General features: G+C 61.1%; 3 protein-coding genes, 1 long non-coding RNA gene and 1 pseudogene across 4 annotated transcripts; 1 reads left to right on the forward strand and 4 right to left on the reverse strand.

Annotated features, from left to right (window-relative positions):
- Positions 1 to 4,085: 4,085 nt before the first annotated feature.
- LOC132483404 (uncharacterized) lies at positions 4,086 to 6,794 on the reverse strand. Its single transcript, XR_009531069.1, has 3 exons — positions 6,641 to 6,794; positions 5,053 to 5,110; positions 4,086 to 4,945 (listed from the first exon to the last, which is right to left on the reverse strand). It is a non-coding gene; the product is annotated as an uncharacterized LOC132483404 (long non-coding RNA).
- Positions 6,795 to 9,743: 2,949 nt separating this feature from the next.
- On the reverse strand, positions 9,744 to 10,236 carry LOC132476824 (acireductone dioxygenase-like; annotated as a pseudogene).
- Positions 10,237 to 22,746: 12,510 nt separating this feature from the next.
- On the forward strand, positions 22,747 to 26,471 carry GPR37L1 (G protein-coupled receptor 37 like 1). Its single transcript, XM_060088697.1, has 2 exons — positions 22,747 to 23,379; positions 25,665 to 26,471. The coding sequence occupies exons 1-2, from the start codon at positions 22,747 to 22,749 to the stop codon at positions 26,469 to 26,471; spliced, it is 1,440 nt and encodes a 479-aa protein (XP_059944680.1).
- A 3,524-nt stretch (positions 26,472 to 29,995) lies between these two features.
- On the reverse strand, positions 29,996 to 39,123 carry ARL8A (ADP ribosylation factor like GTPase 8A). Its single transcript, XM_060091507.1, has 7 exons — positions 38,700 to 39,123; positions 34,228 to 34,308; positions 33,861 to 33,934; positions 32,117 to 32,210; positions 31,852 to 31,919; positions 31,536 to 31,606; positions 29,996 to 31,071 (listed from the first exon to the last, which is right to left on the reverse strand). The coding sequence occupies exons 1-7, from the start codon at positions 38,820 to 38,822 to the stop codon at positions 31,022 to 31,024; spliced, it is 561 nt and encodes a 186-aa protein (XP_059947490.1). The 5' UTR covers positions 38,823 to 39,123; the 3' UTR covers positions 29,996 to 31,021.
- Positions 39,124 to 41,763: 2,640 nt separating this feature from the next.
- PTPN7 (protein tyrosine phosphatase non-receptor type 7) lies at positions 41,764 to 48,817 on the reverse strand. The gene is given in 10 exon segments (XM_060088698.1): positions 41,764 to 41,857; positions 42,627 to 42,740; positions 44,033 to 44,190; positions 44,807 to 44,917; positions 45,224 to 45,361; positions 46,487 to 46,563; positions 47,712 to 47,796; positions 48,084 to 48,267; positions 48,677 to 48,753; positions 48,755 to 48,817. Coding segments are annotated over 10 exon segments (1,086 nt in total). The 5' UTR covers positions 48,803 to 48,817.
- Between the last annotated feature and the right edge of the window lie 3,185 nt (positions 48,818 to 52,002).

A 52,002-nucleotide genomic window follows, 5' to 3' on the forward strand; every position in this document is an offset into this window, starting at 1 on the left:
AGATAAGAGGCAGCTGTTTGAAGTCCAGAGAGATAACGGCTTTAGAGAAAGTTGATAAGAGCAGTGAGATGCACTGGGTTAGGCTCACAAGTCTTGCCTGTTTGCCTCTTGCCGGTTTTACACGGCCAGCACTCCACCCTGGAGTCCAGCACGGCTGGAGCTCAGTGTCACTGGTCCCATCGGTCCCGGTGCTGGCATCCCGGCCTGCAGGGCTCTGCTCTTGCCCCGCAGCGCAGCTCTGGCGGCTGGCATCGCCTTTCCGACCTCGTTTCTTTGCTACCCATTGGGCCTCCTTCCCAGATGCACTCACTCACACATTCATTCACTTAACACGTATTTCATGGGTGCCCGCTTTGTGCCGGCACAGTTCTGGGCCGGAGATACAGTGGGGAAGCCGCCAGGCAAGTCTCTTCTCTCGCAGGGCTTATGCTCTGGTTGTCGGGGACAATAACCCAGTGATTACAGGGAGTGGTGGGTGCAGTGGGGGAAATGGTAGGAGGATGCAGTGGAGGGTATCAAGCGGAGATGACCAGGTGGCTGTAGATATGGTGGTCGGGTTGGCCTTTCTGCAGAGCCCTGGAGGATACGGAGTTGTGAAGGGCAAACTTCTGGAGAGGAGAGAGCGAGTGCAAAGGCCCTGGGGTAGAAGCGAGTGCGATCATCTGGGGGACAAACAAGCGGGGCGGCGGGGGCGGGGGGCAAGAGGAGTGAACAGTGGTGGCAGGCAGAGGCCTCTGAACGCAGCCGAGTGGGCCCAGGCGAGGAGTTTGTGGTTATTATATGCAGACTGGGAAGCCGTGGGGAGTCGAATCAGAGGGAATCTGACTTACGCTGTGAAAACTCACTTTGGCTGCTGTGCAGAGACAGGGCGGGAGGGGCAGGCATGGGAGGCTCTGCTCTCACCTCTGTTAACCTTGAGCGAGACTTGGTCTCTCTGGGCCTCTGTTTTCACAGGTCTAAAATGCAGCTTATTGAACCTGCCTTTCCTGAGCCCCTGCTGTGCCCAGGTGCCACTCTGGGTAGAGGTAGGTGAACGGGGCAGGCTTGGCCCTCCGCCCTCGTGGGGCTTATGTTCTAACGGGGGAGGATGAGGCCGAAAACCAGCCAACCTGCAGGGAGGGCCCCGAGGCTGCGGGAATAAGAGTGGACACTTGGAAGAGGTGACCAGCTGTGGTCAGGAAAGACCCTGGAGGAGGTGACATCAGCCGGAGACCAGGTGTCACCGGAAGGGCCTCCAGCCGTGGGGTCTGGGGAGGGGAGGGGCTCGAGGGGTGACAGCCGAACCCGCTTCCCTGGGCTTCGGGGGTGCTCGACACAGACCAGGGTTTATGAGGGCGGCTAACTAGCAGGGGGCTGGAAAGCCTTGACTTCCTAAGCTGATTGGATGTGGGGACTTGGGGAAAAGGAAGGGTCCAGAAGGTGCCCAGGGCTCTGGCTCTCCGGGAAGTGGGAGCTCTTTAGCCAAGCACTGCGTCCCAGCCCCTAATCACAGGCTGCCCTCGCCTGGGCCCTATCTCCTTCCGAGGGATTTTGAGATCCTCCCCTGCACAGGGGCTGCTCCCGCCCCTGCCTGCACACCCCCCGGCCCAGGCCCGGGCCTGTCCTCAGAGCCTGGGGGCCCTGCCTGCAGCCCCTCCGCACCCTCCCACCGAGGCTCCCCAGCACGTGAGCAGACCGGGGACTCTCAGAGGCCACGCCACCTTCTCCCCAGCACCAATCCTCCGTCTCTGGAGGTTTTGATGTAACCTCGGGGCGTTGCTCTGGACCCATGTGTTTACTCCCGTCCCAGTCTGTCACTCTTATCTAGTCCATCTCTGCTGGATTGTAAGCTTCCTCAGGGGAGAGACTGGGTCTCCCAGACGTTGGAATTCACCTGGACCTTGCGAAAGGTCCTGAGCCCAGGTGGCAGCTGCTGGCAGGGGGACAAGTCACAGAGACAGAGCAGGGACCCAGGTCTGTGGCCCACGAGCTGGAGACCTAACGTCCAGCCTCAGCTGCGCCCGTGAACTTGTGGAGTGACCTCTCCTCTCTGAGCCTCAGTCTCCCGTCCTGTGCTCGGGGCTGGGTCTGTGATTGTCATATATTCTGAAATACCAGCGACATCTGTGTATCTCCCTAGGGTGATGAACAGACTCACAGAACTTCGCATGTGAAAGGAGGAGCAGGGTCATGAGCCCCTCCATCTGTCCGTCAGGCTTCTTCCCCTCTGATCATGCGATTTTCCTGGCCCAGGGAGCCTCCAACCTGGAAGGAAGGACTGGCTTTAATCCCCACGTGACCTAGGACTGGTTTTTGTTGGGGGGGTCTTAAAAAAGTCACGTGGGCTTCGTTGATGGAGGTAGAGGTGGAATGTGTGGTCTGGATCTTGTGTGTCCTCAGCCTTGGCCTCAGCCTGGACGTGCCCCCGGGTGCTGGCTGGGCGGTTCCCATGTGGGCAATGCAGGGGAACGTGGGGAGGAACAGAGATAGGGGCGGGAGGAAGCCGGGTTGGAGGCTGCCAGGCAGAGGGCTGCAGAGTGGGGGGTGGAAGAGACTCAGCTGTGTTTCTGGGCAGGGAGTCAGCTGGTGCCAAAGCAAGTGAGGGGAAGAGGCCCCTGTGGTCCAAGGGCCGCCCCCCTCGACTGAGGATCTGGTGGCAGGGGTAGCCTTGGGCCAAGCCAGGCCCCACCTTTCTCACCAGCTAGTGCCTCTCTGCACGTTCACACCCAAGGCGCTGGCAGGGGCTGTAACCTGAGCGCCGGATGCCAGGAGGGGACCCACTCAGCCCCCCACCCAGCCCCCACCGGGCCCCCCACCGGCTCCCTGCCACTCCAAGGCTCGTGCAGGCCCAGGGAGGAAGGGGTGTCCTCGGCGGGGGCAGGTAAGGATTAAGGGCTCGTGACAGGCTGTCGGGGTGAGGACAGCGCCCAGGTCCCGGCCCACCCCCACCCCCCACCCCCGCCCGTGCTGCAGTGCCCTTTGATCCAGCCTCTGAAAGCTTGATTATGAGACACAGCCCATGTTTCCACAGAAGGGAGAACAATTGTTTGCAGCCCAGACAAAGGACTCTTTGTACAGCCCTGGGACCCGCTGGGGGAGAGGAAGGAGGCGCCCTGGGTGGGGAGGGGGGCTGGGCAGGGCAGCACTGGGCGGGGCTCCCACCCGGCCTGCCCCTGGCGGGCAAAGGGCATCCGTGTGCCCACTGCCTGACCCAGGGGCACGCCCAGGCCCATGTGGGGTAGGAGGGGGCTCAGGGGCCCAGTCTCTGTCCCTGTGGGTGCTGGCCTTGGGGTGTTGAGCCGCCCCCTCCATCAGGGGGAGGGCAGGCTCCCTGTGGCCAGGTTCCCACACCTGAGCGCGCAGGTACCAGGCTAGGGAGTGAGGGACTGTGGTGCAGAGTGCCGGGTCAGGAGCGCTTGGAGGACCCTGGAAACAGGAAAGAGAAGGGGGCTGCTGGGGGTGTAATTCTTCAACGGACTTCACCACCTGCTCTCAAGGCCCCCCTGGGGCCTGGGCGTGGACCACCTGCAGGTTGTGCAAAACAAAATCAGGCTGTTGCTGAGCTTGGCCTCCCCTGTCCAGCTCTGCCCAGCCCCGCTGTGCCTGCACCCCCATGTTTGTTGGTTAAATCCAGCCCGTTCTCTCCCTGCCGACCAGACCTGGGTCGGTCCTGGCCCTACACCGGCCTCCCCGTCAGTGGCAGCTGTAGGGCGGGGGGCCGGGCTTGGGATCCTATTGGGACTGCAGAGACCAGCATGTGGCTCATTTCGGGGGGAAGATAAGTAGACAGTGCCCAATGCCCACCCCCCAGACATCACCAACACGGCCTGCTGATGACACAGAGTTCACTGCTCACCTGGAGAGACAACCAGATGACCACCTCAGTGGGGTGGGGGGCGGCGGCCAGCGTGGAATTTTGGTTTAAGATTTAAGACAGGCCTTTCAGGGCCAGGGGCCTGGAGTAGAACTGGGTAAGGACTGGTGGAAACAGCCAGACAAGCATTTCTGAAGCAAAGGACTCAAAGACTCTGAGGGAGCACATGTTGGTGAGTCGACGGGGCTTTTGGGAAAAGCTCCGCTAGTGAACGAGCTAGTGAACGAGCTAGTGAACGAGCAGGGCTTTTACCTGGACTGGTAGCATCGCGCTGGCCAGACGGGGAGAGAGCAGAGTCCGTGTTGGCGTGACCTGATCACAGGCGTGGGGCAGGGGGTCTCTGTCTTAGGGGTAGGTTTAGGGCCTCAGCTCTCCAGGGCTCGGGATGGGAAGTGGCCCTGCCCAGCAATGGCCCGGCTACCCGAAGGAGGCAGAGGGCTGGGGGACAGGAACTCTAGGTGACCCAGGAGAGGCCAAGGCCGGGCTTGTGGGCTGGAACCAGGCCCACAGGTGCCAAACCAGTCCCTGCCCAGGGACACAGGCATGTTGACTTTGGCAGCCCCTCCCTGGGCCTCCTCCCACCCCAGAAGGGCCTGAAACTGACACTGGGCCTGTCGGTGGCTGGAGACATTCCCAGCCCGGTCCTGCAGGTGTCCGCCCCGGCAGAGCAAGCCGGCAGGCGGCTGTGGGGAGGGCCTGGCCCCGGGCCCAGCTGGTGGAGGCCCGGGCTGGGGGCAGCGGGACCGCACGAGTGACCTCTTCTCAGTCCCAGACTGAAGACCCCGACAGACAAGGCAGGGGGAGAAGAGGCGAGCTTCGCAGGCATCAGCTGTCACCCTCCGGGGCGCTCGTGGCAGAGCTGGGGCCTAGGTGCGCGCCCACGATCCAGCACCAGAGACCGTTCCACAGATGCAGAACCCGGGGCCTGGGGGGCTTCAGCGGCTTTGGTGCGCGGCTGGGATGGGATGCAAAGTCAGACTCTGGATCTTCAAAGGCCAGCTCTGCTGCGCCATTGGCCGCATCCTCCCGGTCCTCAAGACCTCGGCCCCACAGAGCCAGGAGGGGAGCTGGGATCACTCCTGTCTTGGCGACCTGGGAGGGAGAGGGAGAAGAGTGAGGAGAGGGCAGCTTGTCCACAGGGACGGGCGGGAGTCCAGACGAGGGAAAGGATGGACGTGGGGAGGGGGATGGGTGCGCACTTGTAGGACGCGAGCGATGCTCCAAATCCAAACTCTCCTTCATCTCGGTCGTCCTTTTCTGAAAGAGATGGGGACAGTGGGATGCAGACCCAAGAGAGCCAGCAAGGGACAGGGACGGGCAGAGCCACGCGCAGAGCTGGGCTGCGACTCCGGGGAGAGGTCAGTGGGAAGACAGGGCAGGGGGACACAGGAGCAGGGCGCTGAGGGCGGGGGGGATGGGGGCCGGATGGATCTGTTCTCATCCGGGTCAGCGCCCCACAGCGTCCTCAGGCCCTCCAGCTGGTGGCCATGGCAACGGCTGGCCCAGGACTTTGTGTCCGGCCTCTGCTGCCCATGGGTGGTCCTCGGGCCAAGCCTTGGCCTCTCACAAGCTGAGAGATGCGGTGAGATGGGCAGGGGGCTATAGGGGTCAGAAACGCTGATGGGAGGAGCGGGTGGGGGGCCCTGGGGGGTCCCAGGCTCTGGGCAGCAGGATATGAGGCTTGGCCGACCAGCGGGGGACTTTCTGTCTGGGGATGGGCAACCCTCGTTTCAGGCAAAGAGGAAGCCTGGGTTCTATGAGCCCCCGGGGCACCCTTCTCGTTGAGGCCGGTTGAGGGTGAGGGAGGGCGAGGGAGGGGAGGGGAGCATGGGAGGGCTGGGCCCTGAGCTTTCTCAGGGCCCAGGATTCCACCTTCGCACCACACCCTCTCTCACCTGAGCCTCAGTCTTCCCAAAGGGACTCAATTATAATAAGAAAAACAAGAGCAGCTACTGTGTACTGAAAACCCACCTGGGCCAGACGCTCGATTACGTGCCATATTTTAACTTTATTTCTAAAGTTTGCAACGACCTGGCAAGTTATGTATTCTTTTTTTTAAAAATATTTATTTATTTATTTGGCTGCATCAGGTCCTAGCTGCGGCACGTGGGCTCTTCGAGGCATGAGGGCTTCTCTCTAGTTGTGGCACACAGGCTCCCGAGCATGCGGGTTAGTTGCCCCGTGGCATGTGGGATCTTAGTTCCCGGACCAGGGATCGAACCCCACGTCCCCTGCATTGGAAGGTGGATTCTTAACCACTGGACACCCAGGGATGTCCCAAATTAGGTATTCTTGTACCCACTTTTCAACTGAGGAAATTGAGTCCCAGAGAAGTTACGTGACTTTCTCACTTGGCCTAGGATTCCTTTAAAGCCCGTGGGTCCTGGCTGGGGCTGTTCCTTCCCCCAAGGCCCGTCCATCCTTCCCGGGAGGCTTCACACTGGCCGCACTGGTCCTGCGGGTGGCCACCCCCAGCTTCAGCTGCCCCGGCCTGTGTTCTCTCCTCGTGTCCCCATCCCCTGGCTGTTCTGAGCTTCCCCTCCAGACCACCGCTTCCTTCCTTCTAGGCCTTTCCATTTCAACAGCTGAAACTCTTGACCCCTGAACACTCTACTTGCTCAACCCGCCCCTTCCTGGGGCTCCTCCAAAGGACCTGTGGCCGCCCTGAGGGCCCTGCCCACCGTCCTGACCTCCAGGCACCATGCCCCACCCCCAACTCAGTAAGTTCCCCCCCTCCCCCGCCCACGGGTCTCCCAGAGGCCCCTCCCCTCAGCTCTGCCATCTCACCCCTCTTTGTCACTGTCTCCACCACCTGCTGGTTTCTTGGCCTCATTCTTTATGGGTTTGGGGGCCTGCTCCAGGATCTCTCATCTTGCCATCATTTGGGTGATTTCATACACCACGGGAGAAACCCCATCCACCCAGTAACCTCCTTGTTCCTTGCCCTTGGCTCCAAAAGTCTCCCCTCCACTGTACGTCAGCTGCCCAGCTCCGTAACCACATCCTGTATTTTGTCATCACTAGGAACTGCCCTGCCACTTAAATCGTATTCAAATATCCCGTGACCACCCCTCCCCCACACAGTTCTGAAACCTCCAGACTCTGCATCTATCTGCAGCTTTCTGCTTCTGTCCTTCCAAATCCAGCGCAGACCCTCGGCCTGTCGCTCCAGCCCCTCCGAGCCCCTTGTCCTCAGCTAGCCTTTTGCTTAAGTCTTAAGTGTTCTTAACTGCAGACAGTAGCATCCATTCTATTTTAAGCAAAAGGGGATCTTTTGATGGATAAAGATGGCTCCCAAAACTGTTGGGAGGGCCCAAAACAGAGTCTCAGCTCAGCTTCCAGGGAAGAACTGTCCAGAGCACGTCCGCATAACAGGCCCCACGGAGAAGCTGTGTCAGCCGAGGGCTGCCGCCTGGGGGCCCCGTCTCCATCCGCCAGCCAGCGTAGATCTGCGAGGAGCTTTCTCCATGTCAGCAGAGGGACTGGCCTTCAGTCTTTACTTCAGATGCTTTAGTATTGCTCTGCTTTCAAGAACTAGCATTATTTTCATCATTAAAACCGAGTTTAAGCAGCTTTGCCCGTTGTAACCTCTCTCTGTATCCAGTGCGACTTCTTCCACTCAGCACTTCTGCCCAGCGCACCGCGATTGCCCGCTACCTGGTTTCCAGCCTCCGGCCATGTGCCCACACCCCAGTCCCTCCGACCTACCTTCCATTCTGTAGCCCCGTGTGCCCCTGACCTCAGCACTCTTCCCTCAGGCCCTCCGTCGCTCCCCACTGCCCTTGGGACCGAGCCTGGATCCTGAGTGCTGACCTCTCTGGCCTCCTCCTCCCCACACCCCCTGCCGTCTAACTCCTGTGAGCTTGTTGATCCCCTCTCCTGGCTCTGGGCTTTTGTGACTATATGCCCTCTGCTGGGAAAGCTCATCTTTCTTCTTTGCCTGATGAATTCCTATCCTACCCTATGGAGGTGTCACCTTAGATGGCACCTCTTCCAGGAAGCACTCCATGACCACACCCCCTGGATTAGCTGCCCCTCCCAGTTGCTCCACAGGGCTCCATGCCTCGATGTTTTGTCATCGCTGGTCTCCCCAACCAGACTGCAAGCTCCCCAGTGTGAGGACTGTGTCTTGTTTGCTGCTTCAGGCCAACACCTAGTAGAGCCAGAGGACATTCAGAGCCCGTGAAACAACTAAATTAATGAACGTGGCCCGAGTCTACCTAGGAAGCACCATATAAACGCACAGCAGGCACTTACCTTTGTGCCAGGTTTTTTTTTTTAAACAATTTTATTGAGGAATCATTGACATACAATACTCTGCACATATGTAAATTGTACGATTTGATAAGTTTTGACATTTGTATACACCCCCGAAACTAACAACACAGTCAAAATAGTGGACACGTCCATCCACCCCGAAAGTCTTCCACAAAGTGAGAGGCAGAATGATGGATTTTAATGTTCCAGGAAACAAAACGTTCACTGATATGGTTTCCAATTCCTCATTGCAGCAAACCTCCAAGAGACTCCGTTTGTTGAGTTTTGGTGTCGTGTCAGAAGCATCCACAGCGATATGAAAAGGCTGTTAAGATACCCCTTGCTTGTGAAGCCCCGTGTCCATGTGAGGCTGGGTTTCATTCAGACACACTTCAAACAGCCTATCACAACAGATCGAATGCTGACTCCAGCTGTAATCTATAAAGCCAGAGACTAAAGAGATTTGGAAAAAACGTTAAACAATGTCATTATTCTCACTAATTTTTTTGTTTGCTTGGGGAAATTTAGGTCTTTTAAAAAAATGTTATTTCTGTAACATAGAGTGGGTTTACTACTGTCATTTAAAAATGGATATTTTTTTAAATTCCTTAGTTCTAATTTCTAATTTGATAAATAGCGATAGCTGTCACCACAGAAACAAAAGCCCTTTGGAGTCTTCCATAATTTTTAGGGGTTATAAAGGGTCCTGAGACCAAAACGTTGGATAACAGCTGACATTCAGACCAGTACTTAGGAGAGCAGGCCCTTAGGCTGGGCTGCCTGTGTTTGAATCTGGGCTTTGTTCTTTAGAAGTTCGCAATGGAGGGGCTTCGCTGGTGGTCCAGTGGTTAGGACTGCACTTCCACGGCAGGGTCTCGATCCCTGGTTGCGGAACTGAGATCCCACAAGCTGAGCGGTGCGGCGAAAAAAAACTTCAACAACAAGAACAAAAAATAAACAAACAAACAAAAAACCCAACCAAAAAGCAACAACATATAAAAAAAAAAAAAACCCAACCAAAAAGCAACAACAAATTAAAAAAAAACAAACAAACAAGAATCGGGTCCACATGCGGCAGCGAAGCGGTTGTGTCTGGGGAAACAAAACTCACTCAGTTAGAGCTGAAGGTGTGAGCTGACACAGGGCCACTGACCACTGATACCAAATCAGAGAAAACAAGTGGATTTGTGCAGATTTGCACAGGGGCTTCCATGTAAATACAAACCAGTTTTATAGCTCCTTTCATTAAAACGTATTCTGGTTTTTTTTTGTTTTCTTTTGTTTTTTTTGCGGTACCCGGGCCTCTCACTGTTGTGGCCTCTCCCGTTGCGGAACACAGGCTCCGGACGCGCAGGCTCAGCGGCCGTGGCTCACGGGCCCAGCTGCTCCGCGGCACGTGGGATCTTCCCGGACCGGGGCACGAACCCGTGTCCCCTGCATCAGCAGGCGGACTCTCTACCACTGCGCCACCAGGGAAGCCCTAAAACATATTCTGATCAAATAATCTTGTGAAGGAAAGCTCACCTAGCCCCAAGCCTACAACATAAAAGCAAGGAGAAAATGCCATATTTCCTGAGGCTACCACATTCGGGACCTTCACGAGGGGGACCGGGGTGTGCGAGGCCCCAGGGCACTAGCTCTGCTGTCTGTGCCAACACCCCATGTACTGCCCCCGGGCCTCAAACTGGTCAGCTAGCTGGCTCTGCGCCATCCACACCGGTTCTCCCACAAACAGCTGCATAACCTTCACGTAGTTCTCATCCAGGGTGGAGCTGAAAAATCCCTGCAGGAAGAGTGACCATGTCTCCTTTTCCAGGAAAATCTGGATCTACTTGTCCCCTCATCTCTCACATCAAAGTATCCACTGCCATCCAAGATGTAGCGAACCTCAACATCCAAGTGCCAATGTACCACACAGAACATCTTAATCTTTTCTTCATAATTTGGTAGTTTATCTTTGTATATGGTTATTATGTCCACCCAAGAGTAGTTTCTACCTTTTCGGATCTTTTCTAGTTCTGGATCATCCTCATATTTGTCAGTATCCAGCTTCCGGGGGCCGGGCTCTGTGCTGTGTGGCTGCCTTGGGTGGTCGGCAACTAGTCCATGTACCAGGCCTGCACCATGGCTGAGCCGTGTACGCCGAGATCACCCTGACCTGCACCCAGCTTGCACCTGTTTTGTTCATTTGTTTGTTTGTTTGGCTGCACTGCGTGGCATGTGGGATCTTAGTTCCCCAACCAGAGATCAAGCTCTCTTCCTCTGCAGTGGAATTGTGGAGTCTTAACCACTGGACCACCAGGGAAGTCCCTTCACTTCTTTTCTATGAAGACCTTCATGCATATAAAAATTAAAATATTGACATCAAATAAAATCTGTATGCGTTTTCTCCTGTTAATCTGTCTTTTCCTAGTTTAATTTGCAGATACCAGTCACAGAACCTAAGAGGGTAGAGGAAGTATTTCTCCCCCCCTACACTCTCACCGTCGGCAGCAGTAGCAGCACGCCAAACAGCCCAGAGAAGGGGAAAATGCTGCCAAAAAGAGTCCTCGAGGTTTAAATCCTTTATTTTAAAGACCTCTCAGCAAGGCTTATCCTACCTGCTGTGGAATGAGAACTGCCCCAGTGACCGTAAAACAGAAGCACACATTAGGTCTCTGTCTTCAAGGGGTTCCAGCCATACGCAGGACGGAGGGAGCCAGTGGGACATGGACAAAGCTCCAGGACCATCCCTCACTTACCTACTTACGGCCCCTGCAGTGAAATGCTTTTATATGTGTTTTCTGACTTTATCCTCACAAGAACCCTGTGATAGGTGGCAGGGACGGGGTTACGATCCATATTTCCAGATGAAGAACCTGGGAATTAGCTTCTGGGACCGAACATCAGGGGTAAAGATGAGAAAGGGTCCTCAGGGGCCTGTCTGGTGTTCCTTCTGAAACACTGGGGTGATGTGCATCACGCAGGAGATGGATGGTCTGAACACCGAGCTGAGAACTGTCTGTCCTGACCGCAGGGCTGGGACCTGCCCAACAAAGCCTGCTCCACTGCAGCCGCCTGTGGACCCCACCAGCCCTTATCTCCCCAGCCCACCTCAGCAGGGACCTTCCTCACCCCTCTCCCTTCCCCAGCCCCTTTAGAGCAGCTCACGAGTGCGATCCCGTAATCACCCCACCACGAGGTGGAGCATCTCCTCAGTTTCCCTGGCGCTCTCCTCTGTCGCCCTGACGTCAGCTAAGGCACCGGATCCCGGAAGCCCTGCCCAGGGTGTGACATCACAGGGCTGGACCGGCTCTGCTGGGAGGACGGTCCAGCCTCTGTGCCCCAACGGCATGTCTCTCCCTCCCTAAACATTTCTCCTCCTCAGGACTGAGGTCGCGGGTCCCCTTCCCCCGCTGCTGCTGCTGCGTCTGGATTTGGGCGCTTCCCGGGCTCCCGCGACCCCCCAGCTGCCCTCCTCCCAGACCGAGGTCGTCACTGCCGCACCAGTCGACCTGCTTGGCTCCCTCAGGGCCACCGTCTTTTCAGTTCTGTTTCCTGGGGGCTTAGCCCACCCTGTGAGGCTGAATGATGGTCCTGATACAGAGCGAGGTGCTGGCGAGATCCACCTCGAGGTCCAGGGTGGATGGTTGCCATGATGACTCATCCTCAGTCCCCCTCTCCCTCTCTCCCACCTCATGAAAGCCCCTGGGACAGGAAAGGCCTCCCCATCCGAGTGAGGACTGTGGAGCAGCACAGCCCCCGCCCGGGGGTGCACGCAGCCCCGCGGGGGCGGGCGGCCCTGGGACACCCTGCAGGTTCGAGGTTCACGGTTGCTCGTGTTTGGGAGGAGGGTCTTCAGGCCTCTGCCCCTTGAGCCTGGGCACCTGGGGCTGGGGCTTCACTCCCTCACTCGCTCTGGGGGGTAACAACCCACCCCTTCCCCCAGGGACTCTGAGATTTAGGGACCCTGGGAGCTTGATTGATGGAAATTTCCTCCACGTTCCTATTGAATTTCTACCGAACTCATCTTTGTATCTTTACTGCCTTTGGGTCCCGGAGAGGAAATTTCCTCGCGGGGAGGCTCTGCCGCCCTCACAGCCGGCTGTGGACAGGTCTCTCTCTGGCGGCCCATCCCCCGTCCCCCGCGGCCTCCGCTGGAATGGATCTCTCCATCAACACCCCACAGCACAGCCGGGAAACGACCACAGGGAAGGGGGACACGAAATCCTCGGCTGGCGAGACAGGGCCTCCTGTCCAGGCCTCTCGGGCGTGGGGAGACTGTGACATTTATTCTTCAAACGCAGACACTCTGGCGGTGACGGGGGCACCACGGAGGACCAAGCCGGGCCAGCAGCACACGGCGCGGCTGTTCCGGGCTCCTGGGCTGTGCGGTCAGCCAGGCCGTCTCCCAGGCCCAGATCCCAGGGAGCCTGCTCCGTCGTGCGTTCGCGCTGCGAACGTTTCCTCTTCCCTCTGCAGGGAGCTCAGACGCAGGAGGTCCCTGGCTCAGGGAAGCCTGCGGTCAAATGTGGGAGGTGGCGGATGCTGGGATCAGAAAGGCGATAAGCCCCGCGACAAACAGCAAGAAGGAAGGAGCAGAGAGAGAGGCCGGGAGCCCGCAGGAGGCCCTCATCCTCCGGGGCCGGCTGTCCGTGCCGGGGCCGGCCGTCTGGGTGAGCCTCGGGCTCCGCGGGAAGAAGAGGTTGGGCGGAGGCACAAGCGTCTCCGGTGCGAACAGCCGCCTGTGAAGAGGCGCGGAGAGGAAGCGCATCGGTTTCGGGGTAACAGAGAGCTCCGTCCTCCTCCTGCCACCCCGAGTGCCCTCTTCCAGAGGGCGCCCGGCCGTCAGAGGCGGTGGCTGAGTAAGCAGAAGGCAGGGACCCTACACTGTTCCGAGCTTTCGCTTGTTAATGCTAGAGTCCCCTTCTGGGACATTCCATCGTCCAGAAATTGAGCCCTTGTTGCCACATGCCAGGCCCTGGGCCGGAGGTACACACAGGTCACTCTACTTGATCTTCCCAGCAGCCCTGCGGGGGACCTGTTTACACAGGAGGCTCAGTGAGGCCAGACACCTGCCCAGGGCTCGGCCGAGGTGACAGGCTGAGATCTGCTAGAATGACCCGAAACTCTGAATTCTCTGGATTCCACTGCTCCTAACCACAATACCAGCAGAGCCAGGGAAGGCCCGACTTTACGCTACTCCTGACTCGGCCCGGGAGCTGACTCAGTCGCCCGTGGGAGCAGCACCGGGAGGTGAGGGGAGCAGGAGGTGGGCAGCAGAGGTGCCTACGGAGTTTCGGGGGGCGGAGCTAGGTCGTGGGCCCACGCAAACTCAGACCCGGATCCCTCGGCCCCCCTCTCCCCCGGTGGAAAGTTTCTCCCAGCAGAGCTGGTCCAGCCCAACCCATGATGTCACACCACTGGGCGGGGCTTCCGGGGACGGGGGACACCCAGCTGACGTCAGCCCAGTGCCCAGGGCAGCCCCAGGGCTTGACCGCATCTCTGCGATGACTGAAATTGCAAGTCTCTTTCCCCAGTGGGCAGCAGGCCTGACCCGGGCAGGGCAGGGCAGGCCTGCTGGAGTTCTGTTCCCGGCTCTGAGATCTGAACCCACAGCTCAGAAGTCCTGGGACCACTACTATGCTGTGTGTCTATAGACAAGTCACTTGCCCTCTCTGGGCCATCTCTAGGGTGCAGCCGCCTAACTCGATGAAACAAAGAGGTTGTAGGAGAGATTTCTGAGGACCTTTCAGGAGTCCCAAAGGAGGGGGTGTGGGCCTGGTCCCCCGCCCTCCCTCCCGCTCCCCTCCCTGGCGGTCGCAGGGTGAGAACGTGACTCATGCGCTCCCGGCACCCGGTTTCAGCCTTGGCTGCCCCAGCCCCGGGCCTTTCCTTTGCTGTTTACTCGAAGGAGCAGGTGTACCTGGGTCACCTCGCCGTGGGCGGGAGAGATGTCGGGCTCCGAGCCTGGGGACGCGGGCGCCATCTGACCCCATCCCTGCGGGTGGTCTGAGGCCGGCACGGGGGTCTGAGCTCCCCAGCAAGGGGAGAGAAGGGAGGGGCAAGCGGAGGGTGTCGCCCCCACCAAGGCCCCCCGGCAGGTCTCACCCTGCACCCCCTCCCGCCCCCGCCCGGTGCGGAGTCCCCGGCTATCTGCTTGTAATCTCTCCCCGTCTTCCGGCCTCTGTGGCCATCGTGGTTTCAGTTGTCACACGCGCAGGGACGCGCACACACACACACCCCAGAGCTGCTTCTCACGCTGAGCTGGAAAGGGCAGACCCACCCAGCCGTGCCAAGAAGGGAGGGCAGGGTGTGTGTGTGGGGGGGGCAGGGGGCCAGCAGCCCAAGTGAACCTGCGGTGGAGGAGGGTCGGGAGAGGCGCGCTCCAGGAAGCCTGGAAGCTGCGGTCGAGGGCTGTGAGTCTGGGGCCTGGCTCGGCCACCACCTCTCCCTGTGACCTCGGTCACGTCATTTCTCTTGTGCCTCATTCACCCTGTCTGTTCAAGGCGGGGGCTCACTGGGTAAGCTGGGGGCCTTCATGACCCAGAGCCAAAAGCCCCTGCGTCTCTGAAGGGGGACAGACGCTGTCGGCTGTCGCGGAACAAGGCGAGAGCTGGCCCTTCCCGTGTGGGCGGCCCGAGACAACCCCCGCTCCAGACCACAGAGCGGGCGGCAGAGCCAGGCAGGTGGAAAATTCCCCCTGGCGTTCTGCCCAGATGCTGTGCCCGCCTGGCGGGCGGGAGCCGGGTCTAGGGTACCGGCGGACAGTCTGGCAGCCACAGGGAGCTGGCCAGGGCCTCCCCAGCTCAGCGGGCCCCCCCCACCCCAGACACAGAACTTGTGTTCTGCTCAGGCAGGCAGACGGAGTCGGGGAGGAGTGACAGCGAGGCCCTCGGGGGGTCGCTGAGACCTCGGAGCTTCTCAGAAGTGGCCGGAGTCAAGGTGGTGGTACGAGGTCCTCCCCGTCCCCGAGATGAGTGGCCCCAGGACCCTAATGGAGGCCTGGCGGCTGCAGCTGTTTGAGCAGCCAGGCAGACAGAGGGCTTTGTCAGGTGTGGAGAGGCGGATGTTCCTGTGTCTGCTCCTGCTGGCTGCCAGCCTCCACCTGGTGACCTTGGGCAGTGCACGTCCCTGTCGAGGCCTTGCTTTGTCCATTTGGGATTGGGGACAGCCGTCAGGCCCGCCCTCCTGGAAGGGCCTGGGAAGTGAAAAGCTCTGTGGGTGCATGTGACGTGGGACTGGGAGGCAGGACGTGTCCCCTGGGCTTGCAGCCCAGTGGTCCCTTGTGTCTGAAAAGCCAGGGTGCAGGACCCTTGCACCTGCCTCTCTCCTCCTCTCTGCCAGAACCTCAGAAGATTGCCAAGTTACCATGACAACACCTCCCTGCCCATCTCCCTGGAGGCCCTTCCCAGAGCCCGGAGCTGGTTTCTAGAATGTTTACCCACAAACATTTTTATGCTGTTGGTCAGTTCAGGTGGGTCTTTGGGAACTGAGGAAATCCCTTTGTGGCTTTGCCAGGTTTCAGTCAGCTGGCAAGCTGGCCCCTCGAATCGCTCCCAGGCAGGGCCGTTGGACCCGGGTGGGCTGCAGCGTCAAGGCGCGGCGAGGTCGAGGTGAACCCATGCCCCGCCAGGAAGACTACCCAGAGGGCATGTCCCACTGACCCGGAGTCAGCAGCCTGCGAGCGTCACTGCCTACACGGGGAACATTGTCCGTCTGCGCCGGCAGAGAAGGCAGTAAAGATAAGGCAGGGCACGACCCCGGCTCCATGACAGCCGCTCCAGGAGCCCAACCGCCGTGACTCACTGACAGCCAATCAGGAGGCTGGGCCAGGTGCCTTTTCCAGCCAGACACACCTGTAACATGCCAGCCATCTGTTGGACCACACCCCTGCCCCAGCCGTTCCAGAGAGAAATATAAACCTCCTTATACAGCTGCATGTGGCGAGCTCTGTGAGTCTGCCATGGAGGGCGACACACACTGCCCCGTAGTGAGCACAGAGGCCCACAGACGCATACACGCGCACCTGCACAAGTGAGATGGGCGCTCCCTCCTGCCTCTGCTAGGGTTGCCGCCATCTCCATTTCCCTCCACCCCCTGGTGGAGATGGGCAAAGGGAAAAGGCCCAGCAGGTTGCAGTGTCCAGTGCCAGCTTTCTATGGACCGTTAGGCCAACAGGGGTCCAGAATTTTCCCTCATCCTCTGAAAAAACAAAAAACAACCAACAAAAGCAAACAGGCAAAAAATCAACTCGGCGTCATCCACGGAAGTTCCTCTGGGAATTCTGGGGTTGGAAGGGACTGAGAGTTCCCCTAGCAAAGCCACGTTTCATAGGTGAGGGCTGGGGGCCAGTGAGGGTCCTCCCCGCAGAGGAGGCAGGGGCCCGTGCTGTTGGCCAGGGCGTCTTGCCCAAGTTCCAGGAGCCCGGCCAGACTTTGGCCTCGTGGGCCCACCCTGGAGGGCGTCCTGGGCAGTGGCGGTCAGACACCCGCAGAGGGAGACCTGGAGAAAGGCAACGCATCCAGGGACACGCCGAGGGCCAGGAGGACGGATCTCCTGTCGGTTCCATCGTCAGAGGACCAGGCCGAGCCCAAGGGCTGCTGCTGGTCATACAAACGTGGCTGCAAGTGGAGGGATATGTCCATACAGGGAGACGGCACAATCTAGGTCGGTTTCGGGGTAACCCTGGAGTGTTGAGGAAACCCGCACTCACATTTTCAAGCCCCCGGGTTTCAGGGTGCTATTGTTGTGAGTCCTGAGCCCTGAGCAGGGCCTTGGCTGAAGCCAGCGCAGCCCTGCGGTGCTGTGTAGGAAGTGACACAGCGTCAGGATGTCAGGGGCTGCGCTGGGACGGGGCCGGGGCCGGGTCAGCAGGCACCTGCCTCCCTGAGTCTGTGCTCATGTCGGTGGCTTCAGCAGAGGACCCCCTCCCGGCTCCTAAGATTGAGGACCCAATCCAGTCCAGTCTGCAGACCCGCAGACTTTGTGCTGGTCTGGACAGGAGAGAAAAAAAAAGTGAGTCCAGGGGGAATCAGGAGGGGGCCAGATTCGACCCCTGCAACCAGGGACGTCCAGAGCAGGGGGGTCTTGCCTGGGCCAGAAGCCATTCTCTTCATCCACAGGTTAAGTCTCACCCCAGGTCTGGGGCAGCTGGCTTGGCCCTGCTTGTTCCTGTGAGCAGAGGCTGGCTGCGATTCCGGGTGGGAAACACCCGGCCGTGGTGAGGGCTCCGAGTATGTCCTTAGCCTCCCTTGCATACAGGGAGGAAATCCACCCCGTCTTTCTCCCCTCCTCTGAAGCACTGCCCCCCTCTTCACCCCAGTCTGGGCAATGACTGTGTAGGGCGTGCAGTGACTTTTCACTCTAGGAGGGGCCCTCAGGTTCTGGGCTCCTGGCCGCGTGGCCCGAGGGCCCTCAGCGCTCTGAGTCACAGCCCGTTTCCAGGCAGGCCAGATGGCAGGCCCAGGGCCCTCCCAACACGGGGGCTCCAGGGGGACTGCATGCACATAAGGGTCCGGGGCCATTCGAGGATGGCTCTTCGTGAGACCAGGGGATGAGGTGGATGTGAAGGAAGAGGTGGACATTTATGAGGAACCCACTTTGTGTCGGGAACGCCCCTTAGCCATGCAGTTTGATGTTCAGTACACACTTTGAGGTAGGGTTTACAGCCAGGAAGGCTGAGGGTCAGAAGGTAAAGTGACTTGCCCTGGGCTACACAGCCTGAACCCCCCGTGCCTCCATCTCATGCTGTGTCCGGATCACCCACCGACCCCAGGGAGGGAGGAAGCCAGAGCAACTCCTGGGTTCAGAAGGTCCCCAGAACAGAAGTCCAGCCATCCTCCCTCAGCACCCCAGCCTGTGCCCTGATGCCAGCCGGGCAGGTGCCACCTGGGGAGGGCCGAGCCCTCCTCCTCGGTTCGGCTCTGTGTTCGTTTGTGCTGAGCCTGGCTGGCAGCTTGTGGCAGGACATCAGGGCAAGAAGGCCGAAAGGACACGGCCAGGGCACCTGGCAGTGAATAATCTGCTTGTCTCAGCCCCGCCGCCTGAGGCTGTGTGAGTGGGAGGGGGGCACCAGTACCAGCACCTGGGGGCGAGGGGCGAGGGGCCTGCGCTGTCTGGAGCTCACCTGTCTCCCAGACACTCACCGCCCAAGCAGAAGCTGCAGTGGCTTCCTGCAGGCCCCCCTGTCACAGTCACAGCCGGGTCTTGGCTCTCCCCGAAGATTTCATTCCGACCCTCCCTGCCCACCCCAGGCTCTGGAACCAGGTTCCAGACTCCAGAGAGCCCTCTAGCTGCCCCAGGATGGGAACCCTGTGGAGGTTTCTGTAGGGAAAGCTACAGAATGTGCAGGGACTCAGGTGCCCTCCTGCCCGGGATCACTTGGGGAGGAACAGGGTGGGGGGTTGCCCTGCATGGGTTTCCCAGGCTCCTCCAGCCTCACCCCGCCCTTGCCCTGCCCCTCAGTTCCTGGTCTTGCGATGCTGGGGACCAGGCTCCCTCCTCCCGCTGGGTGACCCCCTGCTCCACCGGCAGGCGGGATCTTTCTGGAATCAACCCTTCCTCCCCACCAGCCACCTTCCTGCTGGAACTTGGGCTCCACCTCCTTTCTGCCAAAGGAGCCTCCCCTCTTCCCCCGGACCCTGCTCCAGGAGAAACCCCTCCTAAGGCTCGTCTCTAGGAAACGTTCTTTGGTTCCCCAGGACCGGCTGGTTGGCCCCAGCATTCCCGTTCTGGTCACCCGCACACACCTCCACCTGTTCTACTCCCTACGGAGTTGAACTTATGTCTGCTGACCGCTTCCCCCACCTGGATCCTGGGTGTGTTCTGTCCCCTCCAGGGGACGAGTGGATTTTCCTGGAGTCACATTTCTAATAAAGGAGCAACTTCCACGTTCGAGCCGTCTAAAACTGGACGGGGCTGCCTGGGATGGAGTGACCTCTCTGTCTCAAATTTGCCCCCCCGCCCCCACCTCTTCGGCTGCCTCCTACCTCTCTGTCCTTCAGTTTCCAAATCTGTAAAGTGAAGATACTAACAGCACCTGCCTCGTGAGGCTGTGGTGCTAAGTGAGTTACCATGGCAACAGCTCATCCTCATCCAGTGCTTCCTGTGTACCAGACGCTGTTCTAGCGATGGACATAGACGAGCCCATTTAGTCTGTTACCGTCCCCTCGTTACAGCCGAGGCCCAGAGAGGTTCAGTACTCGACCAAAGTCACACAGCTCGTAAGGGGCAGAACCATCGAAGAAGTCATACCTGGACTGTGTGGTTCTGTTCGCTGGACAATGCCGGCTAGTGGAACTTGCTCGGGAAAATGTCAACCCTGAACTGTCTTCTCGGGCGGCACCTCCCCGGCAGCCCCAAGGCCCTCACCCCGCTCCACGCCAGGGGACAGCCCCAGCCCCGCTGCCACCGTCTCCGCCCCAGGACCTTCCCGGGCCAGCTCGCTGGGGAATTCCCAGGGAGGAGGATGGGGAATTCCGGGGATGGAGGAGAGCCGGTCCTAAGGGCTGGGAGATCTTGGCCTTCTGCGTGGCCTGCCTCTGAGTAGGGGACCAGCTTGGTCCAGGACAGGAGTCTCGGCTGGGGAGGCCGACCCGTGAGGGGTCCGAGTTGGGCACCCCAGGAGGGTGGGGTGGAATGGCAGGTGCATCTCCACAGCCCCCGGGGTCGGCCCGGGGAACCCACCCGGTGGAGACCGGCTCCTCCGGCAGCCGCAGGGTCTGTGGGCGGGGCTCGGAGCGCAGGCAGCCCTGAAATTCCATCTCTGAACATCTGGTTCCACCTAGTGGCCTCTGACATCCCCACTGCCCCAAAGAGCCAAGGGAGCCCAGGACTGGCAGGCGGGGTGCCCTTGCAGCGGCCAGGGTTTACGGAGCTCCTGCCCCGAGGTGCAGTCAGTACGGAATATTCAGAGCAGAAGCAGCAGAGGGCTGACGGGCTGGGGTCGGCGCTGTGTTGGTGTGTGCCTGGCCCTGGCGCTCGATTTCTCTGGTTGCAGTTTCCACATCTGCACATTTCCAATACGAGAGTTGGTGTAGAGCCTCTTCAGGATCCCTTTTGAACTTTTGTCAGGCTACGCAAAGAAGTGGCTAAGAATTTCAGCTTTGGAGTTGGACAAACCTGCAATTTGGATCCCAGCTGTGTGTCCTTGGGAAAGTTACTTTACCCCTCTGAGCTGGGGTAAGAATGTAAAGATGAAGTATGGTGATTCTGCCGAGCGTTTACCGTGGCCTGGCACTGGTGAGTGCTCACTGAATGGATGGTGATGACTCTTTGCCCGAACCACCACGAGGCAGGTGGTGGGTTTCAAGGACAGCAGCTAAGTGCCGGGAGCCGCAGGTGTGAAGGCGCTGACTTGCTGCGGGGTGGGCTGGGGGGCAGCCCTCCAGGATTCGGGAAGCACATTCCGAGGGTGGACCCCAGGATGCTCAGGCCGAGGGCGGGGCACCCTGTGCATCTCCTACAGTCCTACCTCGGCCCTTTCCTGAGGCCGGGGAGGTGGAGGTAGGAGGCCTGGCCTCCCTCTGCCGTGGAGGCTGGGGTGGCAACAACGAAGGGCGCAGTTTGGTCCTTGTCTGATCTGACTTCTCGATGGGCCTCTCATCTTCGCTGTGACACTCTGAAGCCCAGACAAGCCCGACCCTGCAGCCCCCATGTCCCTGTTCCCACACAAAGAATAAACGAAAAGAAGGCAGAAAGGTTAAGATCTTCCAAAAGCCCAAGATGCTTCCCTTATCTTGTCTGAGGGTGCATGAGGTTTCTTCTTCCTCCGCCTCCTCCGCCCCCTTTCCCTGGACCCTTGTTTTCACACAGCACGTTGGGCCTCTGGGTAGCACAGAGCTTTCTGGTCAGAAGGTCTTCTAGGAAAGTCAGTTCTGGGTTGGTCCCACTCCCGGAGCCCTGGCTGGTGTCTGCTGACTGATTGTGAGTGACCTTTGACTCTGGCCACCCAGATGGCCCGCCTTCCCTCTCTGGCCTCGAGGGAGCGGGAACCCAGCCACTTCCTCTCCTCACTTTCTCTTCGTTTTGTCATGAGTGTGGGAGCTCCTGGGGCCTCACCCTGCGCCCTCCCCGCTAAGTGTCTGCACACCCCTGGGCAGCCGCGGCCCCACCTCTACCCCCATATCTCTGCATCCTGTTGCAGCCTTTCTCTTAGGCCACAGGTGGCTCTTTCCTGCATCTCTACCCAGACCACTCACCTGCACAAGCAGAGGTTTTCCCCCAACCTCACACCAGACTCCTCACCTTTCCTGCCCAGGTGAGTGTCTCACTGTCCACCTCAGGCCTGGGGTCAACTTTGACCTGTCCCTCCCACGCACAGCCTTCGGCTTTCCTGGACTCCGCTTCTCACCATCTTCTAGACAGCTGCGTCTCGACAGGTGCCCCTGCCCCAGGCTGCATGACCCCAGCCGTCGTCAGGGGTCCTCCCCAGGGACCTGCTCAAGCCACGTCCTCTGCTCAGCAAGCCGCAGCCCCCCAGTCCCTCCCAGGTAAGGCGTACAGCCCGGGCCTGGCGTACAGGGCCCCTCCCGGTCCTTCCTCTGCTCGCCTCCCGGGCTCCTTGCCCGCACGCCGCTCCCTGCTCCCTTGCTGCCTGCCTCGCTGTCCTCGCGCTGCACCCGCTGTCCCACCCCCGTGGCTTTGCAGGTGCTGCTTCTTCTGCCTGAGCACCCTTCCTTCCCTGGTGTCTGTCTGGGGAGCTTGAAGCCGCTCTTCAAGGTCCATTTAAAAGTCGCCCCCTCTGGGAGGCCCTCCGGATGCCTCCAGCCTCCTTTGGGCTCCCTCGGCGGCTGGTCCCTTGCCTTTCATAGCATCCGTGCCTGAGCTATAATTATTTATTTACATATTTATTCCTCCCCGCCCTGCACTGAAGGCTCCTTGATGGCAGAGGTCTTTTACGTTTTTGTACGGAGTGTCTAGAACCCAGCAGGTGCTCAGGAAAGACCTGTTGCTGCAAATGTCCATACGCCTTGTGTCCGGATCAGAATGCGGTGCTTTAAGTTTTGGGCGGCTGTTCCTTTCAGGCGAACGTTGTGTGGTTTGCAGGAAGCCGGTGGACATCCGTGCCCACTGAGAACAGCGATGGTCAGAAGGTCTGGAGTCAGGCCCAGGCCCCGGGCCAGCTGGGCCAGGTTTAGCTTTGGGTAAGTGACTGGCCACCTCTCCAGCCCGAGACACAGGAATGAGGGCGCTCGCCCCGCAGGGCCGTGGTGAAGGTTCATCCAGAAGCCGGCTGATTGTGGGATCGCATCAGGTTCAGTAAATGACAACGACAGTGATTATCCGGCCTCCTGAGGAGGGGCCGGCGCCCTGCCTCCACCCCACCCTGCCCCCGCCCCCGCCCCCCCAGGACCCCAGCGTCTGAGGCCGGGGGTGCCCGGCCTCTGGGGGCCGCACAGGTCTGAGCGCTGCTGCCCGGGGGGGCCCGGGGAGGCGTGTCCTGCGGACGGCACAGAGCACCCTGTGTCCAGCAGAGGGCCCAGCCCTGCCCTGCCTGGTGGCTTAGGGGTGGGGATGGAGGGGGTGCTGGAGCCGGCTGGCAATGCCAGACGCCCGATGGGGGCGGGCCCACCGGCCAGCTGCCCGTCGAGTCAGCCCGGCACTCGGTCCGGCCTCGCCTCCGCTTGTGGGCAGCCACTGCCGCTTATCCGGCCATGCGGTGGCCGTGGCCTCTGGCCATCTCTCTCGCCGTGGCGTTAGCGGCGGGTCCCGGCAGGGTCCCCGGGGGCATCCCCCTGCGCCGGGGCGGGCGAGAGGCCGTGACCCAGGAGCAGCCGAGCCGGTCCAGGCGTGGCAACGAGGAGGAGGAGGAGGCCAAGGGGGTGCAGCAGTATGTGCCCCAGGAGTGGGCTGAGTACCCCCGGCCCATCCGCCCCACCGGGCTGCAGCCCACCGAGCCCCAGGTGGCCGCCAGCGCCCACCCGGACCGGGCCGTGGTCCCTGGGGGCAGCAGGCAGGAGCCTCGGGGCAACACGACGGGGCCGCCGGGCCGGCGGCTGCAGATCCAGAACCCCCTGTACCCGGTGACGGAGAGCTCCTACAGGGCCTACGCTGTGCTGCTCCTGGCCCTGGTGCTGTTTGCCGTGGGCATCGTGGGCAACCTGGCGGTCATGTGCATCGTGTGGCACAGCTACTACCTGAAGAGCGCCTGGAACTCCATCCTCGCCAGCTTGGCCCTCTGGGACTTTCTGGTCCTCTTCTTCTGCCTCCCTGTCATCATCTTCCACGAGATCACCAAGCAGAGGCTGCTGGGTGACGTGTCTTGCCGGGCTGTGCCTTTCGTGGAGGTGAGTGTCTGTCCCACTAGAGCCCACGGGGTGGGTGGGGGGTGCTGCCGGATGTGGGCTGCGAGGGTGCGTGAGGCCCCGTAGGCCTGGGGCTCTATCTCGCTGCTTCTCCCCCAAGACAAATGCAGGATTGGCTCCTGGGAGCTCTCAGGCACCCGAGTGAGCAGGCGGGGGTCAGGGCCTTGGGGTCAAGTCTGTATCCACTCCCGGGAGTGCAAACACGGAAGGAAGAAAAGACCCTCCCTCACTGCGGCTCTCATCGCCGCCGTCACCTTCCGCCGCCTCCTCCGTCCTCTGGAAGGAGAGACCTGGTTCTGCGGCTGGAGCTAAAGCTGAGGCTCTAGTGTCAGCTTCTGTCCCTGGCATATTGGGGTGTCCCTGGGCAGGTCACAGCTCCTCTCCCATTTCACTGTCTCCTGACCAGAGGGTAGACCAGTTGGCCCTCCAGCTGCGGCTCCAAGGTGACCACTGGCCCCACCTCTGGGAACTTCCACACTGGGATGAGCACGTGGGTGTTGATAGATGTGTAGATCACACGGATACAGCTTAATCAAAACAGTGCAAAAATATACCAATATATGTGCATTTACGTGGGACACAGCAAGGCCAACATGTCTGCCTAGGAACAGGAAATCAGCCTGCAGCCTTTTGCATGTTGCTTACGCTGTGGGAGGAGGAAGAACGAGCGCTGGGGTGACTGGGGCCTCCCTCCCCACAAAGGCTGCTTTCCTCCCGAGAGAATGGGAGATGCTGAGGGAGTGGGCAGCCGGCCTGGGTGAGGAAGGAATCAGGATCAGCGTCTGGACACTGTCCCGTGACCTAGCGATGGTTTCATATCCGGACAGACTCTCTGAGGCTCAGCGGGTGGTACAGCCCTGTCCTGTCCTTCCCAGCCCAGGGAGACCACCTAACGGTGGCCCAAAGTTGCTCAGACCTGAAAGAGGCCCTCCGGCCAGGGACAGCCCTTGCATCTAAGAGACCTGGCGCTCAGAGCCCAGGAGAGCTGTGGGAGGTCAGAAACAGGGCCTTGGAACTGGGCAGACTGGGTCAGAGCCCGGGCTCTGCTGAGTGGCCGTGGTTAGCCACTTAACCTGCCCAAACCTCTGCTTCCCTCTCTGTGAGTCGGGGCTGACCGCCATCACCATAGCTGAGTGAGTCCCTGAAGGCTCACATGTGTGACGTCTACAAAGGGCTTAGAACTGAAATAATTCAGTATGTGGTGGATTTTCCTGGGAAAGGTCTAAGACCCCTGTGAGCGCTTGTCTGCATGGAGCTGGTGGCCGAGGAGAGCCCGGCCCTGCCCCCTGCCCGACTGTGGGTCCCAACACATCTGATACGCAGGCTGCCGCCTAACCCCCTCCACGGCCTGGAGGACAGAGGTGACCCCTGAGCCCTCCCTGGAGGCTGGGGTGACGGGTGAGAGTGGAGGGACAAATGCACCGCCCAGCACCCTTTTGTAGGGAGGCCCCAGGAGACCCCAGGAGGGAACAGGAGGCAGCTAAATACAGCTTGGGGCCATTTTTGAGATGTAGGAAAGGAGAGGGTGTGTTGTTTAGCCTGAGCCCTGGCCTGGGGCCTGCCTGGAGACGGGGCGGGAGCCAGCCAGAGAGGGGAGTGCTTGGACGGAGGGGGAACTGAGCACAGCCCTGAGTGTGCCCAGACATCATCTGAGCTGGGAGCACCCCCCCAGTCCCGTCACTTCTCTCTGGCACTTTCTTCCCTGCTGCTCTGGCTTCCTCTCTGCTCACAGGGTGGTTTTACTGTGTGCTCTGTGAGCCGCCTGCGGGGAGGTGGGCACAGGCCGGCCTGGGGGACGCTGCATCCCCACTCGGGCTGGCCCTGAGCCTCTCCGGGCAGAGCGAGGAGGGTGGGAGAGTGTATGCCCTGCGCCCCCCAAGGCCACTCCCGCCGTGGACGGGGTGGGTGAGGCCATCCAAGGACCCGGCAGGCCCAGGAGCCCTACGTCTCCGTCCATGTTTGTCCTCAGAGATGATTTCCCAAAGTCTCAGGAGCACAAGGGGCTGTAGGGCCTAGGTCGCTCGTCCCTGGGCCCAGAGGCAAGGCAGCGGGCGGCAAGAGTCGGGCGGCCTGCAGGGCAACCTCAGCTCTGCCATCCAACAAGGCCCTGGTCCCGCCTGACGCTGGCCGTGAGACCTGAAATGCCCCTGAATGGCGGTGCCACCACCGTCCTTCCCACGCCTGCCATGTACTTCCAGTCTGAGTCAGCCCCTCGGTTGCCTGGAGCTGACCCCCGCCTCTCCCCCACACCCCACGCCCCCCCGCAGGTCTCCTGTCTCGGCGTCACCACCTTCAGCCTCTGCGCCCTGGGCATTGACCGCTTCCACGTGGCCACCAGCACCCTGCCCAAGGCCAGGCCCATCGAGCCGTGCCCGTCCATCCTGGCCAAGCTGGCGGTCATCTGGGTGGGCTCCATGACGCTGGCTGTGCCCGAGCTCCTGCTCTGGCAGCTGGTGCAGGAGCCTGGCCCTGCTGCGGGCCCCGTGGACGCGTGCGTCATGAAGCCCTCGGCCCACCTGCCCGAGTCCCTCTACTCGCTGGTCTTGACCTACCAGAACGCCCGAATGTGGTGGTCCTTCGGCTGCTACTTCTGCCTGCCCGTCCTCTTCACGGTCACCTGCCAGCTGGTGACGTGGCGGGTGTGGGGCCCGCCCGGCAGAAAGCCGGAGTGCCGGCTGGGCCAGCAGGAGCAGCACGAGGGTCAGCTCAGCAGCACCGTGGTGGGCCTGACCGCCGTCTACACTCTCTGCACCCTCCCCGAGAACGTGTGCAACGTCGTGGCCGCCTACCTCTCGGCCACGCTCGCCCGCCAGACCCTGGAGCTCCTGGGCCTGGTGGGCCAGTTCTCCACCTTCCTCAAGGCGGCCGTCACGCCCGTGCTCCTCCTGTGCGTGTGCCGGCCGCTGGGCCGCGCCTTCCTGGACTGTTGCTGCTGTTGCTGCTGTGAGGGCTGCGGTGGGGGGGCAGCCACCGACGGCCCCGATGCCAAGCTCCAGACGGGGCTGTCCACCTCTGTCTACTTCCACAAGCCCCGGGAGGCGCCACCGCTCCTGGCCCTGGGCACGCCCTGCTGAGGCTGGCTGGCCATGGCAGGGGGAGCTCTGTCCAGAGATGGACTCGGCTCCCCTGGCTGGGGTCTGGGTATGTCGGAGCCCCCTGGCCGAGCCCCTTCTCGGGGCCGGCCCGCCCGTCCTCTTGCTGGGGGGCGGTGATCCTCCAGGTCCTCAGAGCTGCCCAGAAACTCTCCATCCCACCGGCTGGGAGCCAGAACCCCACCTGGTCCCAGCCTTGCTCTCCCCTCTCCATCTGGAGCCTTTACTTTGCCCCTCTCGGCATCACCCATCCTGGACGGGGGCCTTGGGGGCCGGCAACCGGGCTCTTCTCTGCACAGGATGGGCCAGCCCTGGACGCCCCCTCCAGGTGCCGTCCCTTCTCTGTCCTCCTCCTTCTCTGACGTACCCTGGTTGCCCGGCCCCCCCCCAGTCCCGGTCAGGTGCTCCCCCGTAGAAGACCCTTCTTGGAAAACAATAAACTAGGTAGAACTACCCCTGTGCCCACGGGCCTTTCTTGTGCCACATCCTGGCAGTGCCCAGGTGCACCTGGGCTTTGCCCTCCTGGCTACCTTTGGCCCTTCCTGGCCTGTGGCTGGTGTCCTGTCCAGCCTGGGGCCCTGTGGCTGTGAGGGCAGAGTGGACGGAAGGGCTTGGGAGCTGGGGCACTGTGTCCTCAGGCTGGCCTGAGCCCAGCCGTCCCTGGGAAGTAAAGGCTGCAAACTTATCTCCCCTGGAGCCCCCGCCGCTCTTCCTCCCTCCCCACAAAGCTCCCATTTGAGGGCAACCAGCAGCCTGGGGGGCTTCCAGCCTCTCTGACTCTGAGAGCTGCTCTTGTTTGGCTTCTTAGAACAGACTGTTTAGCCTACAGACGGCCCAGCTGCCTGCCCCCCGCCCGCCCCTACCCCACCCCCTTCCCGGCAGCCAGAGCTCCATCGACAGCCCCACAGAGCCTTCTTTCCTCTCTCTGGTCCCCCCCACCCCGACCCCGACAGGGGGCCCTTACAGAGGCCCCTTAGCCCCGTCTGGGCTCAGCGAAGTTGGCATGAGGTCAACCAAAGGAGCACCTTGGCCTAGGCCACAGACCACTCCCCGCCCCGCAAGCCCACCCTTCCCATCTGAAGCGCAGCTCGGGGTTCCGCGGAGCTCCTGCTGCCAGCTCTGCCTGGATCTCCTGCGCAGGGTCTCAGGAGGGTCCCCAGGGCAGGGTCGGGGAGGCACTGGCATTGCCCGGTGCCCTGGGCTCCGTTCTCCTCTGCCCACCCCACCCATACCCCCTGGCCTCAGCCCCGGAGCCAAGCCTCCTTCCCCCACTCCTGCGGATCTTAATGGCCTTGTTCTCTCTCCCTGGCACCCACCCCCAGGACGGGTGATGCCAAGAGAGAGGGAGGCCGTTGCTAGGCGATGGCGCTGCCGGCCGCACACTCTTTGTGCTGGAGAGACACCCACCCGTTTCTCGGCCGACCGCTGCTACAGGGGCCAAAGCCCCCAGCTCTGTCTGCAGCAACTTAAGACGGTGGGGGGAGCAGGCTGGAGAGGAGACCAAGGGCAGCCTTGCGGTGCTGAGGTGCCCGGGGCCCTTCCCTCCGCATCCCTCCCCCTGACTTCCTCTCTCCCCCCACCCCAGCCCCAGTCCCAGATGCACCAGCAGCCTCCTATGGGACGGAGGGGGGCCAGGGTGAAGGCGGGACGCGCAGGCCGAGGACGGGAGGCTGGGGGCGGGGAGGGGGCGCTGCCGCATCCTGTTTGGGGGCTCTGCCACAAAGGGGCCTCTGCCCCTCCCTGTGGTTCCGAGGCCCTGCCGCCACCGCTGCCCTGGACCCCGCCAACGTGAGTGGCTTGCAGGATTAGTCAGCAGGCCAGCGGGCCTTGGGAAAGAGCCACTGTGTCTCCGGCTAGGCCAGCTGGGGGAACAATGTGGCATTTGTTGCTTAGGGGTCCTGGGCTTGGGGTGGGGGGGCAGCTGCCAGTGGTGGGCAGTGGACTTGAGCTGGGTCTTTAGGGGACCAACCCTGAGCCCTCATGTCAGCCAGGTGGGAGGCGGGCCAACCCACTGAGCCCCCCTGACCCCGTCAGCATGTGCACCTTACACTGAGAATTGCCTCCCTTGGGCCGGACTGGACGCAGTTACTGGACCCCATCAGTTAAACAGGAATAACCCCCCCTCACAGAGGCCTGGAGTCATTGAATGAGACAAGATACATAAAGCTCCTGGCATGATGCCTGATGCCTGGCACCTTCCTTCCCTCCCTCCCTTTGGGGGTTCAACTCTCCAGAACTGCAGAGCAGGCTTGGCCAGGCAGTGCAAAGGGCACCCCCCGCCCCATGCTGGTGTACATATACGCACAGTCTGTCCTACGAAGCACCTGCTGTGCGTGCTGCGTGCAGGCACTGGGGCAGGAGGATGCCTGCTTGCTGGCGACCAGCCCATCCTGTCTTATCTCGTCAGAGGACGCAGGAGGCGAGAAAGGCAGGTCATCCCTGAAACTCCCCATCCTGCTCGCCAGACCAGTGACTGTTGGTCCTGTCCCAGCCTCCCAGGCCGTGGCACCTCCAGCCACCTCAGCAGCCAGGAGAGCCCAGGGGACAGCCCGGCCCCAGCTTCGACCTCCTCGACCAGGGGGCACGTGTCCTGTCCTTTAGGGGCTGGAAGGAACCTAAAGTCGTCTAGCTCCCTCCGCCAAATTCCATCTGCATTCTCTCCTCAAACTCCTCGGCAGTGGGGAAGCCCTCTCCAGGCAGGCCATTCCTCCCTGCGGTTCTGATGACCAGAAAGAGGCTCTAAGAGGAAGCACCGAGGAAGGGCCGGTGAGCTCAGAGCCACCAGGGAAGGCCCTGCTCCCAGGACCGTGGAAGTGGCCTCCTCCCTGCAGAGGTGCGGCGAGAAGGGGTGGAGCCTTCTGCAGGGCCACTCCATCTCCAGGCTGAGAGGAGCCCAGGGGGCGGGGCTTACGGTAAAAGTGGGTCAAGATGGCCCCGGATTTGGAAAGCAGGGAGCAAGCCTCCGAGGCCACGGCTGCGGGCAGAGGGGACCAGCTCTAGGGGTGGAGTGGGCTGGGAGGGGCCGGGGGTGGGCAGGGAAGGGAGGGCACGGCCTCTGCCGGGAAACCAGCAGCCTGGACACCAACAGAGGAGTAGCCAAGGGTGGTAAGCCGTGGGCTCTGCAGGCCCGGCACTGCCCCCGCACGGCGCCCCCCCAGGACAATTCACCAGCTCCGCCAACTCTGGTTGCAGGTGGGGGCCTGGACTGACTCCAGGAAGCAGGCTCCGTCCCGCACACACCGGGTACAGCCGGGCAGTTCCCAACACAGACCCCCTCCATTCCCCTGGCAGCTGCTGGCTCAGAGCTGGGGACACAGGAAAGTCCGGCTAGAGGAGGCGGCGGCAGGGCAGGAGCCGGCACGCTCGCGGGGGCTGCTCTGTAAAGCGCCATTGTGCGCCCGGGCGAGCGCGTGCCTCCCTTTGGCTGGGTGCGCCCAGGGTCGGGGACCAGAGTCCCCAGCCTGCCGGGCCGTGGACAGAAAAAAAAAACCGCACCGCGCACCACCCCAACACAAAATTGTCATTTATTCTTGTTGTTGTTAGGAGGCAAAAAAATGTACAGTTACAAGAATCATTTTCCAAACAGAGGTTAAATATGAGCTGAAAAGTGTAAAAAAGGAAGAGGGACATCACTTTACAAGTCATTAAATTAAACAAACAGAAAACAAAACCCAAAGAACCAACCCCCCATGCTGAGTTCTCTCCTTGTGCAACTCTGCAAAACGAGAACAGAAAATGAGGTGGCCCGTGGAGGTCAGGGCCTGGGGAGGGGCAGGAGCTGGGAGCCAGGAACAGGAGGGAGGGGCTGCTAGGGCGCTGGCGTCCTGCCCCTTCGGCCCCCGGTCTCCGGCGCCTGGTTGTGCCTGGTGGCCATGCTGAGGCTGGGGGCAGAGAAGGGCATCTCTGGAAGCTCCCGTCAGCCTGTGACATTCAAACACTGTGGAGACAGGCCAGACTGGGAAGTGGAGACAAACGGGACGTGGGGACGGACACCCGTGCCTGGGCTGGTACCTGCCCCTGTGCCAGCCTTACCTTTCCTGATCTGAACCGGGCCCAGCTAACCCCGCTATTCTCCTTCTCTCCAGACCGCCCCCTCCCAGATCCTGACTGGCCCCTGCAGCATCAAATGGTTGATTTTAGTCTTTGCTTAAATTAAAAAATTAAAATATATATACATATATATACTGTACACACAGGACAATAACAGAAGAGTGTGGGAAAGGGAAGCAGGGAGCGGGACAGGAGAGGAGGCGGGGCTGTGGGGCGGGGCTGCAGAGGGGGAGGGAAGCAGGGCGGCGGAGAGACAAAGGGAGAGGGGAGGGGGAAGGTTAGGGGACCGGAGGGGAGCAATTTATTTTACAATAAAATCGGGAGTTCAAACCTCAGCAGAACAGGACTCTGGGACCCCCAGAGGGCCCCTCCCCACACCAAGTAAGGAGGGGTGGGCTTGGGGGGGCGGCGGGGGGAGGGGGCGGGAGCTCGGCTTCAGATCCGGAGGGCGGTCCCTGGTCCGAGGGGGCGGGGCCTCAGTCTCAGCTTCTCCGTGACTTTGAGTGCTGGATAAGCCACTGTAGGGTGATGTCTGCGGGTCAAGAGAGGAGGTTACAGGGCTTCAGGGCTGGTTCTCCTGAGGGTAGAGCACACATCTGGCCGGGGGGGTGGCGGGGGGAGGGGGCGCGCTGCAGCTAGGGTCAACCCTAAGGGCATCACAAGCCCAGCTTCCAGCTGTCAAGCTCCGAACAGCCCCTGATGGGTGCAAGGGCGTCTGGCTGCGGTGAAAGAGACGAAGCCACAGGACGAGTCCCTCAGACCAGAAGGGTCCGACCCTACGATGTCACAGGCGGGGAGTGAGCCCCAAGAAGAGGGGGGATTTGCCCAAGATCACACACCAGTTGACGGCAGAGCTGGGGTGATGCTCAGGATCAGGGCTTCCCGCTGCCTGTCCTGCCCAGGAGAGCCACGGCGCTCTGGGCTCCAAGGAGAGAGCCACCGGCTGCCTTCCCCTCCTGCCCCTCCCCGAGAGCGCAGCGACGCCCCCAGACCCACCGATGTTGTCCTTTTCTTTGCAGGAGATGGAGTAGCAGCAGATCTCTCGGTCCTGGATGGCAGACAGATTCCTGCAGGAGACCAGAGCTGTCTGCTGAGGCTGCCAATGAGCAAGGGGCTGGGGGCCGGGGGTCGGGCGCGGAGGCAGTCGGGGATAGAGGGACGGAGAGGGGGAGGGGGGCGAAGGGCAGGGCTCAGGCAAGTGCGCTCTAGCGCCACCAAGCGGTGGGTGCCGAGAGCAGCAACGAGCCCTCCGCTCTGGCGCCTGGGAGTTTGGGGAGCAGGGAGGAAGGACAGGGAAGAGTGGCCAGCTCACATTTTCTCGATCAGCTCCTTCTCATCCAAGGCTCCCGGAAGGTCTCGCTTGTTGCCTAGGACTAGGACCTGCCGAGAAGGGAGGGCAGGGCTCGGTCCAGGGCAGCCAGGGCCAGGCTGCCCCCAGAGGGGGCTGGCTTCCGCAGCCCCGTTGCCTCCGCACCCCTCCCTCCCCCCGCCGCCAGCAGTGTTTACCCCCACCTGCCCCCAGCGGTCCCCGGCCTTCCCGGCGAACCCCCAACCCTCCCACTCCACTCGGGGCTGACCGGGATGCCCTGCAGCTGGGGCTTGTCCAGTAGGTTGTGGAGTTCATTCTTGGAGGCCTCAATCTTCTCTTGGTCAGCGGCATCCACCATGTACCTGGGGGGCGGCAGGTGGGGACAAGCTGACATCACAGGCTGCGGGGTTGGGGGGGAGGAGCTGCAGCAGCTCTGGCTGGCCCCCCGGGGTCTCCAGGCCACCTGGGACGGCTCAGGCAGGTGCTCTGAGAATGTCTTCTGAAGGGATGGGAGTGAGAACCTGCAGGGGCTGCTGGGGCCTGCCCTTGTCCCATCCCCCAGACCCCTGGAGAAGCTGCTGCTCCTGTGGCAGCGCTGGGCCCCATAGGATTAGACCTAAGTCCTTCCCAGAGTGACCCGCTTACGTTCTCAGGGCAGGGCTGGCTAGACAAGGGGGTGAAAACAGCAAAGGAAACCCCAGAAGACTTTCTTGCATCAAAATGCTTTTTTTTTTTTTTTTAAGAAGATGTTGGGGGTAGGAGTTTTTTATTAATTAATTTATTTATTTTTGCTGTGTTGCGTCTTCATTTCTGTGCGAGGGCTTCCTCTAGTTGTGGCAAGCGGGGACCACTCTTCATCGCGGTGCGCGGGCCTCTCACTATCGTGGCCTCTCTTGTTGCGGAGCACAGGCTCCAGACGCGCAGGCTCAGTAGTTGTGGCTCACGGGCCCAGTTGCTCCGTGGCATATGGGCTCTTCCCAGACCAGGGCTCGAACCCGTGTCCCCTGCATTAGCAGGCAGATTCTCAACCACTGCGCCACCAGGGAAGCCCCAAAATGCTTTTTAAAAAAATCAGGTTGGGGACTTCCCTGGCGGTCCAGTGGTTATAGGACTAGGAGCTTCCACTGCAGGGGGCAAGGGTTGGATCACTGGTCTGGGAACTAAGATCCTGCATGCTGTGCAGCCAAAAAAATTTTTTAAATAAGAATAATAAAAAAAAATCTGGTTACTGGGTGTAAGATAGGCTACAAAAATGTACTTTAACACAGGAAATAGAGCCAATATTTTGATATAACTGTAAATGGAGTGTCACCTTTAAAAACTATTAGCAAATAAAAATACATAAAAATTTAAATTTAAAAATCAGATTAAAAACAACAAAAGCTGGGCTTCCCTGGTGGCGCAGTGGTTGAGAGTCCGCCTGCCGATGCAGGGGACACGGGTTCGTGCCCCGGTCCGGGAAGATCCCACATGCCGTGGAGTGGCTGGGCCCGTAAGCCATGGCGGTTGAGCCTGTGCGTCCCCGCAATGAGAGAGGCCACAACAGTGAGAGGCCCGCGTACCGCAAAAACAAACAAACAAAAGACAACGAAAGCTAAATGATCTTTTGTTTGGGCACATATATACGTAGGATACAATTATTTTTAAAAAGCAAGGGAGAGAATTCCCTAGCGGTCCAGTGGTTAGCACTCGGCGCTCACTGCCAAGGGCCTGGGTTCAATCCCTGGTTGGGGAACTAAGATCCCACAAGCTGTGGCATGGCCAACAATGAAAGGAAAAAAAAAAAAGCAAGGGAAAGAACCACTAGATCACACAAAATTCAGGATAGGGGTGAGTCTGGGTTGGGGGTAGGCAGGGAGATGAGGAGGGACACACAGACGCTTCAGCACGAAGTGGTCAGTCCTCTGGTTCTCAGACTGGCCGGTGGGCGCCCAGAGCGTCCGTCAAAGCAAAGGTAGCTGCACACAGGTGTGAGTCACCTGCCAATGACCACGGCCCTGCTGCGCACTTACACGATGGCGCTCACTCCTCGGCAGTAGCGCTCCCACATGCTGCGGAAGCGGGGCTGTCCCCCGATGTCCCAGAGCTGAGCAAGAGAGGTGAGCGGGTGTCAGCAGCAGGCGGGCCCCCCATCCATCCTGGCTCCCACATGCCCCCCGCCTGCCCCACCGGAATTCCTTCGCTCTCTACCTCCCGACTCCTAAGCCTACCTGAGCTCTTTCCCCAACTATCCGGTCGGACCCAAGCCTCTGCTTTCCTCTAGCTTCTCCTCCGGGGGCCCGACACGTACCGACACGTGCACACACGCGCACACGTGCCCACGCACACACACATCCCCTGCGGCCGTGGGCTCGCGCCCGGGCCGGCTCGGCCGCACACCTTGATGGTCACGTTCCCCTTGGTGATCTTGCGCATGTTGAAGCCCACGGTGGGGATCATGTCCTCATTGAACTGTCCCGACTGGAAGGAAGAGGCAGAATTGGAAAAGGGGCAAAAATCGCCAGGACCCAGATGCGCCGTCCGCGGCGGCCACGGACCAAAAGGCTGCGGGAATGAAGCAGAGGCCAGGCCGGAGCCTCTCAGGCGCCCCAGGGTCCCGGGCAGCTCCCGCGCGCCCCCTGCTTTCAAGCAAGACGGGCTGTGACCAAGCCCAGTGTCCACCTCACACCCGAGCTCCCCTGTGACAAAGAGGCCCCTCGAAGTCGCTCGACCAGGATGGAGAAAGTCCTTCCTGAGGTCTAACCCACCTCTCTGTTGGACCAGAGCCCCCTTTCTGTATCTAGCCTCCGGTGGAGCAGGTCACGTTAAACAATCTAGGTTTACACTTTCACGCGGTAGTAAATGTTCACATCAAACTGAGGGTCGGTAAGTCAGCCACGCCCCAAATGCAACGCGCAGCAAGCGACTTCTGGGTCTCTTTGTACTGTACCCATTTGCAGGATGGGTACTCCTCCCTGTGCACCCCGACTAGACCGAGAGCTCTCGGGAGAGGAGCCACGTCTACACTGACCTTGGTGAATGTCTACCCAGTAAGTAGGAGTTAACCGTAATTCCGTTTCCCATAACCCACTTTCAAAGTCTAACAATTCTCACGTCTCCCCTCTAAATTGTCTCTAAGGTCTCTAGATTGTTCTAAACTAGCCACAGGCCTCTATTAAGGCCAGACCAAACTCCGCCCAAGGTAATCTCCACGTTCACATGTAGGACACCTCTGCTTCTCCCCCAGACGCAGGCTGAAGGAGATGGGGCTTACTTAACCTTGAACCTGAGGGGACAGCCTTGTTCTGTTATGATGTCATTGTCTTCTACCAGGTGGGAGGAGTAAGTTGCCTAAGGCCACACAGAGTGGTCAGGGGCTCTGACCATTGGCCAAAGTGTAGGACATGATGGCTTCTCATTCAGAACCTGTGAGTCTGAATGAAGACCCCCCACCCCAATGAGACGGATTGATTCCCTTTTATCTTCAGGAATCACCTGAGCTCGTTCACCAAGTCCCTCGGATGTGAGCACTGAATGCCCAAGACTGATGCTCAAGATAAGATGGATGAGGGTTCCTAACCTGGAGGCCAAAGAGGGGCTTCGGAGACCCCCTGAAGGTGCACACAATCTGTATGCGCACATTTTTGTTGGTATGTACACGCCTCTGGGGAAAGGGTCTCTGATTTTTTTTTTTTTTTTTTTTTTTGCGGTACGCGGGCCTCTCACTGCTGTGGCCTCTCCCATTGTGGAACACAGGCTCCGGACGTGCAGGCTCAGCGGCCATGGCTCACGGGCCCAGCCGCTCCACGGCATGTGGGATCTTCCTGGACCGGGGCACGAACCCGCGTCCCCTGCATCGGCAGGCGGACTCTCAACCACTGCGCCACCAGGGAAGCCCGGGTCTCTGTTTTTTATCAGATATCAAAAGGGTCCAAGAGCCTCTAACAGTGAGGAAACGTGAGGAACAGGGAGTGCCCTGACGAGGTTTTGCTTTTGGCTAAGTAGGGAGAACCATGTGTGCTTTAACTCCACAAACCCCAGCACGGTGCAGGTGGAATGGGGCACCCACTGGACCCAAGCCCACTCCATCCCCAACTGGGCAGATGAAGAATGTGGACCTGAGGAAGGAAGCCCAGCTCTTGTTTATCACTCATTGTGGTCTCACTTGGACCTCTCTGGGCCTCAGGGTTTCCTTCTGTGAAATGGCAGGAAAGGGCTTTGGTTTCCTAAAAATTGGCAAGTAGAGCTCACAAAGTGCTTGGAAATGGTTTCCGTACACAAGGAACCATCATGGCTCTCTGGCACCCCAGAACATTCACAGGCTCCCACAGAAATGAAAAGCCTAGCCTGGCAGAATGTGATCCCGGACAAAGGAGGGTTCCAGGAGGACCCTCAGGGAGCCAGGCGCCCCGGCCCCAGTATTTCCAGTTCAGCTGTGAATCAGAGCTAAGCTGGAACCAGTCACAGCTGCATTTCCCGGCTAAGGCCTCAGATCTCACAAGCTCCTCATTCAAGGTCAGCAGGGACTCTAAAGTCATCTGCTGGAACCCCTGGCTCAGACTTGAATGCCCTCTGGCTCCTGGGTCAGCTCCAACGCTCCAGAGTGCTTTATAATGAGTCAAAAATCCATCTTCCCAACTCTACCCGTTGGGAACCCCGAAATTAGTTCTTCCACTGGACAGTTTTTTACACTTGTAAATATTTGAAAATGGTCCTCTTGTTTCCCCCGGGCAAAACATCTCCTACTTTCTGGCAGCACAAGTTTTTCAGAACTCAGAAAGTGAGTTTGGGGTTCTCAGATGCACTGCAGTCTCTTTGTGATGTTTCCCAGCTCACATTAGCCAGCTGAGCAGCTTACACATAAGCTCAATTTCTATTTACAGTCGGACTCATAGAATGAGTAGAAAAAAACTAAATGGGTAAAAGCTGAGACAAAGAAAGGCCAAAAGAGGCAAAGGGGATTCAGAAGGTCAGTGGCGGGCGTGGGCCAGAGCCCAGGGTCCTGAAAGACGCTCCACTGTGATCATACACTGGTAGGCGGAAATGCCGTGGCCCTGGAGGAGCTGAGAACTCTGGACGCGGGCACTCCCACTGCAGCCCACAAGGGAGATGGGTGTTCTGGAGAAGCCTCTTTCTAGGGAAATCCAGGCTGCATTTTTAGGATGTGTGAGTTGAGGTGGCAAATTTATGTCATAAAGATGAAGGCCCGGCTTGGGGAGGGGAGCCCTCGCTGCACCCCTCAGAAACTCCTGACCCTGACAGTGAAACCTGTGACTCTTGGATTCCGTTTCTGACCTGCCAGAGCATCCCATTCTCTGGACACGACCAGGACATGGAACCGCCTGGGTTCCTGTGATCCCCGCCTAGGAACACAGCTTTGTAAACGCTCTAGGAGGAGAGACTCCCTGGGGACCAGAGGTGATGCCCGGGCTGAGCCACAAGAGCAGCAGCAGCACCGACTGGTCCGCTCTCGGCCTCACCCTGGAGACAGCTCCCAGATCTCGGCACCTCGGAGATAAGCCACAGGCCCGCAGGACCCGAGGCCAGGAGTTGCGCTCCTGCTTTTGGAGCCCAAGTCAACGCCAGGTCTAACCAGGGGCCTGCGACCAAGGGCCAGAGCCTGGGCAGACAGGAGCCCAGGAACCATCATGGCAACAAACCCAGCCTGGGCCCGAAGAGTCTGTCCTGCTGGGTGAGTGGCCAGGAGCCCCTGGGCAGAGGTCATCGCAAACATGTTTGGGAAAGGAAGCCAGTGCCCAAACATGCCATCATGGTGTACCTGCCCCCCAGTCTCCCTCCACCCTTCTCTTCGAAGGTGGGCAGGATGCAGGCAGGGGAGGTACCCAGGCTGGCAGATCACACTTCTCTGCTGACCCCTGTCATGTATGGCTGCTCCACAGCTCTCAGAAACCCCCGTCTGCGGACGAGGCCCGGGTCCCCGGACACCTCAGCTCTGCCCAAGCCTTCCTCAGCCCCACATGCCCAGCCCAGCCCTCTCGGAAATGCAGGCCGCAGCCACTACTGCAGCTCAGCTCAAACACCCAGAGAGCTCATCTTCCCCTTTTCTGAGGCAGATTTTAATCCTCCCCACCACTGCCCTGGCGCTGAAAGGCGTACACTTGCCCACCTCGGTCTTGATGACCCAAAGCCCTCAGAGCCACTCTCCCCTGAGTCCCCAGAGTGGACCTGCCCCTCCACCTCCAACTCATCCTCTGGGTCCGAAGCACCTCCTCCTGCCCTGCAACTTCCGGGCCAGGCGGGGACTCCGAGCTCCCTTTAGGGTGCCCTGCATCCTCCCCGGACCCCAGCTGCACGCCACGGTCGGGGAGAGGTTCCCCGTGGAGAAGGAGTCTGGGCTGGAGCCCAGGGCCTCTGCTGATTCCACTCCACCCAGGGATCCCTCCCCCACCATCCCCCATCAATAGCACCGGGGCTTCCTCTTCCGGCCAGGAGGGGTTAATCCCCCGGGGTGGGGCCGGGCCGGCCCGGGCCCCCCCACCAGCCTCGCGGGCATCCGTCCTGCGACCCTCCGCGCGCCGCACGGGCAGGCCCTGCACTTTCGCCCCGTCATGCGCCAGGGTGCGGGTGCCGGAGGGGGCCCGTCTCCGCGGGCGGCGGTCCCTCTGGCCTCGTGACACCCTCGGCGCCGCCGGTCCTGGGGCCCGGGCCGCGTCCCCTCGTCCCCCGCCCCTGCGCCCGGCCGTGCCATCCCGGCCCGGGCGCGCGCCGCCAGGTCCCCAGGGCCGTGCTAGGCCCCGCGCGCCCGGGCCCGCGCCTCCCCGCCGGCGCCAGCCGTGCCGGCCACGCCAGGCGGCGGCCCGCTCTGCTGGGCGCGGCGGGGACCTGAGGCCCGGCCGGCCGGCGCCCCGTACCGCGATCACGTTGACGAAGGTGGTCTTGCCCGAGTACTGCAGCCCGACCAGCGTGAGCTCCATCTCCTCCTTCCAGAAGAGGGCCTTGAACCAGTCCAGCAGCTTGTTGAACAAAGCGATCATGGTCGCTGCGCCGGCCGCGCCCGGTGCCGGCTCCCCGCCGCCCCTCGTGCCCTCGCGCTGCGGCCGGAGCGGCCCCTCCCCGGTGCGGCCCGGCTCCGGACTCGGTGCGGGCGGAGGCTCGGCTGGAGCGCGCGGCCGCCGACGACTCGCTGCCGGATCGGCGCGCCGATGGGTGTGGCCTCCGCGCGTCCTTCTCCTCCCGGTCGCCGTCCTCCTCGCAGTCGTCCTCCTCCTCGTCCTCTTCCTCCGCCCGCGCGGCCGCCGGCCCTGCTCGCCCCCGAGTGGGCGCGCTCCTCCTGCCCGGGCCGGGCGGGCCGGGCTGCGGGTACGCTGGGCGGGGCGCCCGCGGGCTTCGGGGCGGGCCGGGCTGCTGTGCGCTAGGGGCACTTGGGGAAAGAGCTCCGATTGTTTTTCGCCTTCCCGGGTTGCCGTGCCCCGATTGGCACCCGCTTCCTTCTTACAGGGCGGTCTCGGGCCCCGTTGAGCGGGACCATTTCCAGGGTGGAGGAGGGTGGTCCGTGGCTTCCCAGGACGCGGGGACGATGTCTCTAAGATCTTTTGTTCCCTGAGTCCTTGCCTCTGAGCACCTCTGGGTACCGGAGCCCCAGTGGAGGGGAACATCCACCTGTGAGGCCTTGTTAACCACGAGGTACCAGGACCACTTGCTTCGTAAGCCTCTGGCCCAAAGTGACTTTTACTGGGACCACCATGATACTAAACAGAGAGAGTCCTGCGGGGGGTTTCCCGTTAGGGAGGTTTGTGGCAAATGAAAAAAAAGTTGGCCTGTTTTGGTAAAACCCAAAGTTTTCTTCAGGAGAGCTGGCGGTAGGAGGTGTGGGGCTTGCGGAGATGCTGGTCCTGGGAGGACCCAAGCTCGGGGCTGCTGGACCCCCTGAGCCCACACCCCGCTTTGGGCGTGCCTTCCTATTTGGCCTGCACAGGCACTCACGTGGCATCTGTGGTTTTAGTCCAAGGCGCATAAAGTTTCAATATCAACCATATCTGCCAAGCCCAGCCGAGATGACCCCAAATGATCAGTTGCCAAAGTGGAGGAATCACAAAGTCCTGGCCCTGTGCAATATCCTGGATTATTAACTTACATAGTCTTTCTAGTCCTTGCCCTTTGTGAGTCCCTCTCTAGCTCCTAAGGAGCACCTCTGCCCGTTTCCCAGACTGACTCCAGTGTCACTTTGTTTCACGTGTCCCTGGAAGGGCTGTAAAGTGCACGTCCTGGGGTAAAGAGCAGCAGCCTGTTCCTGGTCTGGGGATTCTTACTCTCTCTACTGATGTAAAGAGGCTCCAGAGGCCTGAGAAGAAGAGGGAAAGAAGGAATGACTCAATCATCCGAGAAGTCTTTATTTTCCCACCTGGTCACTCTTCAGAGCCTGTCCTCAAGCTCTGGGACAGGGTTGGGGCAACAGCGCCCAGGGAGGGGAGCCTGCCACCTGTGCGGTGGCTTTCCTCCTGTGGGGTCTGAGCTCAGGGAGGACCAGGCGCCGGATGGCCCTGCACCCAGCGCCACAGGCCCCGGGAGTGCCTCTCACAGGGCAGGAAAGCTTCAGGAGGGGGTGAGCCCATTCCCAGGCGGTGAGGAGGGAGAGGACCAGCAGAAGCATTAAGGAAGTCACCCTCCGTTCCAATGCTGCATGTTTTCCAGAAGCGCCGTCTGAGGGAAAGGCCAGCTGTTCTCAGGGACCCAGCTCCTTGGGGGGGTTCCTCAGAGAACTGGCCCCAGCAAAGGCAGCCCCCAGGGGCCAAGCACCTGGAAAGATGGTGCCTACCTTCCTCCCCACGGGCGGCCCGTCTCGGATTCAAGGACGAAGGGTTTGGACGCCTCCCTGGGGGGGGGTGGGCAGCCCTGAGATAGATCCGGGGGGCCCTGGACATCGTGCGGATGTGAGGTGCGGAGGCGAGTTAGCTCTCCGGGGTAGACTATGGGGGGTCCGGGTTCAGCCTGAGCCCCTGGGTCCATGGAGGTGCTTTAACCCGGGTCGCTCATGGCCATAGCCAGCCATCCAGGCGTGCTCTGCGGGGAGGAGACCATGGCAGGGCTGCTTATCTGAAGTCAGGCACTGCTCTCGGCTCCTTGCTCGTCTCGTGTCCTCCCTGGGTACTCGGAGTCCCTTCTGGGCTCCGAAGGCAGGCAGAGGATGCTGGGCCTCCCTGGAGAGTAGCTGGGGTGGGTGGCCGGCAGTTACGGAGGCAGGGGCAGCTGTCTGGGCCTCCAAGGGGTCCGCACACTTTCCCTCTTCTAGAGATTTCAACTGTCCCACCAGGTCACCTCCATAGCCTGCTCCCCGGACACTCATGTGGGCACAGGGGTAGTCTGGTCCTTGCTCTCTTTGGGGGGTGTCCAGCCTCACAGATGTGGGTGAAGAGGCGAGTCCCTGCTAGGATGCTGAGGACTTGGCCAAGGTAGCACCAGGCTTTTCCCAGCTCAGGTCATTGGCCTGTTCTCGGGCTGGGCCAGGGTGGGGGGTGATCTTGGGGTCACTCTCTCGCCAGCCCCAGGAAGTGGGTACAGCTGGAGTGGCTTCTAGGTGCTCCTCTGGTTGTTCTCCCCCGGTGGCAGTAAAGCACCTGATGTCCATGTCCAAGGAAGAGACTGAGGCTCACACGGTGTTTCAGGGACCAGGATGCCCGGGTCTCTTTCCCAGCTCTGTTGTAAAGGTCAGCTGCCAGCTTTAAGCTCGGAGGGACATGGGGGGTTGCCCCCGGTGTCCACTGGGGGCCTCTGCAGGGAGCAGGGGAGTGGGCAGTGCTGAAGAACCAGTGTCTAGCCCTGTCCTCACCGTCCAGCTTCCTGTGACCCCAGACACACCCCGAGGGGCACCCTGTTCCCATGCCCACCCAGGGGGTTCCCCAGGTCACAAGGCCCACTTTCCCAAACCCACCTTCCCAGGCCCAGGGAAGCGGCCCTGGGTGGGGGAGGGTGCCAGGGTCAGGGACTGGGCTCTTCTGGCAGCTGGGCGGCGTACAAGGCCAAGGTGTGGTGCAGGAACTGGTACTGCTCCGCGGTCTGGATCATGCCCCCCCTGCAGAGAGAGGTGCACAGGCTGTGAACAGCGGTCCGGAGGGGAGAGCCTGACCTTCCCGAAGGCCTGTTGGGCTCCTCCTTCCAGGTGCATCCTCTCTGCAGCGGACCCCTCCCGCTGCACCCTCCCCAGCCCGGGGTGGGGGGTAGGAGGGGCCCCATGCGGGCAGGGGTCTTCTCTGACCCTTCAGCTCCTGGGGCAGAACCAGCCCCTGAGTCCCCAGGCTGGGCCAGGAACATTCCTGACCCCAAGATTTCCTCTTCCCGGTAGTCTTAGAAGTAATAATTCTATATATGTGTATAGTAAGCGCTCGTGTTCCCCAAATACTTTCACATCGGTTAACTCGTTCCTTACAGCAGCTCTCTGGGGAAAGGGCCATTGTTTCTCTCTAGATAAAGAAATGGGGACCCAGGGAAACACAGTGACAGCTCGGTGAGATGCACCCTGGTCCGCTGTCTCCAAATCCAGTGAGCTTCTGTGCTTCGCCTATGGCCGCCTAGTTTCCAGAACCAACCGTACTCTTTCCCCCCACCTTTTCCCTGAGCAGGGAATTTGGAAAAACAGAGACAAGAAACAGAAGAGACTGAAAGCTCGGGTAAATCCATAGGGTGGCCTGTTTCACTCTAGGTGCCCCACCTCTGCCACCACCCCCCCCGCCCCCCGCCAGGGTGTGAGCTGCACAAGAACAGCTCTCTAAGCGAAAGGGGCCCCTTCCTTTCCCACAGGAAGTGCCTCGTGGTGAAGTGCCCCGCTCAGTCCGCAGACCCACCTGTCCAGCCGCAGCTGGCACACAATGCCCAGAATGTCCACTTCCCCTAGGGCCTTCAGCTGTTGGCAGCCGATGCGGGTGGCGATGAAGCAGCCAGTCCGGCCGATCCCTGCGCTGGGTCCAGGAGTCCAGGGAGGGGGCGGGGAGGTCACAGGGGGCCGGGTGGGTGGCAAACAGAAGGGAAATAGGGATGCCTCCACGGGGTGGGGGGCGGCCACGGAGGCGTCTGCATCCCTCACCGGCCTCACCCTAAAGCCGGTCCAGGTCGCCCTCGGGTCCCTGTGGACGTTTTGAGGAGCACTCTCCTGCTCGGTGGGGGACAGCAGCTTCCTGCTGACAGTGCCCGTGCTGGGCTGGATGACCCCGCGGAACGTCCTTCCCTCACCATGACGCGTCCTCACAGCTGCTGGTGCTCGGCCCCTTGCCCTGTCCCTTCTGCTCTGTTGTGCCCTTGACTTCCTCCCTTCTTCAGGAAGTCTTCCCCTGTGAGCCCCTGACCTCCCAGCACTGAGTCTGGGTGCACCTGCGGGAGGGGCTTCCAGAGCCCTCTGCCTGTACTTTTGGCCGCTGTGTTCTAGTGAGAATGTGCATCCCAAATGCTTTCCTTATTTTAAGTCTGTCCCCTGCATCACCCCCGACTCCACCCCAATCCACTTCTTACCCTGTGACCTAAGTATTCTTTGTAACCGGCAAAGCCAGTCCTGTGAGGCCCCTCGTCACTTATCTTCCAGGCTTTTTCCTCCCTGCCCCCTTCCCATGTGACATCCGGCCCCTACTCGCTGACTCTGCTCCCAGCATCCAGTCAGTTTTTAAACTGCACCTCTGGGCCTTTGCACATGCTGCTCCATCTGCCTGGCATGCTTCCCCCCCACCCCACCCCCACCACCTTCGCCTGGTTAATTCACCTTTCAGGTCTTACTTTGCCTTAGAGGTCATTTCTCCTGGAAGACATTCTCTGGCCAAAGCCTGGGCTGGGTGATTTCATTCTGTGCCCCCCCACTCCCCGTGATGTTCTCATCACGCTGCGTCCTGTTCGTTTCATTGGCTCTCTCTCCCACCAAGACCGTAAAACTTGGCAGAAACCAAACTGTCTTGTTCACAGCCGTCTCCTTAAGCATCTAACACTGTGCCTGGCAATACCAGGTTTTCAGTAAACATTCATGAGTGAATAAATGCGTTTCCTGACAGCGGGGATCGTCTCCTGCCTCGGCAGACCGGGAGCTGCCTCTCTGGACTGTGCCTGGGTGTCCAGCCCACACGTCCAGGTTGTGCAGCCAGAGGGAAGGACAGAGCGCTTGCTGAATGACCGAGAGATTCCTGTCCATGACCCAGGCCTGCTCTGCTTACACTCCTTCCCAGGAGGGACCCAGTGGGGAGGAAGGGCTTCCGGAGGAGGGGCCACATACCTGCAGTGGACCACGATGGGCCCCGTGTTGGCAGCTGTCTCTGGGCTGTCCTCCACCTCGGCCACCAGGCGCAGCAGGGGCCCGGCCGATTCCGGGGTCTGGTGGTCAGGCCAGGCCGAGAAGAGGATGTGCTTCACTGACCGGCACTCTTCCTGGTGCTGGGTGGGGACAAAGCATGAGAACAGGGGACAGGATGAGGGCATCGCCCGTCCTCTTCTGCGGTGCTGGGGCTGGAGTGAGCCCGAGCAGAAGACGCCAGCCTTGTCCTGCTCATTTTGCTCCACCGCTCCCTCCTGGGACACCTCTGGGGAGGGCGGAAAGACCCAAGTTCCAGCCAGCACGTGACTTTGGGTGAGTCCCTTGACCTCACTTTCCTCACCTTGAAAATGGGACCATGATGGTCGGAGGATAAACGCTTTGGAGAGCAGAAGATGCTACACAATAACAGAAGCGTTTTTAGGCACTTTTACAAGTTATTAAGCATCTTGTCAAACGGCCCTCGGTTCCTCCAGCAGTGACTCCAGGACCCCGCCCCCTCCTCCGGGCGCTTGGCACAGACCGCTGGGCCTTCCTGGCGGTTCCCACATGGATCGTTGGCGCTGACCTACTGGACTAGAGGCTCCTTGAGGACGGCACCCACATCCCTCTTCTTCTGGTCCCAAGCAGCTCTTTACATGTGGGTTCAAGCAGCTTTCCCTGAGTAAACCTGTGCCTCCCAGGGAAGTTCCAGAGAGTGAGGGTGGCCCGACTTCCCTGTGGACCGGAGGGCGGTACCTGGATGGTGAGCTGCCTCACGGTGTATTCTGGGCACTCTCTCACGTCCTGGACGTGGATGCGGAAGGGCCCGTAGGTCTCCTCCTCCGTGGGCCAGTAGTGGACACACTTCTGGGGGCAGGGAGCTGGGAGTCAGGAGCCAGGGCAGCGGAGATGGGAGCGGGGACACCCCCGCGGCATTTCCACCCCCGCTGCAAGGGCTGGGCTGTCCTGAACTTGACACCTGCAGATAAAGTGCCCCCCCGACCCCTGCTTCTGGCTGGGGCTGGCCTCCCTGCCACGTGTCTCAGGAACTGACAGGTGTCCTCAGCTCCCAGGGGAGGCCCCTGCCCGGAGCTGCCCCAGCAGGGGTGTGCTGCAGACGTGGGTGCAGCCTGTCCGTCTGGGTTCGCCAGGGACTGTGCCTCAGTCTCCTACCTCCTTGCCCTCTCGGAGCTGAGTCAGCATGACGATGAGGGATGTCTCCTCCTGCCACACCATCTCCCAGAAGTCTGACACGGTGTTGGGCATAGGGCCCTGGGTGGCGATGTAGGCTTTGTCCTTCCCACCGTATCCCTGCAGGCGGAGGAGGCCGGGGAAGGGTGGGCGGTGAGGCCAGGGCCCTGGGGCGGCCAGACCTGCAGGTGCCGCACTCAGGCTGCAGCCAGGGACCGTGCAGCCCGGACACACACGTCACAGACACACACACCAGACGCCACATGGGGGACATGACACGGGCTCTGAGTGAGAACATCCGGGTTCCAACCCCTGTTCCGCTCACTGCCTGTGCAGCCGAGAGTGAGTTTCCCAGCTTCTGGTCTGTAAACGGGGTGTAATGGCCGTCCAGCAGCACGTGGTGCAGACCAAACTCTACGAAGTGTGTTGGGTTGAGTCTAGCATCTTTCAGGGCCTCTGTGAATGTTCCCTTCCTCCCCCGCTGCTTTCTATTGAATACTAGCGCAAAAGGCGAAGAAAACAGTTCAGTATTTATTGAGCGCATGTTTCCCTTTTACATGCCACTTTCTGTATTTAGCAGCGAGGCGTAGCACACTCCTGCCAGCCTTTCCTCTCCCCTTCAGTATCCTCAGCTTCTTGCTCCTCAGGGAACGGTGAAATCCAGACCCCCCTTCACCGGGCCGCCTTTCCCCCCGCCGCAGGCGGCCCTGGCTGCGGGCTATTCACCGGGGCGCCCGGCCACGGTCCCACCCACTCTGAGCCGCTAGAGGGCGCAGTCTGCACCTGCCGCCTCCCACCCCTGCGGGCTGACGCTGGGGCTGGAGCCCACCTGGCCTCCCGGCCTCCCAGCTCCTTGACTGAAGCCATCTCCACGAAGGAGGGGCTGCCTGGAGCAGCGAAGGCCAGAGGGGAGGGAGCCGGCCGAGCGCCCCCAGTTGGCGCTGCACCTTCTGTGCAGACCTGGGAGCCGCAGGCTGGGCCTGGCCCGAGCCGCCCTCCGTGCTGTGAGGCTGGCAGGGGCCGCGGGACGGGGTGCGCCAAGGAGACCGGGGTCTTCCTTCCGGCGTCTGACGTCTGCTCTGTGCTCCCGCCTGGCGTCCTGGCCTGTTTGCGCCGGCTTGGCCCGGAAGGGCTGTGGCAGCCGTGAGTCGGAGCTGGGACACCAGGTGCCCCAACCACCAGCCGTGCTAGGCGGTGTCCTGGGGGTTCTCTGGACACAGCCCCCCTTCCCCGCTGGCGACTTACCCGGATGTAGTTGGCGTTGATGTAATCTCCGTCCTCCTGGCTCTGCGCCCGGCCCAGACAGACGCGGCTCTGGGGGTCTAGGAAGTAAAAATCAGCAGAGGCCACAGGTCAAAATGTGACCAGTGAAGCAAACTCACGCAGGGCCAGAGAGAGGAGAGTCCTGTGCTTGTCACGGCACCTGCGAGTAGCAGGTGGCCAATACCTATGGCATTATTTCATATGCACGCAGAAGGGAGCCACAGAATGTTCCTGACCAGCAGTGGGCCGTGGTCAAAGAAGTAACTGGGAAGGTTCCCTGGCTGGTGCTGGGCAGGATGGACAAGCGAGGAGAGGGCCGTTGCTGAACGACATTCTAGTTTGGAGATCAGTGAGGCACAGAACAGGGTCATAGCAATACAAATGGAAAAAGAGATATTGTCTCCTGAGAGGCCAGACTGGAACTGAGGCTTCATTCCACCCCCAGGGCGGGTCAGCCTGGCCGTCTAAGGGGGCCTTTCTCCAACTCCAGTCCAAGCCGGATGAAGAAGCAGGCTCCCCAGGGCCAGCTGGTCTGGACGGAGGGTGCCTCGGGGCCAGGAGCAGTTCCCCCTTCCGTGAGTGCTAACAGCCCCTGGACTGGCCCAGGCAGGCAGAGGGTTGTGGCCTCCAGACTGGGGGTATCTGGAGGTGGCCTGGCCAGACAAGGCTGCTCTGAGCAGAGCGGGAGGGGAGAGTGTCCTCAGGCCTCGTGCTCAGAGGGCCTGTGCCTGCCTCTGAAATACAGGAGGTGCTGACCCCGGGACCCCCATCTGCAGCCTCCTCACTGCGTCCATCTGAGATCCTCCAGCCCCCTCTCGGGGAGCCATCCTGACGGGGCCTCTCCCCCCGCAGAGCTGTGTGGGCCCTTTCCCACGTGGGAAGAAGAGGAGGAAGGAGGTTTGGTGCAACTGGCTGTGTGACCTCCAGCAAGTTACACAACTTCTCTGTGACTTGGTTTCCTCATTTGTCAAATGGGGATAAGAACACCACAGACCAACTTCCTGGGGTCCCACTGAGCAGTGCTGGCCCACAGTGCTGTCCTATCCTCATCCTGGTTGTGGTAACTGCTCCCCTTCCCCAGCCAGGCCCGGATGTGGGCATTCCTCTGCCGGAAGAAGAGCCTCTGCGTATGGCAGCTCTCTCCTGGCTGAGGCTGTGTTTTGCCTTCTGAACGCCTCCAGCCCCAGGCCCCTGCCACGGTCCTTACTTGGCAAGATGGTCTTGTATCGGTCCTTGGAGGCATGGCCAGGAATATCCAGGTCTTCAGGGCTGACAAAGTTTGAGGGGATCTTCTGGCGGGGGGAGGAAGCAAGTGAACAGCCAACCCCCTTCCAGCCTCCTCTCCCTCCGTCTTTCCTAGTAGAGCTGGGACCCAGCTGTTCCCTCCTGGCATCAGGACGCAGGTCTAGATGTGGCGGAGGGCAGAGGAGGGAGCCTGGGCGGGTTCCTTCCTGGAGACCCCGGGGTTCTCTCTTCCAAGGGCCCAAAGGGGACAGGCCCACAGGCCACGGTAGAGTGGTGCCAGCTGGCTCTCCTGATTCAGAAGGGCAGTGACGCGGAGGGGACCCCACGTTCTTACCAAGAATTCCTCTTCCAGCTGCTTGGGGCTGGGTGGCTGGTGCTGCAGGGCCTGGCGGGTGAGGGGGTGCCCGGCTGTGCGCAGAAAGTGCAAGGTGACCTCCTGGGGCGTGCGCACCGAGCAGATGGGCTCCACGGCCCCCAGGGACCGCACGTCCAGCATCAGAGCCACATTGGAGCCGCGCCTGCAGCACAGACAGCCAGTGCCCTGTAAGCCCAGGCGCGGTCCGCCTCTGACAGTTATGATTGTTATGGGCACCTCTGGGGGCCGGCTCCTTGTCTCCCCTTGCCCCAGAGGCCCCGGGCCCTGTGCACCCCCACCCCTTGTCAGCCAGAGCTGGTGCCCCCACTTCCCATTCCCAGCCTGGCCCCTAAAGCTCCGACCTGCATCCAGGTCTGGAGGCCCCGGCCCCCTCCAGGGGTGCTCAACCCGACCTGGGGCTTGGGGCACAGGTGCGAGGCTGACGCAGAGCTTGTGCCCCAGACAGGTAAAGGGCATGCAAATGACATGCAAATGAGCACATCTGGTTTCCTTTTCCTGGAGAGGTGGCGAGGGTCCCGCAGGAGGGAAGCCCCTCCCGGAAAAGGTCTCACCTCTCCTGCAGGCGCACGTGCTTCTTGGCTGGCGCCTGGTCAGGTGGAAGCTGGGTCATGGCTGCCCTCAGGGGAAGGGGTGGCCGGTGGCTGTGCTCTGGAGTGCCCCCCGCGGGCCTGGACCATGCTCGGGGGCTGGGCCCAGGGGAGGCTCACTCTGCCATGAGCTTTGATCTCTGGGCTGCCTGGCCGGCCAGAGGAGGCTCCCAGGCCCAGGCCGGCTTTCTGCTCTCTGGCCCCTCTGTTTTCACTGGGGTGTCTTCCGTTCCCCAGGAAGTGGCGGTGTTTCCACCCTGGGAAGGTCAGGATCTCTGCAGGGGCACCCAGGAGGCGGCAGCCTGTGTTTAGAGTAAGGGCAAGATGAAGGGTAGAGACTGTGGGTGAAGATAGGAAGGAATCCGGGGGGAGGGGGCGGGGCAGGGTGCTGCCCAGCCCTACGCTGGAGGCCAGGTCAGGGAGGGCGAGGGGGGAATATAGCGGTTCTGGATGGAAGAAGGGCTCACACACACCCACTCTGGGTGTACGGGGGCCTCCTCTGGACGGGAAGGTGGAGGCCTCCTGCAGCCTTGGAGCCAGCCAGGGCCCCGGGCGTGCAGGTTGCTGGCCCAGCGGGACCCTCGCCCGGCTGCTGGCACTTCCAGCCCCAGGGTCATCCTGGCTTCTGGGGTCTCTGTCCAAGGAGGGAGGCTGGGGGTGTTTCCTTCCTCCTCTGCCCATCCCCCCCCCAGCCCGCCTCGGTAACCGTCACAGGAAATGGCCTCACCAAGCCCTTGAGCGACAGCGCATATGGGGAGGCAACAGCTGGGGGCACAAGAGGGGGCGCAGAGGTGGTGGGGGGCCCTCCTCTGGGGGACGGTCCCCATCATCCAGACCAGGGTCCCAGCTTCCAAGTCCGGGAGGGGCTGTGGGGTCACCGCGCCCGCAGGGGCCGAGTGGGCAGAGAGGCTCTCGCGGCAGGAGGGCCTCGTCCGCCTCTTCTCTCCCTTCGGGGCCCTGCCCGGCCCTCGGGGACATCAGGGGGTCAGCACCCGCGCCCCAGCCGGGCACCGTGGTCCCGGGCACCCTCCTACTCATCCCCCCCCCAGATGCCCTCCCGTGTCTCCCCAGGTTCGCACAGCCCTGGCCCGCGGGGTTCCTCCCCGGCCCCCTCAGGTACGTACTGAAGCAGCTGTGTCCCCCAGCGCCTCTCGCCAGCTGTCTGTCTGTCTGTTGGTCTGTCTTTGAGGGCTGAGAAGGCTTCAGGAAGCCAGCTTCCTCCCTCCGCCCCTCCTCGCTGCCACCCACGCACGCCCCAGCTGCCTGCCGCCACCACCAGGGGTCGGCGGCCTCCCGCCTCTGCCCCTCTGGGGGCCGCCGGCCTGTCCCAGCACCTTTGCCACGGGCCCGGCCCTGCTCGCTGGGAATGGCCGAGGCGCTGGGCCGTTCTTGACCACCCGGCCCCCTCCTCCAGGGCATCTCCTCCAGGTCCTGGGTGCGTCCAGCCTCTGCCAGCTCGTGGGGCAGGGTGGAGCCGAGCCTAGCTCCAGGCTGCCCCGCCGAGGCCCGGGTACTCTGGCTTCCACGGACCTCAGCTGGAGACTGATTTCCACTTCTTTGCTTCTGCCTCGGAGCCTCGCCCTGGAAGCCCTTGCCCCTTCAAGCCGCGGGAATCATGCCAGGCACAAACAGAAGTGGGCACAGACTGGGTGGGGCAAGGGAAGGCAGGAGTCCTTGCTCCCCAAGGGGCCAGGCTCGGGCCAGGCCGGAAGGGTCATCCCAGGCCCTCTGAGCCACACCCCAGCGCCCAGCCGCCTCTGGCCTGAGCCGGGCCAGCTGCCCTGGGAGTCGGTAGTGAAGACAGCTTGGAGGGTAGGAGGGTCTCAGGGCTTTCCCCGCCCCCCAGGCCCCCCCAGGCCTCCTCCCAGAACCCTGACGTCTACTCAGAGACCCACGGAGAGCAGACAGCCTCTGGCTCTCACACCAGGGGACCCCTGTGTCTTCTTTGCCGCTGGGGTGCCTGAAGCCTGGGCCTGGGAGGGGGGTGCCCAAGTCCAAGACCCCAATGGCCCACCTCTGCCTCACCAGCGGGCCTCCTGCTGGCTCCCTGCTCGGCTCCTGTCACCTTGAAACAGTCCCGACGCCCTCCGTTCCCGGCACCCACAGTCCCATCCTTCCCCTTCCACCCACTTCTCTGATTCAGCCATCAAAGGGTGACAGCAAAAAAGCACTGATGTACAACAGGCCCGGGGGTGGGCATGCAGGAGGGGGCGGTGGGGAGGGGCTGGCCTCCAGGTGGAGAACAGGATGGCCCTCTGGGGCTCGGGAGGTCCAGAGCTGAGGCAGCACTTGGCTCTGGTGCCCAGATGGGGAGCAGGGGGCAGGAGCTTGGGTGGACCTGTGGGGTGTGACCTCCGCCTCAACTGGCCCTCACCCCCACCCGTGTTTCCACTAGTGGATGGCGGGGGCCTGGGGATCAAAAGGTGGGGCAGGAGGGGATTGGAAAGAGGGCCACCCCCTCTGGGGCAAGCTGTTGATTGTTATCAAGAACAGGAAGCTAGGGCACCGCAGGCGTGGGGAGGAGGAAGCGGGCGAAGCCCTCCCCAAACTGCTCTGCCTGCGCCCCCAGGCTCTTGGGGTCTGAGCCCTCTGGCTGTGAGCACGCCTCCCTCCCAGGTTTGAGAAGCCGGAGGTTGAGCTCTTGGGTGGAGAGCAAGGAAGCTGGGGGCCAAGAAATGGGGAAGGGGGTTGGGTGGGGTGGGTAGTGGCTGGGCGTTAGGCAAGACCCCGAGGGTCTCTCAGCTCCCTTTAGGTGTGTTTGGGGTAGGCGGATAGTCACCTTGCCTCCTGCCCACCCCTCGCCCCTTTCCGCTCAGAAATGCCTGGACATCTTTGGAGGTGCAAACACAGCTGCGGGGCGGGGGGCGGCATCGCCACAGGCCTCAGAGAGGACAGAGCCCTGCAACGGCCCCGCAGCCTGGCCTGGGGGCCTGGGGGCGCCGCTGTGCCCTGTCTGGGGTGGACTCTGCCACATCCAGGCTGCTGGGAGCACATGAAGGCCTGTAGGCCCCAGGAGTGACTCCTGTCCCTGAGCACCCCCCGCCCCCGGCGTGAGCCTGCCCCCAGCAGCCCGTGGGTCGCTCACTCCAACTGCTGACTTGCATCCAGAGCTGGGTCTGGGGTGCAGGAGGCCAGGAAGACCCCGCTGAGCCCTTGCTGAGACTGGGAGTTACTGCTTCTCCCTGAGTCTCGGGCTCCTTCTCAGGATCGCCCTCCCCAGGGGTTGGGGATCGCCCCTCCCACATCGGTCAGAAGGTGGAACGGGGCGCTCAGAGCTGTCAGCTGGAGAA

The sequence above is a fragment of the Mesoplodon densirostris genome, chromosome 2, assembly GCF_025265405.1.
Source record: "Mesoplodon densirostris isolate mMesDen1 chromosome 2, mMesDen1 primary haplotype, whole genome shotgun sequence".
Classification (NCBI taxonomy): domain Eukaryota; kingdom Metazoa; phylum Chordata; class Mammalia; order Artiodactyla; family Ziphiidae; genus Mesoplodon; species Mesoplodon densirostris.

Bases quoted from the DNA above. Each gene is read 5' to 3' on its own strand.
- GPR37L1 (XM_060088697.1), top strand. From the start codon at position 22,747: ATGCGGTGGCCGTGGCCTCTGGCCATCTCTCTCGCCGTGGCGTTAGCG. The intron at 23,380-25,664 runs GTGAGTGTCTGT...GCCCCCCCGCAG, and splicing joins GGGCTGTGCCTTTCGTGGAG to GTCTCCTGTCTCGGCGTCAC.
- ARL8A (XM_060091507.1), bottom strand. From the start codon at position 38,822: ATGATCGCTTTGTTCAACAAGCTGCTGGACTGGTTCAAGGCCCTCTTC. The intron at 34,309-38,699 runs GTACGGGGCGCC...TCTTCCTTCCAG, and splicing joins CCTTCGTCAACGTGATCGCG to TCGGGACAGTTCAATGAGGA. The intron at 33,935-34,227 runs GTGTGCGGCCGA...TCTCTTGCTCAG, and splicing joins AGGGGAACGTGACCATCAAG to CTCTGGGACATCGGGGGACA.